This window comes from Silene latifolia, chromosome 3 (assembly GCF_048544455.1).
Source record: "Silene latifolia isolate original U9 population chromosome 3, ASM4854445v1, whole genome shotgun sequence".
Classification (NCBI taxonomy): Eukaryota; Viridiplantae; Streptophyta; class Magnoliopsida; order Caryophyllales; family Caryophyllaceae; genus Silene; species Silene latifolia.
The window spans coordinates 36,065,813-36,137,901 of record NC_133528.1 but is presented as its reverse complement, the minus strand read 5'-3'; the positions used below and the strand labels follow the sequence as shown (position 1 = coordinate 36,137,901).

The 72,089-nt window shown below is 35.0% G+C and overlaps 3 protein-coding genes and 1 long non-coding RNA gene across 5 annotated transcripts; 3 read left to right on the top strand and 1 right to left on the bottom strand.

The window, feature by feature from the left end:
- The first annotated feature begins 24,646 nt into the window (after window positions 1-24,646).
- On the top strand, window positions 24,647-25,129 carry LOC141646042 (uncharacterized). Its single transcript, XR_012545302.1, has 2 exons — window positions 24,647-24,735; window positions 24,835-25,129. It is a non-coding gene; the product is annotated as an uncharacterized LOC141646042 (long non-coding RNA).
- A 2,849-nt stretch (window positions 25,130-27,978) lies between these two features.
- LOC141648942 (uncharacterized) lies at window positions 27,979-30,046 on the top strand. The gene is made up of 4 exons (XM_074457647.1): window positions 27,979-28,038; window positions 28,860-29,437; window positions 29,539-29,722; window positions 29,814-30,046. Exons 1-4 carry the CDS (start codon window positions 27,979-27,981, stop codon window positions 30,000-30,002), a joined length of 1,011 nt encoding a protein of 336 aa, XP_074313748.1. The 3' UTR covers window positions 30,003-30,046.
- Window positions 30,047-33,658: 3,612 nt separating this feature from the next.
- Window positions 33,659-39,779, bottom strand: LOC141646041 (protein FAR-RED IMPAIRED RESPONSE 1-like). 2 transcript variants are annotated; one of them, XM_074454137.1, is made up of 4 exons: window positions 39,710-39,779; window positions 36,340-36,839; window positions 34,964-36,110; window positions 33,659-34,470 (listed from the first exon to the last, which is right to left on the bottom strand). In XM_074454137.1, exon 4 carries the CDS (start codon window positions 34,427-34,429, stop codon window positions 33,788-33,790), a length of 642 nt encoding a protein of 213 aa, XP_074310238.1. In that variant the 5' UTR covers window positions 34,430-34,470; window positions 34,964-36,110; window positions 36,340-36,839; window positions 39,710-39,779; the 3' UTR covers window positions 33,659-33,787. The 2 variants fall into 2 exon arrangements, with proteins under 2 accessions (XP_074310238.1, XP_074310239.1); XM_074454138.1 differs by having other exon boundaries at window positions 33,872-34,470.
- A 17,384-nt stretch (window positions 39,780-57,163) lies between these two features.
- On the top strand, window positions 57,164-58,717 carry LOC141647548 (peroxidase 5-like). The gene is made up of 2 exons (XM_074455775.1): window positions 57,164-57,461; window positions 57,768-58,717. The coding sequence occupies exons 1-2, from the start codon at window positions 57,228-57,230 to the stop codon at window positions 58,575-58,577; spliced, it is 1,044 nt and encodes a 347-aa protein (XP_074311876.1). The 5' UTR covers window positions 57,164-57,227; the 3' UTR covers window positions 58,578-58,717.
- The last annotated feature ends 13,372 nt before the right edge of the window (window positions 58,718-72,089 follow it).

Sequence of the window (72,089 nt, the reverse complement as noted above, 5' to 3'; positions counted from 1 at the left end):
TTGAGAGATGTGGCCGCATGGGCTACTCGAAGAGGCGCGAGCCATTTCGCGAGTCTTCGAGCTGTCTTGTCACTATCACGCATTTGAAATCATGATTTGTTCTATCCTAGGTTTTGGATGGCATGATTGTTGTACTTGACCATTCAAGTATATCGGGTATACTTAATATGGAAGCTTTGTGATGTTTGTTTTTTGTGTTTGACTCGGTTTGACTCGTTGTTGGGGTCGGAATTGGAATTTTGAGTCGGTTTTTGGTCCGGTGTCGGTTTTGACTCTAGTTAATGTCATTGCGACCCCGTCGTCGTGCATAAAACACTCCAGGTACTTTTTGAAAAGTTTTGAAAATGTTTTGTTTTCGAAATCGTTTTGAGTTTTCCGACGTATGGTTATACAAAACTGTCGATTAAACGTAGGGATTCTTAAGCATGTTGTAATCCGATAATCATCAGGTGTTTGTGTTGGGTTTATATACCTATTATTAGACTCCTCTAATAATGAACCAATTAACTTCTTAATTATTTGTTCTTTAGAGATCTAGCGCATGCATAACAAAATAAGAGATTTATAAGAAAACAATGTCCCTTACATTGTTAATTTCGGTTTTGTGAGCACAAGTAAGGTCTCCTACCTTCACTTGTTCTTGAGCTATGATGAGTATTAGGATGATCCTCCAAAGACTCCAAGTATAGAAGCCACTCCTCTTGATTGCACCAAGATTATCCCTTATCTCTACTAAATAATATGTGCTAGATATTTGTTTAGTAGTTTACCTTAAAATTGATTACTAATACTCGTATATTACACTAATAATATTAGTAATTTCTATGAACAATTTGAATCAAAAATCTCATGTTTTGATAAAGAAGAAAATGAGTATGTGAGAGGTTTTTGCATGTTATGAACATAAGCATATTTTGAGAATAAGTTGGAGTAAAATAAGAAGAACAAAATTGATGCTCTCTATACTACACCAACCGTCCAAAAATGCTCTCTTGTAGCATTTTATGGTCTTGTCTAATCTCACATACAATACTCTAATTATTTGTAGGTAGTAGGCTTTTAGAAAAGTGTTGTCATAAGTTGTTGGAGTATCTTTCCAACAACTAAATGACAAAACCAAACAATCCACCATCTTCACATGTTGAACGGTACTCATGTACCTATATAGGTCCATTTTGTCTTATAATATTTGTCCCACAAATGCTTATAAGTCTTATGATTAATTATCTTACATAATTAAATATTAATTTGATCATACAACAATTATGTGACAAATTAATAAACATATATTCACTCAACTTATTGAGTAATATTTTACCATTATATCAACATATAATGGGTCCCATAATAGCTATTTAGTTAAATTTACAACTTCTTGTAAATGTAAATAACTAATTACCTCCACCTCGAAATATTTATAAAACCTCAACATATTTTAGTAAATTAACATATTAATTCACTAAATAGGATCTTATTTAATCACATTATAATAAGATACATATTTCCTCTCATATATATAAATTGTTCATATTTAAGGAATTAATCAACTTGTATCGACATACAATTAATTAACTTTACTGATAAGGGCATTATCCTTTAGGTGTGACCTTAAGGGATCAACTGACCACCACCGTCCCACGACAGTAACGTCAAACTCTAGCAAGCCAATCGTTACCGATTAATGTTGATCAGTTGACTATATAATTGAATCCCCCCTTACGTATTCTTTATATGAGATTTAATTATGATATTAAATCATGTGATCGCACTATTGTTGAGGACACATTTTCCAACAATCTCCCACTTGTCCGAGACAAGTGTGCGTCACCAATTCTCTTGTCCTATTACAATCTTCCACTCAATGCAAGGTGTCTTGCAGGTCGTACTTGCACTGATCATATCTTGAGTGGTTTCCTCGACCTGGAGAGTAACTGTCTGACCGGAATTATCTATCATAGATACCTTCCGAGCGTGGCCACGCATTTCCAGTTAACTATTCCTCGAGTGGCCTTGAGATTTCAAACAACCCTAACAAGGGGTGGACAATTCCTATTGCACTATTCCCTTTGTTCAGCCACAGTTCGTCATAACCCAAAATATACCCAGTTTGACCTCATTTACGAAGTCGTAGAGTATAAACCAAAGCTAATCAGAAATTTGTGCCAACTTGGGTGAATAGTCTCTAGTCAAAAGAAATGGCTCATAAGAATACTATAGTAGCTCTTGCCACGATCAGGCTTTATGAATTACCAGAACTCTATAAGCGGTCACTGCCCGACAGAGTGTCCCATACAGTCTGCCTATGTGATCGACTAGTCATCCCATATGACTCTATGGCACTTGAACTTGCCATCAATCGCATCACACTCTATTTACTTCGAGAGGTCACCTCATATAAGTAACTAGGGGCGTATACCATGTCAATCCAATTCACTTTAATGGGGTTCAATTTGTCTCTACAACCCATTTGGATACGACAAGGTAACGGGTGAGTTTAATAAAACTCAAACGATAAATGCGATTATCACATATGAATAGTCAATACACTATTACTACTTCATATCCTATAATCTTTAGTGTATTATTAACACTAGTTAAAATGCAATAAAAGCTTGGCAAACAGATATACCCTATATCCATATATTCCAACTTTATCAATTGCTATTTCCTTCAATTAAATGTTATCTCTAATAACTTGAATTTTTCTCTAAGCATTTGTCTAGTCGTCTTACTAGACTTGGGCTTTTTAACTTGAAAGATGCTCCCACTGTTATCGCATAACTTGTGATAAAGTTATTTGTAGAGGAATTCACCCTTAATCCCTACATTGACCATTTTATCACAATTTACTTAGATTCCTTTTGTAGAATTTGCAATGCGTGAAACTAAGACACTTTTCAAGTTTCTTACTCCTTAGTCAATAAGTCATCCTAGGATTTCAACAAATCCTTTTGGTTTGGAAACTAAAGTTTGTGTAACCCTTCAACACATAACTTAGTTTATCATCCAAACATATGAACAAGTCTTCAATTGTTCTTTAAGACTTTCACAAGACCATCTTATGAATTAACTTGTTATTGACTTATCATGCTTCTAGCATATGGTTCATCACAGCACGTGCGTCTGTTGGCATACATGATCATTCTAATGGCGGAAACATTAGCAATCGATTTCATGTGATCAACAACTTAATAGGTTCAGTAAATGACTATGACTTTCATCATAATAATTTCACTTCCATCAACATGAATAGCCTATTCAACCTTGTTGACATACAACAGATACGAAAGATTTTATCCTCATAAGACTCTCAACTCTATGCCAATATACTCTCACATAGATTTCAAAAATCTAGAATACATTGCACCTTTTCCTAGTCTCCCAATTACTCTTTCACAGAAGAGAGCATTGGTACATTATTCTCAATAAGTAATATGTTATCAACATAAAAGACATGGAGAAACAATTCTAGCTCACACTTAACTTCATGTATAATCATGATTCTTCAATAATGTGAATGAACCATTCACTATTATTACATGAACAAAAAGTACAATCCTTTAATGCTTGCTTAAGACCATCCTAGGTTCACTTAAGAAAGCTACGCATAAGATGTTAGGACACTTAAATCTTTATCTAAGGTTTTGTGTTCCAAACACTTCCTTCTCTAAATTCCCTTTTTAGAAAAGCGAATTTTATTTGCCATTCTTCATTAAAATGAAATACGGCAATTCCTAACATAATTAATCTTGATCAACATCTTCATGTAAATCTTATGCATTTGTGTACTCTGAAGCTCTATTTACCTTTAAAGAGACCCTCACTTTAAAGTAAATCTACTCATGAGTAACCATTTTCGGATTGTAATGCTATGGTTCGTTTGTAACAAGGTCGATTTGGAATAAGGTCATAATACCATTACTTTCACAAAACAATATTTTAACAACAAGACATGTGCGTTAAACTCCCACTGAGCTATACTCCCATTCTATCTTTATAGATTATAGTTTCATTACTTTCACAAAGTAACACTTTAACTATAAAATATGTTTGTTACGATCTACTCCCACTCTATCTCTTAGAAATACTTCTATCTTCTTAAGAGATAGCTTTGTGAGTTACAAACATATATGGTGAAGTAACTGAAAGTTTGTCTAGATTGACGTGTTAGCACATAAAAGACCAGCTCCACCATGGCAGCTTGATTCATGTTATATGCGAATCTGATCCATGTTATTTGTTAAATAGACTCTCTATTAAAGAGTATTTTCTGGTTGACAATCCGTTTTGAATTACGTGTCCGTTTTGGATTGCAAATTCCCAAAATTGAGTTTGACAACTCAAACCGACTCATATTAGATTGATCTTATGGGTAGTGACACTAGGTCATAATCCATCTTTAATAAATCAAATTTATTACTTAGATCTTTGCCACTACGATCGGATCGTAATGCTTTAGTTCTTTGTTCAATTAGTTCTCTAAATCATTTAGAAAATTCTTCAAATTTCTCAAATGCTTCACTTTATATTTGATTATGTAAATATACCCATATCTACTTAAATCATCGGTAAAAGTGACGAAGTAGTCATATTTGATTATGTAAATATACACATATCTACTTAAATAAACATATATTCACTCAACTTATTGAGTAATATTTTACCATTATATCAACATATAATGGGTCCCATAATAGCTAGTTAATTAAATTTACAACCTCTTGTAAATGTAAATAACTAATTATCTCTACCTCGAAATATTTATAAAACCTCAACATATTTTAGTAAATTAACATATTAATTCACTAAATACGATCTTATTTAATCACATTATAATAAGATACATACTTCCTCTCATAAATATAAATTTTTCATATTTAAGGAATTAATCAACTTGTATCGACATACAATTAATTAACTTTACTGATAAAGGCATCATCCTTTAGGCGTGACCTTAAGAGATCAACTGACTACCACCGTCCCACGACAGTAACGTCAAACTCTAGCAAGCCAATCGTTACCGATTAATGTTGATCAGTTGACTATATAATTGAATCATCCCTTACGTATTCTTTATATGAGATTTAATTATGATATTAAATCATGTGATCGCACTATTGTTGAGGACACATTTTCCAACAGTTTGTTGGAGAATCAACAGATACTGGTTATTTAAAGGGACTTGTGAGTTGGATGGGACTAGAGTCATCACTTTTGTGTACGTTTAGTAGTCAGACTATATCATTTAGTTATCACTTTAATTTTGTCGGATTGTAATTTAAAGTTTATTTAGCAAGACTATTTGGTTTGCCGTTTTGGCCGTGTGATTTGTAGTCCATTTTAGAAAGTTCGTTGCACTGTTTAAATCTTTCAATAAAGTTCCTTGAATCGTTTGTTTTCTTATACTATTTACCTCAGGCAACTGAGATGGTGACACCGTCTTTTATCTGAGATGTCTAGCCGAAGCTCTTGGATAAGTGGGGGTGTTACACCTAATCTCACCCATTATCTAGAGGCCTTTACTAATCGGATGGGGTTTTATAGCTTGCAATTGATTGTACCGATATATGCATGATATGCAACAAACATTGTATTAATCCTAAAATGTGAATTTAACTACATAAAAACTATAGAGAGACGGTCTCTCAATAGCGTTATTGAGAGACGTCTCACATGATGAGGGGAGGGAGTTACTTATTTCCTATTTTCCATGTTAAATCTCCCACTAATTTAGTGGGAGACAGTCTCTCACGAGACCTACTGATTTAACTATGTCGGTTGAATTTAGACAAATAGAATTAATCTGAAAGTGGAGAATTTACATTCATTACGCGTGACATTACATACAAATAAAGGAAATACAAGCATTATGTACATACACGTTATATACATCACATAAATGTGAAAGGGTTTAAAAGATTGGAAGAAATTTAAAAAGATATTGGAAATGGGAACAATAATATCAATAATAAAGGATAATAAATATACTGATCAGGTGATAATAACAATAATAGTCGATTAATATTACCTAACAGTCTACATCTGAACAAGAAGGAGATCAGGGGCAAAAGCTAGCTAAGAGAAGGCGCAATTACATGTGCGTCTTTTTAAAGAGGCGCATAGGCTGGTTTTTTTCTTCTTAGATGGATTCAGAATGTGGAAGTCAAATCCGTGTAATCGTTACGTTTTTTGATTTACGAAAATAGTTTGCTTATGGTTTATTGAGAATACCAGAAAGATTAAAATTTAATGACCTTTGAGAAATTAATATGAAAGAGAACGACCTTTAATCACTTAATATCGGTTAGTAAGGATTAAAGAATCAAATTGAATTTGAATACAAGTAATAAATCAAACTTGGAAAAAATTGAACAAAGGATTAAACTTAGATTAAGGTTTCCATTATGGATTATTAGACATCCTAAAATAAGAATTACAATTGACTTAAAACGATCTAAACCAACTAATATCAGTTATTAGCGATTTAAATTGAATAAGATCGAATAAAGAACAAAACTTTGTGAAAGATATAACTAAAAGAAGATTAAAGCTTTATGAAAAGGGAAAATATATGAGAACAGATCTCCTCGGCTCAAGGAAGGTCTTTAGATTAACGTTAACCGAGCACCCAAATCGAGTTAGGAAAGAATGATAACCAAATCAAGCAAACCACTTAGAAGAGGTGAACCACTTAGTGTGTTTTTTCTAAGAATCGCATCAGTTCATGCGTTTCTTGTTTATGTCTCATAGGTTTACACGTTTAATCGTATAAAAGATTACAGAAACAAGAAAAGTATAGACAAAACGGGTTGATAACGGCCTTAGAGTTACATGTTAGCTCGCGAGATTTAACTAATAATCTGTTTTAGTGGTAGCTCGTAACTAATATGGAGAGTGCCCTTGAAACTAATAAGAATTATAGATTGATTAGTATGAGTGTTTAGTTGGTCAAATTTGGTTGGTCTAATGCAACAAGACGGGTAACACGATAGGAATCAGGCTTACATGGTTGATTGATCAAGCATGTAGAATGCAAGGAGGGAGAAGAAAAAGGAGGAAAATCAGCTCCCGATGTACTAAAATTAGAAGACATGAGGTCTCTATTTACAAAAAAAACAAGAGAAGAAATGGAGGAAAAACGCAAGAGGAGAAAATATACCTCTTAGAAGAGATGCATTAGCCTATGCGCCCCTATAAAAGGACGCATCACCTGTTGCATTTAGTTATTAGAGGTTTTCTTCTAACAGAAGAAAGCGGTTTCCGTGGAAAAGAGAAAGATTTCTATCTTACAAGGGAATATTCGAGAATGTATCTCAAACTTTAATATCGCAAATAAATATCTTGACGGTTTCCATAATTTTCCGTCTCGAAACAAGACCGCATCTTAAAAATAGAGTCGATTTTTTACCCGGAATCTGAATAGACACTAATTACTATTCAAACGACCTTATTGGCATGTCGATGACGACTTATGGTTTGAGCAAAGTGTTCGAGCAACGTTTTATTAACTGATTTACGAAATGTCGTAAAATCGTTACCTAAGCCAAAAATTCCGTCGCTCATCATCGGGTGGTTTTTGGATGGTACAAACTGAGGTTTTTACAAAGCACATTGCAGTTTAACACGAGACACACACCTACTGGAGGGGAGCTTGTGAGTGTGTTGTGTTTTATCATGTTATCACGTTGAATTTGATTTGATGAATGGAATGGATTGAGGATGAAAAATACAATGAATTTATTAAAGTAAAATGAGTTTGATTATGACTCAAAAGAGAGGGATTCCGAGAACATACGTTAGATTATCACCAAATTGGAAAGCAGATATTGGCATGATTGTGGGAGTTAGATGAGACAAAATGTAAAATGATTTGGGAATGACAATAAAAGTTTACCACCTAACAATATGAGTTAGTATTTGATCCCTTTTAAATTTAAGATGGAGATTACCGAGTCTTATGGGAGATAAGGATGATATTCACATGAAGTTATCAATATTTAGCCCTTACCCATATGAATGGTAAAATTTCACTTGATAGTTTATTTCTGATGATTGAAGAAGAAGAAGAAGAAGAAGAAGAAGAAGAAGAAGAAGAAGAAGAAGAAGAAGAAGAAGAAGAAGAAGAAGAAGAAGAAGAAGAAGATAAAAGTTGATCTTGGTCAACGTGTGGAGATAGTTTTAGCATAAAAACTTGATTTAATTTAATTTAATTATCTAATAATTTAAGGGTTCCTAATTAGTATAATAACACAACTCCATTGCCTTAAAGATTCTCCTATATCGGGTTTCAATCTTGCTGTTAATTTATAATGTATAATTAATATCTTGTTTTAGTTTAAGTTAATTTATTGTTTTAATTTATAAGTTATGTTTGTTTGTTGAAGTTTGTTTGGGGAACGTGTTAATTTTTATATATTGATTATTTCCCTTTGATTGATGGTTTTTGTTGATCTGATAATGTAATTATGGTAAAATGTTGATTTTCTTCTAATTCAGGTTGACAATTTGAAAAGTTGTCGTTGTGTTTTCGCTCAAGATCATGTTCTTTTATACTGAAACTATCTGATTTAAACTAAACTCAACTGAACTAAATTAAATAGAAATGAAGTAAGTTGAGCTGAAATTAATTTTGAAGGAATGGGGACTAAGTTTCCCCAAAAGTGTAACTGGCCTCAAATACTAGTATTGATAGTGAACATGGTGTTAGTCGGATTACGCTTTTCTGTAGTTAAGACATGCCTATATATCCATAAATGATTAGATTGCATCTATGTGTGAGATCAAAGTAAAATTGGACATAAGAACGGCCCAATTTGTAGTACTTTTCAATAAGTGTTAATGAGAAAAAATATAATCAAAACTTGAACATGAAAATGAATAGCACATTTCATGGCGTTTAGGAGGTTAATAGAGAATTAGAGGTCATCTGTTATTTCTAGCGTGCCATACAAACGAGTTCAAACTTGATTTAGAGGATTTTAAGTAAATAAAGTGATCTTAATTTCTTATTGAAAAATAAGAATCGGTGAGTGGTAAGTTGTTTCGAGTGCAGGAGGGTTTTGTAGAGGTTTAGTGTAGGAGGATTTTATTTTCTCGTTGAAGGGTAGGTTGGTAGAAATATTTAGAACAGATACATTATCTAATGGTGGTTCTCTTTTGTTTACCACAGATCACTATCTTTAATAACCATTAGGATTAAAGGGCGGAGGTTCTTTCGTGTAAGTTGTAGAAACATCCCCGAGGAATTGTACGGGAGGATAAATATACCTAACTACCTAATGAAAATTTGAAGGAGGGATATTTTTAAGTATAGTTGTTATTCATTTCAATCTTCGAGATATCTTTTTATATCGATGATCGGAAATAAGTTCTTTCCATCCAACGTTTAATTTTCATTTCTTACACAAGAGAAACTTAACTTCAGTTATTTAATGAAGTCTTGTTGGTGGATAGTTGGATGATTAGAGAAATTACAATGGGATTGTGTGTACGTCATTTAAAAATGTCCACCTTTACGCTTTCTATGTGAGATTGAGTGAGTTGCGGCTATTTACGAATTCAAAAACATATTCTTCATGAAGGGTTTTAGTTTAATTAAGTTACTCTAAATTTATTTCTATTGCTATTTAATATAAAAATTACATATCTAGATGATTATCACCGTGAACAATTTAGATGTTATCTTTTACAGGCACAATCACCCTAATTTTCTGACATACGTAACATATTTCAACGCTCTCCTTATGCATCGGTTGGCTACTTTTCTAGCGGTAAAGCAAAATGTTTAATTGCTCGCATGCTTGTGCGTTTGCAAATTAGCATGATTTCTTATAATCTAGTAGCAAGTTTTAGGGATTGACCATAAATATACAAAATGCTTGATATAAAATATTTGAAGTAGTTCATTATGAGGCTTGGATAATAATTATTTTGCTTCAAACTTGTCCGAGATGATCACAACATGTATAATAATGGATGCTTGGACCAATGAACTTATTTTTCTTGTTTATTAGGTTCTCATTTTTTCTTTTGGGTGTCCTTGGATGCAAGAGTTCTGTTGTAAGATTTCATACACATGTCTACTTAGGTTACAATGTTATATTTTTATTATTTAGTAACGACAAAAGAGTACAATGTTTGTGATATTTTGTGTTGGGCCATGTTTTATTTAATAAGTTAAACTATAGTTTTATCATATTTATCTTATTTGACTAATTTGGGCTCGTTTGGATATAGCTTTTATGTTAACTAATGTCAGCTGCATTTGAGGAATAACTTTGATGAGTGATCTTTGATGTTATAATGTGTCATTAAGTGTTCAATGGGCATGTCCTACACTTTGGCTTCACTAGTATTGGTATATCAAATTGACATTTAGGTTCCAAATTATCCATTCGGTGATATCCGGTTTTCCCACAAATGTTAGAGATCACTCTCTAGAAAACACTCACACGCAATAGGCATAGCCTCTTCTTGTACAATTTATGTGTAATTGTAATCAAATACCCTGAAACGTACCTCTTATAATTTCAGAAAATGACATGACAACATGTAAATCGGTTTCTTAACAAACTTGGAGCATCATTATAAAACATAGTAAATAACATTGTTTAATTGAAAGTTCATTTTAACTAAAATGTCAATACATGTGGACGTTCTGAAATGGTTCCTCTAATTTCTTTCTTTTTATATTTATCCTGATTATCTTTTATGTCACCATGTGAAGGTGTCATTCTCACTAATATTTGTTGTTGATCTACTACATTATGGTAATTCCTTTGTACTGTCAATCTTACATTGGTCACGTTTATTCTTATAGAGTATTAAATATTAAGTTGAGAAAGAATGACGATAAAATCATAATGTAAGAGAATGATAAGATCAACTCCCATATAATTAAGTTACGTAATAATTATTATGGCTAGCTATTGTCAAATATGTGCGAATAATTTCTGCATTTGTTTGTTTTTTCTGATGCACGACATGTCTTGACGTGTTGCTCCATTTTTCTTAATTACTTAGTAACTTGACTGTTTTAACGACTTTAATTGTGATTATTTTATTTTTCAATCCTAATAGGTGGAATTTATTGCTTTAAATGTGTATGACTTTCAATTTCTTTGCTCAAACTATAGGATATAGCTTAACTGTTCAAAACATCTGAATAAACAAACTTATGAATAAGGAATAATATGGAATCTGTTATCATTTTTCTATTTTACATTGGCATGTAATGAATGTTATTCCTTAATGACTTATACCATCTAGCTTAGTTTACATTTGTATTTGAGATTTTGTTAACGTAACGAGAACTTATGCTTATAATTAAGGGTTATCCATCTTGTCCTATATGTTTATTTATTTCTTATTTTCTGTCTATGGTTGCATAATATATTGTTAATAACATCGGATGAAATCTTTTGTCATGTCTTTAGCGTTGTATCAATGTTGTTAACCATGTTGCATGAACATAATACACTTTCTATGCTTGTCAATTTTCATATTGCTTCGTGTTCTATAAGCCTAATTATTCTATCCAATAAAAAATTTATTCGCATTTTCATTTTAAGATCAAATCTATATTTTCTTACAGTAACAGGTATCCTCCTTGAAGATGATAGCTTTTCCCCTTGCCATTAAAATACTTCATATTAATCTTCTTCTTCATGTACTAGTATTGAATGATGATGGCAACCCCTCATTTTCATGTTTCAACTGGCCTTTATTTATTTAGTTGTCTTTCTCTCATTTATTGTTGTTGATTTGTTACTAGCGTCATCCTTTACATGTTGTATGTATTGTTGTGTTCTGTTAAACTGTTTGTGCAGGAAAAATACGACATTTTTTCTCTTTCTGTTCTTTTTATTGTAGTGTGTTGGTTAATAGAAAGGTGTTTCCAATCTACTTTTCACAACTGTTTTTTTTTTGTGATCGTTGTTCCTTCAATGTTTTAATCGTAGGTTTTCAATGATATTCATGAACTCTGACATTGATATGAGCGGGCGACGGGGTGCATGGCTTCATGCACGTAGGTAGCTGAAACGGGTTTATTAGTATATATACCTGACTAAAAAAATCATCTACTCCTGAAAAGCAGTAAATACTTAATGGAAATACATGCATTAGAGAATGTGTATTTGATTGACATGTTTTAGCAATATGATTCTAGTAGCTATTAATTTGACTCTTGTATCTACTCTAATTCCTTAAAAATGTATATTTTTTCTTTTAGGTTTGTAGGTTCGAAGCAGATTCACAATGTTTGCCTCTAGATCCATAAATCGATCGCAAGTTATGGACCTAATTAAATGAAACTAGTGTGGGAAAAGGTTGAAAATGGAATAAACAGTTTACCTGAAGAGCTTAGAACCGACATCATTTCCCGTCTCCCATTTTGACATGCTCTGAAAACCTGCATATTGTCCAGGAGTTGGAAACATATATTTTCTCCTCTTCCAAACATGGCATTTTATGGGTACCAATATCACGATGTGACAAACCTTGCTCAATGTTCTTGTAGCATTAATTGATTGGACCCTGGCAACCGTGATGATTCTGACATTTTTTCATTCGTTATCTAAATCAACCTTGTTACATCGTTCTACTTGACCCTTAAAAACACATGAGTCAACTTTCCAGTAGAGCAAAATGTCGAGGATCTAAATTTTCCTGTAAAAATCGATGATACAGGTCTTGTGATTTCTCACTTCACACCCGTATCCCTGGAGGTGGTTAAGTTATTGGCACGATTCAAGCTTCTCAGACTGCCTTTTGTTATCTATCTTCCAAACTTCACAAAATGTCATTAGCGGCTGTCATATGTTCTGACGATACCGTGGTAAAAAAGCTATTTACAGGTTGTACTTTGTCAGTAAACTTATACATTAAGAATTGTCGGGGTTAAAAATTGACAACACAAAAGATTTCACGCCCTATACTGAAAACGCTATGATTTTTTATTGTGTTGGGATTGATACATGTATTCTCAATTTCCAAGGCATATGCACAAAAAATTTAAATTATGTCGAGACGTTGGCCTGAAACTTTGAATTTGGAAACATGATTTGTGTCATGAATCTAGTGTTCAATATCACAAGAGATCTTTATGATGGGAGGAATGATACCGAGGTTGCTCAAGTACTATGGAATGTTTAATTTAAATAGAATTGACTCATGTTATGGAGTTGACACTAAAGGGGCTTTTCGTTAAGTGTTTTGGAATGAAATGTTGTGAATTAAATAAATTCTAGTGTTTGGTTTTATGATTTTGGAATGAAGTTATATACTTGATGGATTCTAACTCTATTACAACCGCTTAGAATTTTATTCTCTACTCTCGACCCAAGTTCTAACTCCATTGAACTTCACAATTGTTTGGTTTGATACTCTTCCAGGCTTTATTTGAATAGCAAAAATGGAGGGAAAAGAAGTGAGGCGGAAAAACGGAAAGGAAAGGGAAGGAAGGGAAGAGGAGGGGGAATAGTGGGATCCATTTTTGCTCCCCTCAAAATCGTTCCATCCCTATTTTGCTAAACAAACAATAGAAATTGTTTCCCTCCAAATTCTTCCCCTCCCTTTCCTTGCAAATCTTTCCATCTAAACAAGGCGTTATACTTAGGGGAGGGGAAGGGTAATGGATTTGGAACTTGGATAAATAGTAGAGAATGGAATTTTAGAGGTGTTGGAATTGAGTTAGAATCCATCAAGTATCTAACTTCATTCCACAATTATCCAATCCAATATCAGAATGGACCCAATCCATTATATTTCATTCCAAAACACTTAACCAAAATCTCCTTTAGTGTCAAATCCCTAACACGAATCAATTCCTTTAAAACATTGCATGCTACTTGAGCAACCTTGGTATCATTCCCCCATCATAAAAATCTAGTGATATTGAACACTAGATTCATGAAACAATTCATGTTTCAAATTCAAAGTCTCGGGCAAACGTACCGACATAATTAAATTCTATATACATATGCCTTACAGATTGAGAATACATATACCAGGCCCAATACAATCATAAATTCCAGCGCTTTCATTATTTACATGTAATAAAATTGTTAGTCTTGTCAATCGCAAAACCTCTCAGTTCATGATATCCAAGATCACAAGCAACATGCATCCTGAAAATAACTTTTCCATCAGGGTATCATCATTAAAAATAGAAGATTCTAATGACATTTATTTGAAGATTGGAAGATAGACAGCAGAAGATAGTCCGAGAAGCTAAAATTGTGTCAATAACTTAACAGCCTTCTAGGATACGGGTACAAAGTGAGGAATTGGAAGACATGTATCATCAATTTTACAACTAAGTTAATTTAGATACTGGACATTTTGCTCTACACCAAAGTTTATCCATGTCTTTTTAAGGTTCAAACGGGACGATTCAAGAATTTTGATTTGGATAATGAATAAATAGATGTCGGAATCATCACGGTTAGCCAAGGTCTAATCAATTAATGTTGCAAGAACTATTAGCGAGGTTTGGCAGATCGCGAAATTAGTACTCTTAAAAAGCAAGTTTGGGAGAGAAGAAAATATATGTTTCCACCTCCTTGACAATGTGCTGGTTTTTAGAGCATGTCAAAATGGGAGACAGGAAATGATATCAGTTATAATAGGAAAAATTTTTTATTCCATTTTTAACTTTTTTGACAAACTAGTTTCTCCGAATTAGGTCTGTGACCCGCAATCGATTTATGGAGCTAGGGGCAAACATTCTGAAGCTGCTTTGAACCTACAAACCTAAAAAAAGAAAAATTACATTTTGAAGGAAAATGAATACATAGAAGAGTCGAATTAATGGCTACTAGAATCATAGTAAAACAACTCAAACAAATACACATTCTATAATGCATTTCTTTCAATTTAGTATTTATTGCTTTTCATGAGTAGATAATTTTCTTAGTCAGTAATACATACTAATACATCATTTTCAGCTACCTACATGTATGGAGCCATGCGCCCCCTCACCTGAACTTGTCCAAGTAAGAGATAAGAAATCTTATTGAAAACCTATGATTGAGCCATTGAAGGAACATCGATCACAAGAAGAACGTTGTAAATACGTTGTGAAAGGTAGATTGGAAAAACCTTGCTATTGACCAACATACTTCTAAAAAAGAATAAAGAAGAGAAAAAAGAGGAATATTTTTCAAACTCAAAAGAGTCACCCACAATTCATTCAACATGTATAGCATGATGTCAAAAACAAATCAACAACAAGCAAGAGAAAGACAAACTAAATAACTAGAGGCCGATAGAAAGCGGAAAGGGGAAAAACTATGAATTATTTAGTACTTGTACATGAAAAGGAAGAGAAATATGAATTATTTTAATAGTAAGGGGAAAAACTATAGTCTTCAAGGAGGATGCCCTATTCTTGTTAAAAAAATTAGATTTGATCTTAAAATGTAGATGTGCCCGTATAAGATAAGATCTAAATTTTACGCATTAAAAATCAACTAGATAATCTAGTATTAAATAAAGCAATGGTAATGACTTACACTCAGAACATCTTACCACTCACTGATTTTTGTTTTTCAATCATAACTTCAGTTATTAAGATCACTTTCTTCACTTGATCTACTCTCTTCCAAGAAAAATAAAAGCGTCAACAATCCTCTAAGTCAAGTTTGAACTAACATGCTATGTTGGCACGCCTTGAAAAAAACAGATTATCTCTAATTCTCTACTAACCTCCTAAACACCATGAAAAGTGCTAGTATTTTTTTTGTTCAAGATTTAGTTTTTTTTTTCTCATCACGAACTATAGAAAAGCACTACATATTGAGTCAGTTTTTTGTTTAGTTATAGTTTGATCTCACACATGCAATCTAATCATTTATGGGTATATATGCATATCTTAACTATGGAAAAACGTAATCCTATTGATAACATGTTCACTAATCAATATTAGTATTTGAGGGACTTACACTTTTGGGGGAACTTAGTCCCCATTCTATTGAACATAATTTTATCTCGACTTAGTTTAGTAGTATAGTTTAGTTTAGTTTAGTTTAGTTTAGTTCAAATCAGTTAGTTTCAGTGTAAAAACATGGCCTTGAGCGAAAAAAATCGACAACTTTTCAAATTATCAATCTCAATTAGAAGAAAATCAACATTTCACCACAACCACATTACAAGATTAGAAAAAACCATCAATCTATGTAAATTAACAAGTTTCTTAAACAATCTTCAATAAACAAAAAAAAAACCCATAAATTAAAACAAGAAATTAACTTAAATTTTATAAAGAAATTTAACTATACATTATAATTTAAAAGGAATAATGAAACCCGATAGGCAAGAATCTTTGAGGTAGTGGAGTTGTGTTATTATACTAATTAGAGAATCTTTAAATTATCAGATAATTAAATTAAATCAAGTTCATTTATCAAAATTAATTGAAAGATTGAATATTTATACTTCCACATGATGATTATGATCAACTTTAATCATTACTTCGTCATTCTTCTTCTTCTTCGAATTCTTCTTTATATATTCATGAAAAATAATCTATCATGTGAATCTCATCATAATAAACTATCGATTGTCTCCCTTGAGACAAGGTAATCTTTATCTTAATTAAATTTAGAACCAGTCAAATACTAACTCATTTCGTTAGATTTTACACTTATTTGGTCATTCCCAAAACATTTCAAATTATGTCATTTAACTATTTCATTCGTTTCATGTTTAAGATGTATATGCCATCTTAAACAAGAATTTGTGATAAATCATGCTCGCTATCACCATTAAAACACTTTTAAGAAGAATTATATTACATGTTAGATGTGGAATGAGTAACCTTCGCGTATATATCTAATTTATAAAGTTTATTTTTATCAAGGTGGCTAACTCTTTTTCGATAAAGTATAATCACGTTAAATTGCTCTCATAAGGATACACGTGTTTAGTTGGTTGAGATAACCAGAATAGAAATCACATGAACTGATGAGGGATTATATGATTCAAAGCCATTACATTGGATAAGTTTAAATCCTTTTCTCTCTATATAAATATATAATAGTTTTTATCGCATCAGATAAAACACAAAAACTCTTTGTTATCAGCTAAAAGAAACTACTAAAACTAATTTTCTCTTTTGCTCTGAACTAAACTTGATTAAATTGAAACTAAATTAAAACAAGAAGTTTGAAATAATAAATTTCACCATTTTCTTTTTATTCCATTATTTTTATGTTGCACTATTATCAAGTCAAGAGGATCATATTAACAATCTTACTCGATCTTAATCGCCAACACAAAGTAGTATTTTTGGACGCCTAAAATAAAAATTATGGTGGTAAGGAGGCCTGATGTTGCTTTAATCTACTGGATTTGGAGGATCCGTAATGAAGCACGAATGGATATGGTGGTAAGGAGGCCTGATGTAATAGTCAAGCTGAGTATGGATGAAGTCAAGACTTGGTTTTTGAAGCAGAATACTAAGCCGCTGAGGATAAAGGATCAGACATGGTTCCAAGCCCTTGGGACTTAGTTTTTATTCTTTTATTCTTTACTGCTATATGTATTCTTTTTTGTAGCTAGATAAGAATGATGTACATGGACTCTTACTTGTTTTTTGCCTGATGATATATACTTAACTTTCCCCAAAAAAAAAAATTATGTAAAAGATAACAACAAGGGATGTTACACACATTTGAATGCTTGTTGGGCTCAACTCCTAATCTAACAGTGTTACGTGTATTTGGATGCTTGTGTTATGTTCATCATCGTCCCCATATTAAAGATAAATCTGGATCTCGTAGTCAACGATTTGTATTTTTGGGGCGGGATATTCATTTTATAGAGGATTTGTTACCTTGAACCTGAAGGTTTCCACACCTTTGGTTTATTCTTCATCCCTCCTTATTAAAACATTCTCGAGTTGCCTCCTAACACTACAACCAATAAGGGGAGCTTAGGTGTGGCCAACCCAACGACGAGAACCACCACCCATTCCTCCACTCATGAACCATAACTTTCTACTACTACTATTAGTCGGTCCACAAGGTCTCATATTGCACTGACTCATATTAAAGATTATATATGTCATAGACACGTACTACACACCTAGTTCCTAATCTAATGTTACTACATCCTCTGGTACACAATTTCTTATTGCGCATTGTTTACCTAAGTTAATGTTTCTAATAACCGTTACCAACACCTTTTTTATGTTAATGCTAATGTGGAACCCATGTCATACAAAGAGGAAGTATGATTCATTAACATTTGAGATAAGCTATGCAACAAGAAATCCTAGCTCTTTAACAAAATTACGCTACGGATAATATTGATTTATCTCTTCATAAAAATCTTATTGGTTATTAATTGGTGTATAAAACGAAGTATAATTCAGATAGTAGTATTAAGCACGATAAAGGTCGTTAGGTTGTTCTCGGGAATCATCAAAAACAAGGGGTGGATTTCATTGACAGAATTGTCTTTGTTGCTAAAGTGGTGTGTTTTCTCATTTTTCTCCCCGCCCCCGACTACTTCGTCTTCGGATAAGGCATGCAAGTTATGTATTTATATGGCATACGCCAGTCCCTTTGCAATTTGTTCGCCAAACTCACTCAGGCTCTTCGTCGGTATGGTTTTATCCAGTCTCACGCGTATCACACTCTTTTTACTTATCAATATCAAAATGGTTACACTACATTGTCCTTATTGGTTTCTGTTGATGATATTTTGGTGGCTGAAAATACACATACCCTTTGGACCTCCTTCAAACGATACTTGGTGTGACAGTTTTCACTTAAAATATTTATACCCCTTGAAGTACTTTATGGGAATTAAATGTGTTAATTCGCCTAAAGGTTTGTGTTTTAAATGATACTTATATAAATTTGTTCTCGCAGCCAAATCGGTCGACAACTCGACACTCTACTACCGCATAATCACTCATGGATGAAGGAAGATGACCCTATACACAATGATCCGATTTCTATCGTCGTCTGGTTAGTCGATTGGCCTACCTCAACATCGGACGAATAACTTGTCTTATGCGGTTCATATTTTGTCGCAATTCATGCATGCTCCACGTAAGGCTTATTATGATGACGCTATACTAGTCCTTCGTTAGATTAAATGTCATTGTAGCCGAAGCTTTTCTTTCGGTTCTTATAGCGATCTGCTGTTACATGCGTACTGTAACTACAATTGGGCAAGTTGTCCTCTTTCACGTCGTTTAATGAGTGGGTATTTAGTTTTACTGGGTGACTCCCATATTTCTTAGTAGAAAAAGAAGCAAACCACGATTTCACAATCTTGAACATAAGCTAAATATCGAGCCATGGCGTACATTTGTGCCAAAATTTAGTGGTTGCGTTATGTTTTAGCAACCCTTAGTGTTCCTCGTCGGCAACTGATTCATCTATATTGTGATAACCAAGCCGCTCTTCACATTATTGTTAATCCTGTTTTTCATGAACATTCCAAGCATATCGATATAGACTGTCATTTTGTTCGTGAGCTTATAACATCCGGTGTTATTGTCGTTGCCTATATTGGTACTAAGTTGCAATATGCATATATGTTTACTAAGGCACGTGGAGAGTTGGCGCGGCTCAATTTGTTTTTCTGTTGTCCATGTTGAACATTCGAGATCCCCAAGCTCTCACTTGAGTGGGAATATAATGATATTCGATAAACATTTTTATCTATATATTTTAGGAGTATTAGTTTGTTTATACTTTTCTACCCCTAGTTGTCTTCTAAGACAAGAAACTCAAGTATATAAGATTCTAAAGCGGTTTATATCAGTCAATTTCAAAAACATATAAAATTTTTCGATAATTTATCACGTACCAAGAGATTATTAAATGTGATTATGAAATAAGTTCATTTTTATAAATTTATAATTATAAACGTGGTAGTAGTACTACTTCGTAGAGACCCGATAAATAACTTACTCGATCATAATATATAAGTGCTTGTATGGTTTCGGGATTTTTCACTTCATAAGAATTTGAAAAAAAACTTGATTGGAGTTAAAAACTTGTAACAATTCGTTCTCAGTAAGGGGTCTAGTAAACAACTTTCATCATTTGAGAGAAATTGAAAAATCGATACATGTTTCACCGCAACAAAACAAAGTACGGGTATTTTTTTAAAAATCATAAGGTTAATTATTATTCATGTATTTTTGGGAAACCAAACAACATGAATATAAGAATTGAAACAAATGGGCAAATAATAAGAAAAATTGCATAAAGTTACAACAAAAATAGGCGTTAGAATAGTATGCGTTATTTCACTAGAATGTAACTTTGGTCGATTACTAACCCAATTACATATTTGAATGTAAAATGTTATTCTCCTCTTTTTTTTTCCTTGAACGTTTCATTGTGCTGCTTTAAGCATTTTTTTTACAATTTTTTTAAGAAGGGTATTTGAAGATATGAGGTGAAAAAAGGTTTTGTGACTAACTCGACTAGTGAAAACATGTTTATATAGGTTTAAAAATATTACCAACTTTGGAAAATATCTTTTATGATTATAATCTTCAAATGACTTATTTATTTCCAAGTGAAGTAAAAACATACGAGAAAGACGATATTGTAGTTAGAATAACTTCCTCCGACTCATTTAATTATTCACGCTTTAACTAAAATACTATCTACAAAGAAAAAACGTGATGAACAAGATGAATCATAGGAAGTACTAACCATACTATTATTTGAATCATGATTTTTTAGGTGTTATCCATCTAAAATATTGTCATGGACGACACAACAAGAATCAGAAATGGATTGAGTTAATTAACTAATAACTTTTAAACATCAAAATAACAGTAATTACATTGAAACATATAAATCAAGCATATAAATACCAACACAATAAATAACCATATCTTGATAAGCAATTCATTGAATTAACAAAATTTAAACAAAATGTTTAGTTACCTTTATAACACAATTAATATTGTGCTACTCGTGTCTTCCTTCAAAAACGCCAAAATAAGAACATCTTCTTTTCTACCCACAAAATAAGAGACCCTAAAGGTAGATCTAAAGGTTAATATAAATAATCCCCATAAAAATATTTGGGATTGAATATGTTGTGAAGGAAGAAGTCAAGATAATAAAAATATAATTTACCTTTTAATTTGGGGGAAGAACAGGAGCACAACAATGAAGTTGAAAGGGAGATGAAAAGTGAAAGAGAGGAAAATAGAGAGAGGCTGTCGCAGTTATCAAGCAGGAAAAAATATGAGCAGCTAGTTAGGTTGCATCCTTAGGGTTTTTTTCCTTTTATATTACTAATAAATGGGCTTTTAAGTCCAGTAGGTTATAAATTAGAATATTTAATTAAAAATCGGGTCAGATAAAATTAAAATGCTAGGAGAAGTGATATAAGAAAAATAGTTATTATATTTTAACATATAGTAAAATCGCATAATTAGCCACAAAAATAATTAATTTAGCGAGGGAGTTTTTGAATTAAATATTGTTATGAAATTCGAGATGTTACAATCATACGCCCTGAAGTTTCATCTACACGCCAAATATAGGAAAACAACTGATAACAAGAGAAATATTAATCTATAGTCACCTCAATTGTTGCAGACTCTCCAGATAAAGTTAAATTCATAATCCCCAATGTTGTCATTATCCACATACAGTCGGTAAGTCTCCAAATTCCATTAGACTCTCGTCGCCACAATCTAACCAAAATAGCTTAAAGCCCGTGCAAGATTGCACTGTTATGTATAAAATAAGTGGCCCACTTATTTCTCATGTCGGCGATGTCTTCCTTCGAATAGGTTGGGTCTTTGTTGTTGATTGAAGGTGGGAACTACAAATCAAAATATACTTAATCAAAATAGACAGAATAAGTGAAATATTACACAGAATTAAATCCAAGTTACGTTTGAAATAGTTATTAAAACACACTAACCGGTGAGGGTATTTTGATATACTTTCGGGCATGGGCCGACAACAGAAAAAGACGCATTCGTTGCTGCCTGGTTGTTGTCCAGGAGACTATTATATAAATCACATACAAATAAGGTAAATTAGATCAACCTCTGGCATAAACATAAATTAAATGATAGGAGTAATTATTAAGAATAAACTTACTTTTATCGTGACAAAAGTTGGACTTGATGCTCCAATTGTTTGAAACACACTAATTCATAAATATATACATGAAATTATAATTAGCATTTGGCTCAGTAATACTGATGAGACATTAAAAGGATTCTAGTCTTCAAAGGTCATACAATAACAATTGACATTATAATGTAAGGTTGTAAACTTACTTAGTCATCATCTTTACAAATTTCTCAGTGGGAGGATGTTCGCAAGAGTCAATCCCGTACACTATGCCATTTTTCACACTGACTGCCGTTAGCAGCCAAAGCTTGCTATGAAATATTGAAAATTGAACGGTTAGTTCATATACATGCATGTAACCGTGTTAATAAATGAATAGAATCGTGATTCATTATAATAAACTACTATAGATACTGATTCTCATTGTATGGGGCAAACCATAGGCTTTTGGGCGTCATCAACCGTTCAGCAATTCTATCGTTGTACTCTTTGTATGTGTATCCAAAGGACTTATGAGAGAACAATTCAGGTGACACGAATCCGTAGTCATGAGAAACATAGTTCCCCTTAGCCATGTGTGTACACAGGTACCTATTACGTCAAATGGGACGAAAAATGTTATTTTCATTGATAATTTAAATAAACATCACTATTCGTAAAACCAAATGCCAAGTTTTAATTAAAAAACTTACTTCATCCAAATTCCAATGTGCATAGCATCTAACTCGTCAAGGTCGAGAAACTAACACAGTGATTCCCCATCCATATAAATAGTGAAACCGAAACCCATAACATCCTCTCCGATGTTAATCATGAGTACTTCCCCGACAGCTAGCTTCCTTTCAGCCAGCTGGCGCAAAGCTACGAACGTTAGAGTACTCAATTTTTGCTTATAATCATCGGTCTGATATCTAGGTTTAAGAGGAACACCAACGTTGTGTGCAGCAAGAGTAGATTTAACCCCGGTCTACAATTTAGAAAAAAAAATATATACATTACACGAGACGTCATATATAATTTAAATAACCAAAAAAAATGGAAAAACTCACAATCTATTTTTCAAATTATTACTACCTCTTGAATTTTGGGTGGAGAGGCAGTCGAATCAGTGACTTTAGGTGTTGACGTAGTAGTCCTAATTTCAGCCATAATGGCTTCGTGTAACTCCTGAAAATGTAAAAATTCAAATATTTACTATATGTTAGATAAGGTTACCCTAATAAATTTAAAGGCGTTCATTATATAAAATGCATTCGCTTTAGCATAACTACCCCGGAGATGTCAACAGTCATGAATTCTTCAGGCCATTGCACAATAGAACCCACGACATCTTGCAAAAGCCAATTTTCACTACATGGTACTATTAGAGTACCATACTTCTCCAGATATAACTCGGTCACTTCCAGTTCCCTCCATCCCTCACGGAGGGCAATGCCTTGATTGCCTTCAACCTCAACTCCCCTAGCAACAGTAATTCTGCCTGATGCCACTGTAGAGGTTTGGTAGTAAAGAACACACGGCTTCTTGCAAACGACCTTCACATTTTTAATTAATTAGTATATATACATGCACTACTTTAAATAATAAATTTAATTAATTAGTATATATACAGCAATTATAATCTAGTCGTAGTAGCTAATACCTCGTCAAAACCCAGAATTGGAGATGATAAGAACGTGTCTTCGGCTCCCACCTCCACCTCCTTCTCCCCTGCCTCCATGGCTTCCTCTGCATCTACCCCATCTTGATCCTTTGCCATGTATTTCTCACTTTGCATGCCCGCTTTTTTCTTCTTCTCCCCTGCTTCCTTTATGACTTGCCGAACCATAACCAACCCTTCTTCAGATGGCTTATCTCCCGTTTCCACCATTCTGAGTATCAACCTGGCCATTATTTGTAGATGTGTAGTAGAAATGAATATGATTAAAATTAGTATAATTTCAGCATATATATATGTATATGTGTGTGTATATATATATATATATATATATATATATATATATATATATAGAAGAGATCAACTAAGGTCCTTACATATATTAAGTCCATAAGTCCTAATGTGGACGGTTGGATCAAGCAAAGCAATGGCCACGATTTGGCAGTCAAACCCCACTAAACCCCATTAAACTAATATTTTTGATTTACCTCTCTCCTCTTACCCACTAACCCATGCATGCAACACTGTTTGTCCATCAGTCAATGATCATTTCCCTCCTCATTTTCTAGACAATTCAAAACAACTTGCGGGTATTTTTCCCTCTATTTCCTGTCATTTCGTCTTCCTTTTCTTTCTTCACAATTCTGATAACTCCATTTTCATCACTACCAATTAACTCCATCCTAACAAACGCCATTTTCATCACTACAAATTAATACCAACTCGCGTGCAAACTACTTTGTCTCCATTTTTTTATAAGGTATTTTCTCCATTCCTTATTCAGTGATTTGTAGTTTGTTTTTTTGTTAATTATTGCCTTTGTTAAACTATCATAAAAAGAGTTCATTTGATTTTTCAATTTTCAATTATGGGTTTGTTGATGTTTATTTGTTCAATTGTTAATTATGGTTGTGCAGATCAAATTCGAGGTCATTTTGATAATTAACAATGGTTTTTGCCAAGAAAAATGCCAAGAAATCTTCCAAGAAATCTGAATCGAAGGTAAAAAATCTCGTGTTGTTGGTATAACTCTTATAGAATGATTTGTAACTTCAATTAAATATCTGTATAACTCTAATCCCAATTGTTTGTCATCTACAGATGGATGTTGTAGAAAGTATTGACACGGGAGTTGATATCCAGGTTAAAAGTTTCGATTTTGATTTATACGTTACTAGATGTCTAACTCTGCTTACTAGATGTATAACTATAGTACTCAATATGTATAACTCTGGGTAATTAATGTAAAACTCTGGTTAATAGATGTATAACTCTGGGTAATTAATGTAAAAAACTGGTTAATAGATGTACTCAATATGTATAACACTGGGTAATTAATGTAAAACTGTGGTTAATAGATGTATAACTTTAGTACGCAATATGTATAACTCTGGTTGCTAGATGTATAACTCTGGGTTCTAGATGTATAGCTCTTCTGATTCTGTGACCAACTCCTTCTTTATAATGTCAAACTCTAATTGTTATATGTATGACTATACTTTTAATTAGTTTCCATTCATAGAGTTATACAATATATGCCTACAGTTATACAATTTATACCTGGATATATACAATATATAGCTAGAGTTATACAATTTATACTTTGGAGTTATACATTAGATGCCTGGAGTTATTCCTGGAGTTATTCATTATACTTGTATATGCTTACGATTTATACATTGTAACTCTGGGTAATTAATGTAAAAAACTGGTTAATAGATGTATAACTTTAGTACGCAATATGTATAACTCTGGTTCATAGATGTATAACTCTGGGTTCTAGATGTATAGCTCTTCTGATTCTGTGACCAACTCCTTCTTCATAATGTCAAACTCTAATTGTTATATGTATGACTATACTTTTAATTAGTTTCCATTCATAGAGTTATACAATATATGCCTACAGTTATACAATTTATACCTGGATATATACAATATAAAGCTAGAGTTATACAATTTATACTTTGGAGTTATACATTAGATGCCTGGACTTATACTTGGAGTTATTCCTGGAGTTATTCATTATACTGTATATGCTTACAGTTATACATCTAGGACTAGAGTTATACATTACATGACCAGAGTTATACTTTCTATTGCTAGAGTTATACATCTAGGACTAGAGTTATACATTACATGACCAGAGTTATACTTTCTATTGCTAGAGTTATACATTTTATCGCAGTCATTTGTTGTATAACTCGATTACATGTTGAATAACTGCTTTGTCATAATGTATAACTGGAGTTATACAATATTTGGTTAGAGTTGTACATTTTATTCCTGGAGTTATACATTATATGCCTAGAGTTACACATTAGATAACTTGTTATTATATGTATAACTGTACTGTTAATCTGAATCCCTTTTTTGTTTGTCACCTACAGATGGATGTTGTACCAAGTCTTGAGAAGGAGCGATTCTCGGGTTCAAAGTTTGACCCTTTTATAATCTGTTGTCATTTGTTGTATAACTCGATTACATTTTGAATAACTTTTCTTTGTTAGAATGTATAACTCTTGATATTTTCTGATTAACTCTATTATCAGAATGTATAACTTTTCTTATATTTTGTATAACTCTGACTATCTATTGTATTACTTTAATTCACAGTATGTCTATTTCTTTGTTCCAAATATCTCTAATTGCAACTACAGTATGTCTAATTTTGTGTGTTGTCCTTGCTTTTCCCCAGATGGTTGAGGCCAAGCCAAGGGTAAAGAGGGTGCATGAAGTAACGGTTTCGTGTCGACCTCAAAGACTTGTCTCTGTCATTGAAAAGCTTAATGAGGATCAGGTGTCCGCTTTTAAGAAGAAAATTGGGTTTGGTGGCCTTTTGGAACTCAAGATTAGCGACTTCCCACTTGCACACGTTCGCACTTCTTGGAGTCCTTCTCGACGGGTCATATGTGTTCGGGCTTCGCGGAAGAAGGAGTTTATGATCGATAAGCATGACGTGCATGATCTGTTTTCTTGTTACCTTTCGGACCCAGCCCTCTCCCTTTGGTGCCTGTGAGCTCGCAGAAGGGGTCCACCGATCCCGAGAATAAGGAGCTGAAGGATAAATGGCGGCAAGCGTACGGGGTGGCCAAAGGGAATAGTTCAATACCCTTAGGGAAAGTTTTCAAGCAACTTATGGAGTACGAGGAGGCGGACGATCAATTTTGCCGCCTATTTGTTTTGTTCTGTATGTCTTCATTCCTCGCACCCACCCCAAACAACGGGATAGATTGGAAGTCATTAAGGGCTGTAGAAGATCCTAAAGCCATCCCGCATTTTGACTGGTGCTCTTATATTTTGGACATGATGGTGAAAGCGGGGGTAGACTGTAAAAACGGGGTAACAATGTTGAACGGGTGTATCCCGTTCCTCATGATAAGCTACTTTCAGCGATATGATTACAAGGGTAAGCCTTGTGAACATGATCTACCTTTGATCAAACATTGGGATGAAACTGCGCTTGTAGAGAGGGTAAAATTTGAGGTGGGTCAAGGGGGATTGGGTACTTTAACCTTGTCTAAGACCAGGTATCCAAGGTGCCTTCAAGACCCCTCTTATGGAAGGAGTGTGGACGAGTGCACCTCGGCGGCCCGCGTGAACCCAAACAATCTGTTGCTAACAGCCCCCACCCTCTCTCTCCCGCCCAAGTTCGAGAAGAAGTTCCTTCGAGATAGAACTACCATCGGGCGTCGAGGATGACCAGGAATTGAAAGCTAGGGCTGTCGATGTAAGTGCAAACTATTATATATTTCTGCAGATGGATTCTGTTTCAGCTTAACGTACCCATATATTATAATATAACTAACTTAGTGTACTTCTTGGATTCAGGGTACCCACGAGCTTTATCTACAAATGCAAAGGAACGCTATTGTGTTCTATTCATGGTACGCACATGCAACCGCACGGATCAAAGCTGTAACTAGTGATCCGACGGGCCTAAATCCTAGTCAGGCCTCTCAAGAATTCTTTGAGGGTGAAAAGATTCAAAAGTACGTCGCTGAAGCAGAACATATTGCAGAAAGGCTGAAGGTTTCTGTGGGTAACGCTCCTGCATTTGGAGAGGTAGTTCTTGAGCCTCCCAAAAATCGACGGAATCGATGCATCTACGCGTCAAATAAGTGAAGTTCTGTCTAGTCTCGCCAATGATGCGGGTGGCAGGGGTGGTAACCCCGTGTTGAGCCGCGTCTAGAGTCCGTCAAAGCCGAGACACCAACGAAATCGATTGCGATTTCATGGTCAAAGATTATGGAGGAAGTGGGAGGTGATACGATCATTTCTAAGCCGTTGTCACCTGATAGCCCAGGGGTTAGAGGATCAAGTTGTGTGCACCCCCGCCCCAACTGTCAGAGAACTGTTGTTGGAGGCGCGTTACACCGAGGAGGAAATTGACGAAACTCTTGGACCGTCAAAGGACGATGAGGCTCGTCTCTGGAAAGGTGATGAGGGGCATGAGCACGTTCATGAGGACGGATTGAATGAAAATGCTGAAAATGGTGGAAGATTGTCGACACGACCATGAAGGAGCAAAGAGACATTGTAGGCCAAGGCGACGGATGGTCGAGAGAATGCTTTGAATCTCGCCCGTGGTAGGTGATGAGGTGCATGAGCAAGTTCATGGGGAGGGATTGCAAGAAAATGTTGAAAGATTGTCGACAATCAACCGTCGAAAAAGGCGATGGAAAAATCTACGGTCCCGAATGGGTTTGGACACACAAGAATTGATGGAGTGTCTGTTTTCTCTTTTCTTTGAAATGAAGGAAGGCGCATGTGGACTTCCAGCGTACGGGAGTGGTCCTGGTGGCGAGGTAATTTTTTTAATTTGCGATAAATACTTTTTATACAATGTTTTTTTTTTTTTTTTGTTTATTGGTAGTGTATAACTCTATGTTGATATAGTATAACCTTGTTGAAACTTATGTTGAGGCCTTGTAACTGTAGTATAACTGTAACGGCCGGTTGGTACAACTCTTAACCAGTATACGACCACAGTTATACAGTATATGACTAGAGTTATACATTAGATAGCTGGAGGTATATCTAGAGTTATACAGTAGAGTTTTACATTATAGTGTATATGCTTACAGTTATACATTATATGGCCAGAGTTATACATTTTATGCTTACAGTTATACATTTTATGGCCAGAGTTATACGTTTGGCGTTTAATTTTTTTATTTTTCATTCAGGCCACTTTGAAAAAGGATGTAATTGAGAATGTTGGACAACATTCTAACAATGGGGGAGTAAACGTAGATGTTGTCGAGGGTGCGGAGATCACCCGGGGGAATCCTTCAACTGAATGTACTGGAAATGAAATCCCCCTGACTTTCATGAGCACGGCAGAGGTGAATGAGGCATTTGCCGGGGTTGAGGAGCGAATGATCGGTGCTGCCAAAGAAGGTTTGGTAGTTGAAATCGCTGGTGCTAGGGTTGAGCCGGTTGCACCACATCCACCCCCTATTTATGTGCCGCGATGTGACATGATCCACCACCCCTTCTTGCTGCATTCAGCTGACCCCCTTCCGTGTATGGACATTGTACCTGAGAACCTAGGTTGTTCTCGGGATTGCGGGGCACCCGAACCTGACCAGCACGTATGCTCACAGTGGTTGCGTTTTAACAAGGAACGTTTCAGGACGGTGTTCAGGGTGAGGAAGGATGTAATGGATTATGTATTTGATGAATTCCACGACCATAATAAATCGTAAGTAAAAGATAAGTTTTACCTATATTTCAATACGACAGACAAACAGGCCATGAATGCATTCCCTTGCTGCGTGTCTCAATTTTGCTAATCCTTTGTAGGGAACAATTGGTCACATATCCCACACCAAACTGCATAACGCGTATTGATCTCCAGTCGTTGATGCCCGGGAAACAGATTCTGGGAAATGTCATCGACTGCTGGTCCGTGCTACTCAATCAGCTTACGCACGCGAACACCGCAGCTGTTTCAAGTTCGCGCTGTTTCTTTGGCCTAAGTCACTCTGTAAGTGTGCTCGAACTCCGCAAGTTATTTTGTGACAACCTGTACGTACCTTGTGATACAAGCTGCCAACCCCCGTCTATCATTTTTATAGGCCCTAGCAATTGAAATTTGGCAAGGCAGGAAGAAAAACTTGGTTGTTGATCATTCTGAAGGCTTTTGTTACACGTGGGACATGTGGCAAGAGTCGTGTCCTAGTCCATTCCAACTGGACTCCGATATGGTGAGCTCAGATATCAATATAGAGACATTTACATACTGGAATGATACATTATTTCCGTAGAGTTTAACAGTATATGCTTAGAGTTGTACAATATATGCTTTGGAGTTAGGCCTGGAGTTATACCTAGAGTAATACCTGGAATTATACACTACACTGTATATGCTTACAGTTATATATTTTATGGCTAGAGTTATACATCCTATTGCAAGAGTTATACATTATATAACTCTAGCTTTCAGAATGACTAGAGTTATTCGTTGCAGGACTGAAGTTATACATTATTTTGTGTAGAGCTATACAGTATACGCTTAGAGTTTCGATGAGTGGCTAACTTCACTCCATAACTCTGGACATATAATGTATAACTCTTGCCATAGAATGTATAACTCTATGCACATAAAGTACAACTGTAAGCATATACAGTATAATGTATAACTCCAGGCAAATGCTTACTGCACATAATGTACAATCTGCAACAATATATCTTTGTGTAACTCTAGCAATTGATTGTGCAACTCTACTCATATAATGTATAACTCTAGCAATAGAAAGTATAATTCCAACTACGCACAATATGTATGCCTCTAATCTGCTTATTATGTTTTATAACTCTTAGATTTTTGGTGCATGTGTGTAGGTTTTCGTCCGTGCGGTAAGCACCGGTGATGAAGATCATTACTCTTGCATTTGTATAAATTTCCTGTCGGAGCAGATCGAGTATCTTGATAATCGTTCTTACGAGGACGATCTTCTGAAATTACCGTACGGAGGGATTGCGCGTATTACTGTAAGTCCTATCAAACTGGTGACTAGATTAATTATTATCTCCATTTGTTTTCTTAATTGGTAATCCGCTTTTAAACGCCTTGCCTAACTTCCGCCAGGCTGATGCAATGGGAAAGTATATGGCCTACAAAGGGCTCGACAAAGGCAAGAGAGTTGAAGGGTTCCCTTTTGTCAACATTACATTCAATCGGCGGGGAGCGGGACATACGCCAATGACTGTGGTCTGTACGTCATGGTTCATATGTTCTTTGTCCGTGCATCCGTGGAGAGCCATTCGACTGTACCCTAGGGACTGAGGAAAGCAATGACCTCATGCGAGCGGAAATTGCTGCAACCCTTGTCCTCGGTGACATTAACGTGGACAGGGGAAGATGTGTTATCCAGGGTATCGGCTTTTAAGGAGCTTAAAGACCGTGAATTGGAGGAGGTGCGTGATAAACATAGGTCACCCAAGAACACAAGTGGAAGGAAGAGAGGTGTTGGAAACGCCGGTGAGAACAGGTTCGCTAAACGACCTTGCTCTAAGGTCAGTTCAACCTTCCGGACTCCACCTTCCAAAGTAGCCCTGGGCGGGACGCCGTCCGTCGGGCCCTCTCAGCTGTTAATAGCCGCTCCTGGGGTAAGGGCGACGGCCTTGGTTGCACCAAATATGTCGGCGAACTAGACGCCGACCTTACCGTGGTCGCCAAGATGATGAAGATGAACAAGGCATTAACTAGGGACATCCCGGTGTATCGCAAACAAGTGGCTGACTACGTTTTTCTTGATGACTACAAATTTCCAAATGAGTAAGCTGTCTAAAATCCTATTTTTTATCATATTAAGTTTTATTAATATAGTCACATTTCCATCTTGGGAATTCTACCGTATTTTGAGTAGAGTTTTACGAGTATATGGTCGAGTTGTACAATATATACTTTGGAGTTATACATTAGAGGCCTGGAGTTATACCTAGAGTGATACATGGAGTTATATGTTTCATCACTGAAGTTATAAATATCGTTAATGGGGTTACACATTCCTAAACTGCAGTTATACGTTTCACCAGTGAAGTTATGCAGTCATTTTAATAGCAGTTACCTTCCCATTTAGTATACGTTATAGCCTGATTAACTCCTTCTGTCTGAACTACAGTGAACCACTTGTGAGTTATGGCCGGCACGGAACAATTAATAGGTTGAAAATGTTGTCTATGCTCCCCGAGACGCCAATGGATGAAAAAGTGATTGAGTGTTGGTCCTTGTTGCTTAATCGATTGGAGGCAGAGGATTGCGGGCTTTTTCGTTCGTCTTTCTTCGGTATCCGTCATATGGTATTGTCCTAATCAATCCCTTTAATATGTTATAAGAGTTGCACATACCCTCTTTAAAACTTTCACAAGTGGAAATTAAGTCTAAAGTTATACATTCACCCGGAGTTAAACATTTTGTTTTGAGGAGTTATTAACAACCAGATGAACTCGGGCATTCTTCATTATGCTATAAGAGGTACTGTGCAACTCCAATGCACAACCCCTATAACTCCACTGGTATCCTCACACATATACTTTGCTACTTGAACAGAAATAATCTTGAACCTTGTGCGAGACCCCATCCAACAAACACCGGACACCGACAGGTTGTACAATACGTGGGACGTATTCGAACCGACGTGGGGACAGATTTCAGCTTCAAGGCTGATTTAATCTTCGTACCCATTAAGATTGAAGCCCATTATGCATGTGTGTGTATCAACTTTAATTCTAGGACGATTGATCTTCCGGGACTGTAAGTACTATTCAAGTCCGCGGCAATCGGAGATATGCAAAGCTGGTCACATTGTTGTAAGTGGAATTAAATTGTAATTATGTTCAACAACTAAAAAGTGGGGTCACCGCTTTTACAATCTCACTTTTTGACGTTCTTGCCTCGCCAAAGCGAGCCTCATGAGCGACTACGTGGAGTCGAGGGTCAAAGAGAAGAACGGAGGGAAAGACATACCGGCGTTCGATTCCGTCGAGATCCCGTTTGCCTGGCATCATCAAACTATAAATGACACCGAGTCTGGCTTGTTCGCCATGATGCACATGTTAATGTACGAGGGGGAAAGGTTTGATCACGTTGATCTCGAGAGGAAGGTGAACCGTCGCTATTTGGTGATCCAGTTGGCAGCGACGCTTCTCTAGCGACATGAACATCATCGGGAAGCGATTCGGACAAGGTCAATGGTTTCATCGGCGATAAATTACAGATCGCCAAGCAATTAGAAGCCAGACGGAAAGCAGCGCGGAGAGGACCAAAAAAACCTGCTAAAAGATAGAATTTATTTTCTTTTGATTATGTATCCTCTTTTTTTGCAACTCTAGTATGTTGTCATGAAACTCCTTGACAACTTAGACAACTTTTTGTCATAGATTGTTACTATATCATCTTGGTCAGTGATAATTAAAATCCAAGTTTCGCAAATAAGTATTAGAGTTATACACTCTGTGAAGTAAAGTTATATAAATTATGTACAGGACTTATACATCACATGACTGCAGTTGTGAAAAAAAGGCAAAATTTATCAGACAGCTAAGAGTTATAGAAAAAACATCAACAGTTATACAAACTGTGTACCAGAGTTATACAACATATGACTACAGTTATGTAAAAGGCAATTGTTATTAGACAGTTATGAGTTTTACAAAAAATAACAACAGTTATACAATATGTGAACAAGAGTTATACACTCTGTGAAGTACATTTATCCATATATGGGTAAGAGTTGTACTTAAAGCCACTGAAATTATAATTCATTCTTAAAGCCACTTTTCAATATCGGATATGTTGCCATGAACAGAAGTCGTCAAAATAATGTAAAAGAGTTATACAACATTAGCTTGAAACTTCACAGACCATATTACTGAAGTTATACAAACTGGAAGGTGCAACCCCCCTTCAAAATAGACAAAAGCTAGCTATTAACGACCCCTTCCGTCTCACCAGATTTTTTACCTTTTAAAGAAAAAAAGATTGTAAATAATTTGTTGAGACGGGGGTATTTTTCTACTGCCTACTACTACAGCATGTTAAGTTTCTCTATTCTTCTTCTTCGTCGTCTTCGTCTTCTTCTTCTTCTTCTTCTTTCTCTTCTTCTTCTTCCTCTTCTTCTTCTTCTTCTTCTACTGCTTCAGATGCTGGTGAAGACGGTGGATGCTCAGAGAATGGGTTAGGGCAGTTCCGTTTATCGTGGTGTGCCATTTGTTTACAGTTATTACACATGCGCTTTGGCTTAGAAGCCAAGGCAATGGCTTTAGCCTTAGCTGACACCATTCTTTTACCGCTGCCTTTGTTTTTCGATTGTTTTGGTGGAAGTATTGTTACCTCGTCACTGGCGGGGCAACCAAGGATTCGCTCAAATTCCTGCTGCTTTGTTAAATCCTTCTTGTACGGTAAAAGTTTCTCCTTGAACTCTCTAATTAACGAGCTTAAGTTCACAACTTCAGTCTCACTCGTGCCACGAAGTAAACCAATGGTTGCATGAACTTCTGACCACAACTTCACCATCGCAACTTCTTTTGCATCAGCGCTACTATTTGTTTCCATTTGTTCACCATCACATTCTGATAATCTGAATTGCAATGCATCCTTTCTCCATCTTGTAGAAACGTAATCACCCGGAATTGTCTTCATGCCGTTAGCCGACAAAATCCATACTATATGTCGGCACAGAAATCCCATTTTTCAAACATCATACAGTGCACTCTGTGTAGTCTGTGTCCCTGTAATCCAATTAAATCATGCCGTCAGTAGTCTTATACATATAATAACAGTTAAACATTATCACGTAGAGTTATACATATGGCAACAAGAGTTATACAGTCTGAAAGCTACAGTTATTCAAACCCTAATCAGAGTTATACTACAAATAGCTGCAGTTCAGTTAAAAATTGAATTTCTAATGTTATTCTGGAAGTAGAGTTATACATTCTGAAAGCTAAAGTTATTCAATATATAACCAGAGTCATACTGCAAATGACAACAGTTCAGTGAAAAATTGAATAACTCCTAATGGCAACAACAATTAAACATATGGCAACAAGAGTTATACATTCTGGAAGTAGAGTTATGCATATTATCGGAAAATTATACATTCGAAAAACTTTAGTTCACTGAACAATTGTATAACTTCTATCTTCAGACAATGTAACTTTGGCGCAATATCTACCAACTTTAGTCAACTACCACATAAAGTTGATGCCAAAATGTTGTTACCTGGGTTGTACTCTACGTTGAAACTTTTCTGTCTGATTGAATCCTTTACGGCAGTCACTTCAACCCCATCTACTTCAGCATAGCCCCCGGTCTTACATGTATCGATTGAGCAAATGACCTCTAGTTGGAATTCCTTGAAAACCTCACGGGTATAAACATTTGCCGCATATTCCTCCATGGGTAAATGCGTGCCCGGTGCCGGTGTTGAGTGTCGGTTTTCATGGTCAAGTCTCTTCTGCGTATGCCGCTGATGGTCCATAGCGCTTTCAAAACGCATCCAAAACTCCACTAACGTACCTGACTTCTGCTCGAACTTCTTAAAAAAACTATTACTGCTCTCTGATCTCTGGGTTGTTCTCATTACACCACCCATGTTCAAGTCCCTGCAATGTGCCATCACCCATTGTCTCCTTTTATCGAACGCCTCTGTAAACCACTCATTGTTCACAAGACCATGCGCGTCCATTATTTACGCCCACCTAGCGTCAAAGTCGTGCGCTTCTATGTTGTCGTCCCATATAATGTTGTTCAATTTCTGAACGAACTCCTTATAATCCTCCCTTGTCACCCCGACCTTTGATGGCACCTTGTTCATTATATGCCACATGCAAAATCGGTGGCGTGCAGTCTTGAAGGCAAGGGGTACGGCCTTAATAATGCCCGGATCCTGATCTGTGATAATGTACTTGGGTTCCTTTCCTCCCATAGCATTCAAAAACCTGTTGAAAACCCACTGGAAGTATTCATGGTCTTCATGGGCAATCAACGCCCCACGTAATGTTACGATCGCTTATGGTGATCTATGCCAGTGAATGGCGTGAAAATCATATCGTATTTGTTTGTTGAGTATGTTGGGTCGTACGACACTGCATCTCAATACGGAGTAGTTCCTCCTAGCGGTTTTGTCAGCCCATATTGCGCACCGAAGGCTGTTATCCTTGTCAACTTCATAATCAAAATAAAACCCCTGCCTATTCTGTGCCATATTCTTGAACCGGTCAATGAACAATTGACCGTCCCGTTTATGGATGAAGCACTTCACATCTCTGTGGAAGTTCTTAAAATCAGTTAAGGATGCACCAATGTTCTCGAACCCGTTTATGAACTCCTTACACATGTTGTACGTCCTAGTTGCTCCTATCCTCAACTGCAGGGACAACAAATCCTTATCGATGCTTATTAATAACCAAGATTTCCTCAACTATAACCCTTTCAGCTATTCTTATAACTCCATCATACATATGCATAACTCCGTTGATTTATTGTGCACCTACTTATTATTTTTAACTCTTAGGTTACATAACTCTATCATCTCGGTGAATAACTTTAGAAGTTTGCCATTCAATTAGTGGATGTTTGTTTAATAGTAAACTAACCCTTGAGTTGTACATTATCAAGTACTTGTGAAAATCTTCTATGTTCCGCGACATCTTTTGAAACTGACGATCCTCACTCGATACAAGCTCGTGATTATGCCCCATGTGGAATCGGTCAATTACTAGTACTCCATTCTTCATAAATAGCCTGACATGTGCTTTACACCCTACCCTCTTGACTGTATATTTCTTCTGGTTTGCAGTTCTTTTTCCCCATTGCATTTCTTCTTCCCTAACCTCGGTCTCTTTTTTTTAATTACTGCCTCTCCTTTTGGGACATATGTGAATCCCTCTCTGTTGCAAACCAAAGAACTTTGTCTTTACTTCACCGTCGCGCCATTTTTTCGTCGAGTACTTCCGAACATCAAACCCGGACGCCAATGCATAAACTTTATAGAATGTCACTGCCTCGTCGATTTCAAAAAATTGTTGCCCTACACAAGGTGTAAACTCCGCTGCCAAATGCTTACAATACTCAGCTTCCGCTGCCTTACGACCACCTGAGCAGAATCAAACATCCATGAAATGATTAAGAAATACATAACTCTACGCATATACTGTATAACTCTATGCACAGACTGTATAACTCTGGGCACAGAGTGTATAACTTTGGGTATATAATGTATAACTCTTACCATTCAATGTATAACTCTAGACAAACTCTGTATAACCCTAGTCATTCAATGTAAAACTCTAGTCATACAATGTACAACTCTAGTCAAACTCTGTATAACCCTAGTCATTCAATGTATAACTCTAGTCATTTAATGTATAACTCTAGTCACAGTATTTATAATTCTAGTCAAAAGATGTAAAACTCTAGTCACAATTTGTATAACTCTAGACATACAATGTATAACTCTGGCATCTGATGTATAACTCTAGTCACACTGTAGAACTATTGGCATTTGATGTATAACTCTAGTCACAGTATTTATAATTCTAGTCACACTTTGTAGAACTCGGGCACAGAATGTAAAACTTTAGGCGATAATGTATAACTCTAGTCACAATGTATAACTCTAGTCACAATCTGTATAACTCTAGACATACAATGTATAACTCTTGGCATCTGATGTATAACTCTAGTCACAATCTGTATAACTCTAGACATACAATGTATAACTCTTGGCATCTGATGTATAACTCTAGTCACAGTATTTATAATTCTAGTCACACTTTGTAGAACTCGGGCACGAATGTAAAACTTTAGGCGGATAACGTATAACCCTAGTCATCCAATGTATAACTCTAGTCATTTAATGTATAACTCTAGTCACAGTATTTATAATTGTAGTCAAAAGATGTAAAACTCTAGTCACAATCTGTATAACTCTAGACATACAATGTATAACCCTTGGCATCTGATGTATAACTCTAGTCACAGTATTTATAATTGTAGTCAAAAGATGTAAAACTCTAGTCACAATCTGTGTAACTCTAGACATACAATGTATAACTCTTGGCATCTGATGTATAACTCTAGTCCTTTTTATGTATAACTCATTCTACACAATGTATAACTCTGTCCATATAATGTATAACTCTAGGTATATAATGCATAACTCTATGCATACTTTACATTCTAAGAGTATACATTTAATTAAACGGCACAATATCTGGAATGCGAAGGGTTATAAGATTTGAAGCAGGGATATGGCACAACTTCCTAAACAAAATTCGTATTAATTTAAGCATCAACCACCAAACATATTAATTAAAAAACCACTCAAAGGACACATTACTAATTATAAATTCATTCCACTGCCTCAATAACCAGTCCATTATATCCCTATCTCCACCCTAAACTCAAAAACCTAAATTCTTAAAACCTAATAAACTCCAATCTTCCTTCAAGAATGAATGATACCATTCGTTTAACATGCATTATGACCGAGTACAACAAAAGTTTCATAAGCCGCTTGAGGGAAATCGAGAGGAAGTACAGGGAATTCCTTAAGGATGCTCGGATCGCACTCAAGGACGCCAAAGAAAATGGCTTGTCGAGCAAAGCAGATATCTGCAGCTGTTAGAAGATATTGCATCTGCTGAACGAAACCTCCAAATAGCAAAGGAGGAGAGGATGAATATCATAGAAGAGACTGCATCCCTATATGAACATCTAAGAACTGTTTTTTAGCAATGCATTAGGTTTATGTATCTATATATCTATTAATTAAGTTCATCTATGTTAAATGTTTTGGTAATTTGTTTTATTTTATTTGTTTTATTTTATTTAATTTGTTTTGGTAATAAACTCAGAAAAACTAAGCGACTATTAATTACAGAAAAAACCATGACGGAGAAAAATACAAGCAAAGAACACAACAGTCCGTATAAGTCTAGAAACAGCATGTATAACTCTATGCTTTTAATGTATAACTCTAATCATACAATGTACAACTCTAGAGACAAAGATGTATAACTCTAATCATACAATGTACAACTCTAGAGACAGCATGTATAACTCTGTGCATTTAATGTATAATCTAGGCACAGTCTGTATAACTCTACGTACACAACATATAACTCTAGTCATACAATGTATAACTCTAGTCATACAATGTATAACTCTAGCTATACAATGTATAACTCTTATCATACAATGTATAACTCTAGTCATACAATGTATAACTCTAGCTATACAATGTATAACTCTTATCATACAATGTATCTCTTATCATACAATGTACAACTCCATACACAGTCTGAATAACTCTAATAATACAATGTACAACTCTAGAGACAGCATGTATAACTCTGTGCATTTGATGTATAATCTAGGCACAGTCTGTATAACTGTAGTCATATACGATGTAAAACTCTAGGTACAAAACGTATAACTCTAGTCATACGATGTATAACTCTAGCTATACAATGTAAAACTCTTAGCATATAATGTAAAACTCTATAAACAGTCTGTATAACTCTAGTCACACGATGTATAACTCTAGCTACATCATGTATAACTCCAGGCATATCATGTACACCCATCTTCACTTAATGAATTTATAACTTCAGCTATAACATTAATAACTATATCAAAATTGGTTCTTTAGTAAGATTTTTACGCACAATTTAGGTTTTCAATTACCCTGTTACCTGAAGCTGCAGGAAATATTCAAAGAGTTTTACTACAAACGTCTGGAGTTATAATACTGTATTATTGAAGTTATACATATTTGGGTCAGAGTTTTTCAAAAACGCACTGGAGTTATAATTCCTACTTGATCAAGCTTTTCAATTTCGATCATTTTTTGCCATCAACAACAAGCTACCAAAATGAAAGAACAATCTTGATGAACACCATGAAAGTACAACAGTATTAACAATAATAACCTAGACACAAATAAGAAAGTAAACAACTCACCTTCGACGGCAACTTCAATCTGCATATGATCCACTTCACAAACACCGAATGTCATTTCCCTTTGTTTCTCGATGAAGAATGACAATTTTTTTAACGGATGAACAATAACGTACTTTATCTTATAACAATTTTTTTATCCGACGATCACGACATAGTTTTCCATTAGCGCTGATATTTCTCTTATTTTTTTGATGATTTATATTGTATTTTACAGATTTAGGATCGTTTTTAAGGGATTTTTATGGGTTTTTGCTTGTTGAGAGGTTTTGAATGGTGAAAAGAGGAGGGAAGCATGCAAAATGATATAGGAGGCTTTGTTTATTCATAATGTCCGCGGGATTTGATATGGTGGCGATACATAAACGGTGGAAGTGGTCCTCTCTCACACAATCAACATTTTCTTTTTTTTTTTGCTCTAAAAAACACGCCCTCTCTCCTCATCTCATCCCTTCAATCCCTTCATCCAAGGGCTCTTATAAAGACTTAGGGCCTTATAAGGTATGAAGACCTTATAAGAACTCTTCTCTATATATATATATATATATATATATATATATATATATATATATATATATATATATATATATATATATATATATATATATATATATATATATATATATATATATATATTATGTTGAATAAAATACAGTATTTATATACCCTATCATCACCACTCATTGTCCTTCGAGTATTTTTCCCAAAATACTTAGTGATACCAACATGCGTCGATACCCCTCTCACACGACCTGGATGCTCTGCTTTGCCGATTGCCCTAGCAAGAATGTCATCGCGTCCTTCAGGCTTCCATTTTCCTTCTTGTATCTCCTTCTCACAGATCCTCTACATACACTTAAAACCATTATGCAACTAAATTTTATTTAAACTCATAATTATATAACCGACCACCAGTGGTAGGAGTGACATATTTATTCAAACTTACAATTTTCTCTTTGATGGCCTTATCATATGGAGTTTCTAACTTTCCATTCTTAGGAGTGTGACCGACCACCCAAGCGTCGTGATGATTGACAGTTCCAAGCTTCTTCTTAATCAATCTATAACCTGTTGGAGTAGTGTCCTCCACAATGAGTGCGTTTACATATTAAATCTCGTAAAAGGAATATCGGGGATTTATTTTATTTATTTGTCAGCTGGTCATCGTTAATCGGTAATGATTGGCTGACTAGAGTTTCACATTACTGTCGTGTGACGGCGGTGATCAGCTGATCCCTTTAGGTCACACCTATAGGATGACGCCCAAATAGAATAAATTAATTGTTTGTATGAGATACGAGATAATTAATTCCTTGTATTACTTGACTTTTAATTAGTCACGTAAAAGTATTATTTGATGACGGGTTACGAACTCGGGACAAGGAGATTTATTATTTAATTATGTGATATTTAAATAATAAATAATTAGAATTTCTTAATTAATTGTTAATTAATTAATTTTATACGATATGTGTTTTTGTTTTGAAATGGAATTAATTAGCTATTTAATTTTTACAAGAGGTTGTAAAATTAGCTAAGTGGGATAATATTGACACATTGTATGTTGATAAAATGGTCTTATGATTACTTAATGGTTAAGTAGTCATTGGTAGTTAATTTGTATTATTTAAGTGTTAAATAATTAAATTAATATTTAATTATGTAAGATAATTAAATATAAGACTTATAAGCATTTGTGGGGCAAATGTCGAAAACCGAAATGGACTCAAATATGTCCACTTGTACCGGTTTTATGAGGACATCACAAGTGTCCATTAAGTGGCATTTTTCCACTTAATATTGTCTCCACATTTGCCTATAAATACCCATGCAATTACACCATTTAACATGTTGGAAAAATTTGAAGAAACTTTTGGTCTTTAAGGGTGCTTTGGCCGGTTTCTCTTCATCACCAAGAGACCAAATTTTCTTCTTATTTTGTTTATCATTTTCATCTTAAAACACATATAAAAACTAACTAATAATATTATCAAAGTAATAATATTAATTAGTACATCAAATATACAATTACAAGGTTACTACTATTATTAACTAGCTATTAATTTTAGTAGTATTTTGGGTTAATCTTGGGTGCCACCAAAGGAGATTACCTATATTGATAATTGGTGTTCTTGGAGGATCATCCATAGTTGAATAGCTCAAGAACTATAAAGGTAGGAGACCTTTGTAGTGCCCATATTTGCCTTATAGCAATGTAAGGAATTTTTGTCTTAAGATGGTTTAAAACCATCTTTTATACTTTTTATTTGCATGCATGTAGATTTAGACCACTTTAAATTAATTTATAATTTTAATATCATAATATGAGTATTAATTTGGTCTAAATAACTAACAAGTGGTATCAGAGCATTGTTAAATACATGCATGTTGTCTTAAGACGATTTTAGTAATTTATGAGATAAATTAATAAAATTGATATTATGTTACTAAAATTCGTTTTATCACATAATATAGTCTTGCATGTAAATAATCTGGTCTTAGGATGATATGGGACGAAAATTTGATTTTTGTTAAATTTTTCCACTTTTTATAACTTAAATTGGCATAAAATTGAGTAAAAATGCATTAAAATTAATTAAGAGTTAATTAAATTGGGTTGCATGTTAATTTTATGCATATTTATTTATAAATAACCACATGCATATTCTATTTATGAGATAAGTAGATACTTTAGGTTAATGTGATTAATTTAGGTAGTTTATTGATTTTTATTTGATAAAAATGGGTAAATAATGGTTATTTTGTAAATAAATATTGATTTAACATTAGGGCTCGAAATTTCTGAATTTTTAGCTCCTGGAAATTTTTCCAAAATGTACAAAATTTTATTTTAAGTCATTTCAATTTTTATGGTTTGATTTAGAATTAAATCGTAAAAATTGTCGCTTTACCGATTAAATTGTGAAATCGTTTTAAATAAATTTTAAAATCAAAAATTTTCACTTGCATGGCATTTTTGGTGTAATACCATAATGTTCATGGTTTTGAAATTTATTTTTCCATAAATTTTTATATTAAATGGAATTTTTGTATGATAATTGTGAATTATTATATCATTTTTGTCACAATTGTGTTTTAATTCCCATATAAATTCAAGATAATTGTTGAGAATAATTATTTTGATATTAGACCAGATTAGTATGATGTGTATTTCTTAAAATTGTTTTAAGAATTGATTATGAATTTTTATTGGTAAAAATTCCGTCAAAGCAAGCTCAAATGATCGTTGTTGGTAAGTTAGACGATTTGGCATGTCATTTTCCATAATGCATTTTATTATTCATTTAGATGAATGGTTTTTAGAATTATTGTTATGTAATTTTTCCTAATATGGCCATAGGTAGAAGTTGGTATTTCCCGAAATGTAAGGGAATATCGACTTGTTTTGTAATTAATTGCGATTTCGCATCGCCTAATTTGTAATTAATTAATAGTTTTATTTTAATTTTATTACAAATTGTATAATAGGGTATTGTTATGTAATTTAATTATTAGTAATCAGATGAAGCTACTAAAGACGGAGTTTTTATGAAGACGGTGTTTTCGGAAAGGCGTTCCGAAATCTTAAAGAAGGAGGCCAATTTATGAAGACTCAAGGGACCAAGGAGTTGGTTTCCGAAGTGTAATAATTTTAGTTAATTAGATTAACTAGTTGGCCATATTAGGACTTGTTTGTTTTAATTCTTTTATGCATTCATGCCAAATCGTCACTACATGTTTTTTTTTTGTTATCGATTTAATCGTCTAGCATTCACTAATTTTGTTCACTTAAAAGTGATAGACAATTAAATTGATAAGATCTCTCACATTTTGTTTAAAATTGAGATTAAGCCTTACCAAATAATAGCACCTATGAATCCCTTCTTCATTAGAGGTAGGTTCGGATCACCGAGGTACACTCTTTTTACGTTGGGTAAGTAGGGTAATAAAAGTTATTACGCGTGAAAATTGGTTGGACTCAACGAGATAAATATGGGTTGAATCGGTCCACCGTGCCCATATTTATTCTGGGCTAAAAGATAGTTTTTAAGAAAATCAGTCAACCAAGAATTCTAGTAGTAGAATCAGTCAAAATGTTGACTCACCAAATTTATATAAATATGGGTTGAATCGGTCCACCGTGCCCGTGTTTATATAAAATTGGATCTTGGAATCATTTATATAATTCAGTGGGAGATCATTATATAAATGGGAACTTGTTAAATAGTTTCACAAGTTAAATATTTATAGACGATAAATGTTAATCTTTCCTTTATTTCCTTTGTAGTAATCACGATGACTTCTACTAGTGAAACCGCCACCATAGCTAGAGATTTATGGCTACGTTCTTTTATGGACAAATATGTATTAAAAGCCGACGGTAGTAATTTTAAAGATTGGGAAGAACAACTTCGATTAGCTGCCGCAGGTGATGGCAAATTACGCTACCTTGTCGATCCCTCTCCCCCTTCGCCTAGTACTAGGGCCATTGCCGATGTAAGGGAGGTTTTTTCAAATTATCAAAAAGAATCCGCTGCAATAAAAAATGTTTTGATTTTTTCAATGGATCCTGTTTTACAAAGGCAATGTGTCAAGTTTCGTGATGCACATGAAGTATTCTCGAGGCTTTCCACTATGTTTTCTCAAGCCCCGAGAATAATTCAGTATGACACCGCTGTTCGTTTCTTTGAGGCTAACCTCAAAGATGGTCAACCTGTAAGTTCACACGTACTTAAAATGATTGAGTACGTGGAAACTTTAGAGAGGTTGGGATGCAAGATCCCCGACGAACTTGTGGTGGACCGAGTGCTCCACTCTCTCTCGCACGTCAAGGTATTTACCCAATTTAGGGTAAATTATAATATGACAAACATGAGAAAGAGTTTACATGAGCTCCATTCTTTGCTTGTGCAAGCAGAGAAGGACATGGGATTGAGTGGGAGTACGAGGAAAGATGTGCTTGCGATTAACGTGAAGGGGAAGAAGCAGTTTAAGAGGAACGCAGGTAAGAAGCCCGTTCAGGTGGAGGGCAAAGGTAAATCAATTGCGAATTGCTCTACCAAGCAAAAACCTATAAAGGGTAATCCTCTTAAAGATACTTGTAATTATTGTAATAACAAGGGACATTAGAGACGTAATTGTACAAAGTACTTGGATGACATAAAAGCTGGCATTATAAAGCCGACATGTAATTTCTCAACTGAATCTTTTATGATAGACATAAATTATGCTTCAAATACAACTTGGGTATTAGATACTGGTTGTGGTTCTCACTTGTGTAATCATTTGCAGGGCCTAAAAAGCATAAGAAAGCTAAACAAGGGTGATGTCGATCTCCGAATGGGAAACGGGTCTAAAGTAGCTGCCGTCTCTGTAGGAACTTATGTACTTAGTTTAGCCTCGGGGTTGGAGTTACATCTTAATAATTGTTATTTTGTACCAACGCTATCTAGAAATATAATATCCGTATCTGTGTTAGACACATAAGGGTTTTCCTTTGTAATTAAAGACAAGTGTTGTACTTTTTCCCTTAATGGGATTGTATATAGTCAAGCTATTTCAATCAATGGTATTTATATTCTAGATACATGCAACGATGTTTATCATTTAGATAATAAAAGACTCAAAACAGGTGATCCTGATCTATCTTATTTATGGCATTGTCGATTAGGACACATCAACGAGAAGCGCATTAAAAGACTAGTGTCGACTGGTGTAATTAAACCTTTTGATTTCGAATCATTTGGTACATGCGAATCTTGTCTTCTTGGCAAGATGACTCGTTCACCTTTTCTAGGAAAAGGATCTCGAGCTAGTGAGTTATTGGGTTTAATACATACCGATGTTTGTGGCCCAATGACAGTCACTGCTAGAGGTAATTATGACTATTTCATTACTTTTACCGATGACATGAGTAGATATGGGTATATCTACTTAATGAGGTATAAAAGTGAAGCTTTTGATAAGTTCAAAGAGTTTCAAAATGAAGTAGAAAACCAATTAAATAAGAAGATTAAAGCATTACGATCAGATCGTGGTGGGGAATATTTAAGCAATGACTTTAAAGATCACCTTATAAATCGTGGTATTGTATCTCGCCAACTCCTCCTGGCACACCACAATTAAATGGTGTGGGTGAAAGGAGGAATCGAACTTTATTAGATATGGTTCGATCGATGATGAGTCAAACAGAGTTACCTAAGTCATTCTGGGGTTTTGCCATTTTATCTCATTGTACAATCACTTAATAAAAGTCCCACTAAAGCAACTGACAAAACTCCATATGAGATATGGAAAGGGAAAGTCCCGAATCTGCGATACATGAAAGTATGGGGTTGTGATGCTTATGTCAAGAGCAAGTCTGACGATAAGCTTGCACCTCGTTCTGAAAAGTGTATTTTTGTAGGCTACCCTAAGGAAACTTGTGGATATTACTTCTACAATAGTAACGAAAACAAAGTGTTTGTGGCTCGTGAAGCTGTCTTTCTAGAAAAAGAATTTATTTCTAGAAGACAGAGTGGGAGAAAATTTGAACTTGACGAAGTTCAAGAGCCACAAACTGATATGACAATACAAGAAGATGTTCCTTCTACGTCTGAATCGGTTATTGTTCCTTCCAACCTAGGAGGTCGAAAAGGGTTAGTCGCCAGTCTGATAGATACCTTGGTATTATCGAGGAAGATGGTGACTATGAGGTTTTACTTTTAGAAAGTGATGAACCCAAGACCTATAAAGCAGCTATTATGAGTTCTGACTCTAAGCTATGGCTTGAGGCCATGCAATCCGAAATGGATTCCATGTACGATAATCAGGTATGGGACCTGGTTGACTTACCTAAAGATGTTCGACCTCTTCAGTGTAAGTGGATATTCAAGATTAAAATCGGCATGGATGGACATAAAGATGTCTACAAAGCTAGATTGGTTGCAAAAGGTTTCACTCAGGTTCATGGTTTACACTATGATGAAACTTTTGCACCAGTTGCTATGCTTAGATCTGTTCGGATAATGTTAGCGATTGCTGCATTTCATGATTATGAGATATGGCAAATGGATGTCAAAACCGCTTTCTTGAACGGGTTTCTGGAAGAGGAAGTGTTCATGACACAACCTGAGGGTTTTGTGGATCCTAAAAATCCTAACAAAGTATGCAAACTTAAGAGATCCATTTATGGTCTTAAGCAAGCGTCAAGGAGTTGGAATCATCGTTTTGATCATGTTATTAAACAGAATGGTTTTTCTCGAAGTGTTGAGGAACCATGTGTATACATGATGTTTAGTGGGAGTAAAGTTGTTTTCTTACTTCTTTATGTAGACGACATATTACTCATTGGGAATGATGTAGATATGCTTGCTTCTGTTAAGAAGTGGTTGGGAAATCACTTCCAAATGAAAGATTTGGGAGAAGCTCAGCGCATCTTGGGTAGGGATAGATCCAAAAGGATATTAGCATTGAGTCAAGAAGCCTATATCGATAAGATTCTTGACCGATTCAATATGAAAAACTTCAAGAGGGGTTTTCTACCTATGGGCAGTGGGATCACTTTGAGTAAGTCACAGTGTCCTACTGAGCCTAAGGATATTGAACGCATGAAATCGATTCCCTATGCTTTCGCTGTTGGATCGATCATGTATGCTATGATGTGTTCTCGTCCTGATGTCTCGTATGCTTTGAGTATGACGAGTCGTTTTAAGAAAACTCCAGGTGAGAGTCACTGGATAGCCGTCAAGAATATTCTGAAGTACTTGAGAAGGACTAAAGATTCATTCTTAGTGTTTGGAGGAGAATCTGAATTACGTATAAGAGGTTATACGGATGCCGCTTCAAACCGATAGGGATGATTTGAAATCCCAGGCTGGTTTTGTCTTTTTGTTGAACGGAGGGGCGGTTTGCTTTGGAGAAGTTTCAAAGAGTCTCAGTGATCTGCGATTCTACAACGGAAGCTGAGTACATTGCAGCCTCTGAAGCTGCAAAGGAAGCTGTTTGGATTAGGCAATTTTTAGAGGGACTGAAAGTAGTTCTGACCGCCGAGGATCCTATCACTTTGTATTGTGATAACAGTGGGGCTATTTTTCAAGCAAAAGAGCCCAAGTCTAGTAACAAGTCTAGGCATGTATTTAGGAAATTTCATGTAATTAGAGATTTAATCGAAAGGAAAGAAATTACAGTTTGTAAGGTTGGGACAGCTGACAACATCGCTGATCCTTTAACCAAGCCATTGTCTCAAGCTAAACATGATAGTCATGTAGTTTCGATGGGGTTGAGACGAATGCCAGAACTGTTGTAAATTATATGATATGTAATAATCAAAATATTGTATTTATTATTTCATATATGATAAGTTGCATTTATCGTTATATTTAGTTTTATGTCTGAATTTATATACTTTGTTTTCTCCAAATAGGTTGTAAAGACAATGTCGAACCCTATTAAGTGAACTGGATTAACATTGTATTTTGTCCCTAGTTACTTAATGAGGTGACGTCTCGGAGTGACTAGATTGTAAGGCGATAGATGACAGTTCGACTGTCATATGGTCATAGTGATGACTGGTCGATTACATAGGCATATTGTGAGACAATTTGTCGGACAGCGACCGTTTATAGAGTCCTTTTGTTGCTAGGTCGTGGCGAGGAATTCTATTTATTCCTTCGAGTCAATTCTTTAGACTGGTGACTATTTGTCTGAGTTGGTACGGTTTTCCGGTGGCTTTGGTTTTTGTTCTAGGTCGCACCGTAAAAGGAGGCCGATGAGCATTTACTAGGTCATTGTGATCTGTATCGAACGAAGAAAATAGGTCAACATGATTGTCCTTTTAAGTCATATTTTATCTCAAGGCCACTCGAGGAGAGATGACTGTGAATGCGTGGCCACGCTCGGATGCGATCTATAGTAGATTATCCGGTCAGACAGTCATTCTCCTGATCGAGGAAACCACTTTATGATATGATCACGTGCAAGAACGACCTGAAAGACATCTTGCATTAAGTGGGTGATATTATTGGACAAGAGAATTGGTAACGCACACTTGTGTCAGACAAGTGGGAGATTGTTGGAGTAGTGTCCTCCACAATGAGTGCGTTTACATATTAAATCTCGTAAAAGGAATATCGGGGATTTATTTTATTTATTTGTCAGCTGGTCATCGTTAATCGGTAATGATTGGCTGACTAGAGTTTCACATTACTGTCGTGTGACGGCGGTGATCAGCTGATCCCTTTAGGTCACACCTATAGGATGACGCCCCTTTAGGTCACATCTATAGGATGACGCCCAAATAGAATAAATTAATTGTTTGTATGAGATACGAGATAATTAATTCCTTGTATTACTTGACTTTTAATTAGTCACGTAAAAGTATTATTTGATGACGGGTTACGAACTCGGGACAAGGAGATTTATTATCTAATTATGTGATATTTAAATAATAAATAATTAGAATTTATTAATTAATTGTTAATTAATTAATTTTATACGATATGTGTTTTTGTTTTGAAATGGAATTAATTAGCTATTTAATTTTTACAAGAGGTTGTAAAATTAGTTAAGTGGGATAATATTAACACATTGTATGTTGATAAAATGGTCTTATGATTACTTAATGGTTAAGTAGTCATTGGTAGTTAATTTGTATTATTTAAGTGTTAAATAATTAAATTAATATTTAATTATATAAGATAATTAAATATAAGACTTATAAGCATTTGTGGGGCAAATGTCGAAAACCGAAATGGACTCAAATATGTCCACTTGTACCGGTTTTATGAGGACATCACAAGTGTCCATTAAGTGGCATTTTTCCACTTAATATTGTCTCCACATTTGCCTATAAATACGCATGCAATTACACCATTTAACATGTTGGAAAAATTTGAAGAAATTTTTGGTCTTTAAGGGTGCTTTGGCCGGTTTCTCTTCATCACCAAGAGACCAAATTTTCTTCTTACTTTGTTCATCATTTTCATCTTAAAACACATATAAAAACTAACTAATAATATTACCAAAGTAATAATATTAATTAGTACATCAAATATACAATTACAAGGTTACTACTATTATTAACTAGTTATTAATTTTAGTAGTATTTTGGGTTAATCTTGGGTGCCACCAAAGGAGATTACCTATATTGGTAATTGGTGTTCTTGGAGGATCATCCATAGTTGAATAGCTCAAGAACTATAAAGGTAGGAGACCTTTGTAGTGCCCATATTTGCCTTATAGCAATGTAAGGAATTTTTGTCTTAAGATGGTTTAAAACCATCTTTTATACTTTTTATTTGCATGCATGTAGATTTAGACCACTTTAAATTAATTTGTAATTTTAATATCATAAGATGAGTATTAATTTGGTCTAAATAACTAACAAACCACCTCTGGAGCCATGAAAGACGCTCTCTTTCTTTGAAATGTTCTCTTGGTTCTGCCTACTCATAGTCTTCATAAAATGAATTGTATCGAGTAACGTAAGCATATTTCATTACTTATTAAGTGATTACTAATAAAGTGATCTCAATGAGTCGCAGATAAATTACCTTAAACTTGCCAGACTGCCTATAAGCAATAAAGTTAAGCCAATCTTGCTGGCTGACAAACCGATACTTTTTCTTTGGTGGTTTCTTGTTTATCTCCCCGGTCTTCTTGTCAAACAAGTGGTTCTGAGCAACCTTTAACTTCCATGCTCTGAAGGAATCCCCTATCCTTCTTTTTAGGTAACCATCATGTTCTTGGGGGACAGTGTAAGCTGCCTGCATATGGAGTGAGCATATTTGGTTAGTTTCCGCTAATAGCACATATCGAATACTAAGATAATTTCATCTCACTGCATTTTTAATTGTATATACATACCTTTATTCTCCCCCATAGCTTTTCCTCCCGATCTTGACTCAATTGATTGATACGCGGCAAACCGAGAGGCACATACTCTCTTACACAATAACCAATTCAACTCGTGAAATTTGCAGCAAAGGTACCATCTGGCAGCCCCGTTAATGGATCCCATTCAAGTTCATTAGGTATCCCTCTCTCTATTGCTTCTAGCGAAACTCTATGGGTCCTTCGCCCAGTATCCGATTCCAAATTATTCTCATCACCTGAATCTTCTTCGTTTGACCTTTTCCCATCATTTTTTTTCCGCTTTCCACCCATATCTAAACCAGAAATTAACAAACTACTAACTTTAAGCATTAAGTTGACATAGCAGGAGCACCGTCTTAAATAAATGATCACACAGTATACCTAAAAATATAGATTTGTTTAACACACAATATACTTAAAATAATAGGTGTTGTTTAACACACAATAAACCTAAGATAATTAGGGGATAATATCACAACTAAGAAAATAAAGACATTAAGTTAATGAGACGAAGGAGTAAGGTTTATTATTACTTCTTCAAAGAGGAGAAGCCGGCCCCGGTATGGCGATGACGGAGGGGACGGCAGAGGCAATGAGGATGGCAACGACAGAGGCGACGACGACGACGATTTCAAAGACGACGACGACGGAGAATAGTAGTGGTTCTAGGGAAACTCAGTGTTGGAGGGTTTTACGTGGGCAAGGAGAAGGTTTGCATGTGTGTTGTTTGAATATTTAATTGAAATTAGTAAACACGGGTTAAGCGAAACCGTATTCTGTATTTTGCAATATGACCACGCCTGACTATAAACCCGTAATTGTTTTCATTATATTACATCGGTTGGTGCCTAACCGTTATCATTTATCTTTCATTGTGTCAAGTTTTTCCCGCAAAAAAAAAATGCATCTTCCATATTTGGTAATCCGTATTAAGTTAGTACAAACTTCTTTCCTCAATTAGGCAACTGGGATAGCAAGTGGGGGAAAATGGAAATTCAAGACTAAATTATACACAACCCAATGTAACTTCTTTCCTCAATTAGTTTCCTAAATACAACCCAATGAGCAATTAATAAACATACATTAATCAAATGACCCAAAATACACTACATCATGGACAATATATCTTCCCATTAATGATGGTGTAGGAGTCTATTTCAACTCTGGTCTTTTCCTCGAAATCGGACATCACTTTCGATGACCTAAACCACCATTGACGCCAAGCTTTTGTTGCTTCACTCACGGTAGATGCATACCAATCCCGTTTGGGTAATATATACCTCACCATTAAATCCTTAGAAGAACCAACTTCGAAAGCCGATGAATTCTCATCTGTACCTTCAAGAATTATATGTTTAGGGGGGAACTTAATGAAATGGAAAGGACATTGTTCCTTTAACCTTTCTCGTAACGCATCCATTTTCTTCTCGCTTTCAATATAGCTCGGTTGACGCCGCAATTCCCTTAATCTTTTATTTTCTGCTTCTTCTGACAACTTATAATCCCTCTACACCAATGAACTCGCAATATTTGTACCTTGGTTAACGACCATAATTTTGGAACAAAATTAAAATTATAGAATAACCTACCAATATATAATGCAGTGTTGATTCAAACCCACCAATAATGCAACGTTGATTCAATAAAAAATAACTGAACCGTCTGTGCATTGGTCAAATCAAGAATAATGAGAAATATTAGCCACTGGCACACGGCTTAAAAAATACCGTACGATCAAACAATTAATTATTTTTTAATATAATGAGTCGTATGGTCATATCTTACATTTATTTATTTTTTTTAATATATTGATTCGTATGGTCAAACAATTAATAAACGGTGCACGTTGAAGTTAGAACGTCACGATTGACAACGGTTGTAGGTGAACCGTTGTTAATGAACAAATTTACAACGGTTGTAGTTGTAGGTTAACCGTTGTTAATGAACAAATTTACAACGGTTGTAGGTGAACCGTTGTTTATGAACCAATTGACAACAGTTTCAGGTGAACCATTGTTGATGAGTATTACGTAGCAGCAATCTGGATCTTGATTACTGACTGATCTATGGAGTTCAAAAAAAGGAAGCAAATCAAACAAGCATAACTCAACACTTTCAAAATGATCATTTCATTTAATTTTAAACCAAATACATTACAGCGTTTATCAGAAATCAAAAGATGTATAATAAGCCGGAACAACCCCGGTTAAGCGTAAAAAGCGCTTCTCAACCTGCCACCAATCACGCCACTCTGGTATACCACTAACTTCTGGGTCATTGGCTTCATATTTTGCAATAACAGATTAAATATATGCAAGGACACGACTTGCATGTGGAGATAAGGTTGGAAGAGTACAACTCAATATATCTCTGGTTGCAGCCAAGTTGCGAGTAACAGGCCGACGAGGGTATGAATATGATGATGATGATGAGGCTTTGTTGACAAGCCGGACTGCTTCACGCCTGTTAATCCAATAATTCCGTTGATGTTCAAGAGATGCTTTGATTAATGGGTGTTGATCGGCGGGAAGCCCGGCGAGAACCTTCCCATCTTCTTTAATTGTTTGTGTAAGCCATTCTTCGTTGTTGATAAAATTAGGGTTCATTGCCATGTTGTTTCAAATTTGTGTAAAGGGGATGAAATATTGTGATTTGATTAATGAATGTTAGTAAAGGATGCTTTAACATTTATAGTCACATTTATAAGTTTTTTCAAAACCGTTGGTAATTAATTTAATGTAAAAGTTGACTTATTGGGTTGTATTTATCATAACCCATATTTTAAACCTACGTAACTTGCAATAAATAATTAGAAAATAAAATACACTACCACGCATATATTATTCAAGAAAAACACATACATAACAAGAAATTAAAAGACGCGCGGTTTTAAAACCATTAATTAGAATCCCCCTACTACTAAGAGAATAAAACTCTTAGTAGTTTTCCCACCTAATTAAATTGCATAATCCTCATATGGGCCTATTTATTTGGATATTAAATCGTTAGGAATGAGAATGAGAATGGATAACAACCCACTAAATTATAGGTAAACATACATCCCACTATATTAGGATAATCTAGGGTATTATTATACAATCTCCATAATTACACACTAAAATTATAATGCAATCATCTCCATAATTATCATCTTTCATCAGTTATTACATATTTGATCCGATGATATAAATATCACGAGATTTATGCCTTTAGTGAATATAGTAATATAATATTTACTGAATAAAATTGACAAAATAATTCAAGTGTCGACTTTCCTATTGTATTTATTTTAATAGTAAAATTTTATCAATATGATCCCCAAAACACTGAAAATGAGTTGAAAGTAATACTCTAAATGCAAACATATCTAACAATTACATCTAAAAATTACCGTGCTGTAGCACAGAGTCTATACTAGTAATAATAATAATAATTAATTAACATAATCATCTTGTAATTCCCCTGCGATTGCGATAAATATTGGGAATTTAATATGTGGATTATTAAGAGGCACTTGTTCTGCCTCCCATGAACGAGGCACAGTGTCAATATAGTGTCGATATGTTCTTAATAGATTAATGTCACAATCGGTTGCAATCCATAAATATTGCGCTTGTAACACATCATCCGTATAATAATTTTTCTTCCCAGCATCATGATCCTCGTATCTTGCCTGGAGTTTTCTCGCTTGACGAAAAGATTCCAGCTTCTTCCCAAAACCTTCAAACTCGATCGTTGCGTAACCAAGAAAACCATGAACTTTAGTCCAAGATGGGTGGACCTTTTTAATGTTCGTATAACCACCTTGATGAAGCATATCTCTCATCCAAGTAAAACTTCTCGAAAAAGCCTTACCAATGTCATCATATTTGATTGGAAGGTTGTGTATAATACACGTAATAGGATGGACATAGCGCGTATTTGATTGTGATTCGGCGGGTGTAGAAGACGACGACGACATGGTGATCGAGGTGTGATATTTTTAATTAAATTATAGGCTATGATTAATTGAACGTTGAATTGGTGAATATGGTTAATTAATCACATTATAAGTGATATTTATTGGAAAATATGTATGGATGTGTGGATATAGTAATGGACGGATAGTAAATAATGGTCAAACAAAACAATGCATGTAATGGTTCATTATTTATCATACATGCATCGGTTGAATATTTTAGATTGAAAAAAGTATATAACGGTTATTTTTCACCCGTAAATGATAAATGACAACGGGTACAGAGGAATCGTTATATCATAATAGCAAATGATAACGGTTACATGAAACCTGTAGCTATAACATAACAACGGGTACCAAAAACCGTTGCTAGTGTTAATTTAGTAACGGTTTTCGAAACGCCGTTTTCTTAAACTGGTAACGGTTGTCTGACAACCGTTAATAAGGGTAATTATATAACGACTTTATGGAAACCATTAAACGTTTTTTATAACGGTTTGTTAAACAACCGTTGTCACATTATAATAAGAACGGTTTTCGACGTAAACCGTTGTTCTTATTAGCGCGGTCTAGGTTTCCGCCAATATTTTGAAAACGGTAATCTAAGTGTCGTTATTAAATGCATTAAACCGTTGTGATACGCTCCTTATTGATGGTCAGATTTGGCGTAGTGTACTCAACCTTTGGTTAACCTGTGTGCTTTTATATGTCAAAATCTTTTATAAACTTCTACAGTGATATCCATTGATATTTCCGGCGAATGGTGAGGAGTAAGTCTTGCAAGTTTATGAGTTGAGGCACTTAGTTATGGATGATTGATCGGGAGGGGGTTCGAGATGGTGTTGCTAGTAGTCGGTCACTTAAATATCACTAATAGTCTAGTTTAGTTAAGGCTTCAGCTGTACTACTTTTAGTTATTCCTTATTAAGAATTGTAAGACACTTACCAATTATGTAATAAAGTTTTAATTTCTTCTATAATGTTATTATGATATTTGTTACCTCGGGAAACCGAGATGGTAACTCCTTTATTTACTTGAGAAGGTCTAGTTAAGGCTCATGGATAAATGAGGCTGTTACACAGTATTAAAGTCCTATTAGTATTCTTATAAGTCCGACTTATAACAAAGCGTCTTGCTTGTGACGGGCTAATCCCGTCATAAGCTGAAGACCTCTCACAAAAAGGGAGAGGGGACAAGGTGGGGCATCCCCCATGTGCTTCCCCACTTGCCTCTCATGGGTATTTTGTGAGAGGAAATGGTATCCGTCTTCAGCTTGTGACGGATATCGCCGTCTTCAATGAGATTTTGTGGACTTATAATTACTCTAATCCCTTACCTTTTTGTGTTTGACCGAATAGGCCCACTTAAGACTATAAGACATGTAATCCATTGAACTATCATATCGACATTGTTCTGTAATACGACATATCGACTACATAGACACATGCGGGTTAACTCGTATAGGATAATGGACTTAACTTCTTCGTGAAAATAAATTCTCTGATTTTTGAATTAATTGAAGATAAAGTAATTTAATTTTCAAAGTATTTAGCTTGTTCCATTAGAAATCATTTGAGCTACCGAAATAATTTATCCAAAAAGAAGTCTTTTAATTTTGAGATTCATATAATTTTGTTTGTGAAGCATGATTCAAGATAGGTTGAATGGTTTTAATGGTTAAGAATTGATGAGAATATGGAACTAATAGATTATATCACCAGTTGTAATAATTTTTTTTTTTGAAAAGTTCAGGAAAATTACACATAAGCTCGGATAAATGTATAGTAGTTATATAATGTTAATTTTAGACGAAACTCAGTACTACGATTTGCTTTTATGCTTACATCAATGGGCCATAAGAATTTTTTCCCCTTATGAAAATGGCCATAAATTTTGTTAAGTAGTGGCCCTCCATATTTGAGATCCAGCCCTGAAACTATGTATGTATACCTTGATTATGTAGGCTAATAGAAATGAAAAAATTTAATATAACACTAAAGTATTTATTTGTTATAAATACTTGAAAAAATTATTTTACACATAATCTAATACTAAATGAAGAAAAATATGGTCAAAGTATATATTGTACCATAGATCGTGAAAAATTCACAGGTAATTTGGAATAGATCAGGCTCTGTTTTTTTATCATCAATTAATTTTAGGCAATGTATGAAAGTGTCACAAGAATTGCAGTTAATGTATTATACAACTGGTTGTATATACAACTTAGTTAATGTAATTGAGCGTTGTTACAAAGTTGTCGAACTCTATTAACAAAATTATCGAGGTATGCTACAAAATTATTGAGCTTAACGGAATAATTATTAAGCTCAATAACTTCGCAAAATAGCTCAATAACTTGTAAAATAACTCAACAACTTTGTGTAAGAGCTCAACAACTTTGAGGCGGTTGTATAATGCTATTATACAACTGGTTTTAAACTTGTAGGATAGTATTTGTGCAAGAATTGATGCAAATTAGACTGAGCAACCAATTTTTATATTTAGCAATCTAATTATAGGAAACAAAACATCAGATAACAAAAATTTGATTACCTCATGTTTCCAACTCTTACGCTCAACCATTCTCTTCAATCTTCTGTTATGAGTATAAATACTTGATGTCCCATGTTTCCCAAATCACAAGCACACAAAATAAAATCCAAACCAATAAAACAAAACAAGGGGGGCTTATTTTTTCACATAAAATGGCCTCACCCTTGCCATTCATCGTTACTGTGTTAGCCATTGTCACCCCGTCTTTGGCCGCCGTCACTGTTAACACCAGTGCTATTATTCAAACACTTAGCATCGATTTTTATAAAAGAAAATGTCCCAGTGTCGAGAAGATTGTTTCCGATGTCATCAAGAAAAATGCTCTAACAAACAAGGGAAGCATTCCTGGCATTATTCGTCTCCATTTTCATGATTGCTTCATCACGGTAATTACCCTATTAATCGTTTCTACACGAGTCATTTTAAATAATAAAGCGTGCGTATCAAATAAAAAAAACTTACCAATTTATCGCAATGTCAATATAATTATTAATAATAATACACAAGTCAATCTAATCGATATTTGACTAGCATATTATTAATGCTAACGACACTGGTATATTAACTTCTATAAATCGTGACTCTATCGGCTAAACTAGCTGAATACTCAGTATACAATACAGGGTATAAATCATGAGAATGATAATAGACTAACTAACGCTCTTCAACCATTGATTACTATAATATAACAGGGATGTGATGGATCAATCTTACTTACACCGGAACGCTACAACCTATACAACACAGAAATGGCACACCCAGCCAACGGCATATCCCTACGAGGTATGGAAGTCATTAACCAAATCAAAACCGAGGTCGAGAAACATTGCCCTAACGTCGTCTCATGTGCGGATATCCTTGCATACGCCGCTCGTGACGCAATCGTTTCCGTCGGAAACCCCCACTACGTGATCCCCGCAGGCCGCCGAGACGGTGTTGCCATCGATGGTAACTTTGCTGGAGGCCTCCCTAAGAGTATCTCCAACATCGAACGTCTTACTGAACAGTACGCCGAAAAAGGCCTCACAGTCGAAGACCTCGTTGTCCTTGAAGGGTCCCACTCAATCGGGCAAAGTCGGTGCCAGGGTACCATTGCCGAAGTCAACTCGACCTTAGAAGTTCCCGCCGTCGATAACTTTCTGGACAAGAGCTATAAGGCCATGGTGGAGAATCAGTCTTGTGCACCAAAGGACAGCGGTGTATTTTGGAGACTAACTACGCCGTTGAACCCAGAGAAGAAAGTCAATGAGGCATGGGGTGTGTCGTTTTATGAGAATATTAGTAAGGGTAAGGGTGTGCTTCCATCGGATTTAGCCATGGCGGTCCACGGAACTACCAAGGATATGGTCAAGCAATACGCTAGCAATGCTGAATTATGGAAGAAGAAGTTTAACGAGGCGATGATTAAGCTTGGGAAGATGAACGTGCTTACTGGTGAGCAAGGGGAGATTAGGAGGCATTGTGGTATTATTAATTCTGTTAATATCCCTGTTAAACAGTAGAGGGAGATTGTGGATCTTCTTCCCTAATTCCATTATGATGTATTCCCCTTTTTACCTCCTTTGTATTTGTAATATCCATTGTGGTTATTTGGATGTGCTTGTAATCATTTCGATTTGGAATAATACAAAACATTATTCATTACAAACATTGTTCTGTTTCGCTTGCTTGGATTGAGGGTAGAGGTGGTAATCGAGTCACTCGGATCGGTTACGGGTTGAGCCGAAGCGGTTCGGGACATATTGGATTCGGGGTTCTGTCGGGTCAGTGACGGGTTCAGCTCGGTTCAGTTCAGGTCGGGTCGGGTTGGGTTCTCAACGGGTGACAAGTCGGGTCGGGTTATTAGTGGGTAAGTGTCGGGTCAGGTTATCAACATATATTTTATCTTACATATTTAGTTTTAGTTGATAATTTTATGTTTAAACAATAGGTAGATGTATTAATTGTAGTTTTAAGTGAAAATAATTAAGATGAATGTCATTTTGGAATTGTTTAAGCCATTATTAAGCTAATCCATTATTGGGTCATTTATTGGGTTAAGAAAATATCGGGTTCCGGGTCGGATCGGGTTTGGTTCAAAAAATCAAGGCTGTTGTCGGTTATCAGGTCAGGTCGTTTTCGGTTCACCCAATTTTCGGATTGTATCGGGTCGGGTTTCGGGCGAGTCGGGTCGGGTTCCTCGGGTCGGTCCAGCTTTTGTTAGCTCTAATTGAGGGTAAAAGAGAAGGAATAAACATCTGAGTAATATGTAAGCTGCTTTTTGTAAGTTTGGTTTTAGAGTAATTACATATCCCCGTAATCTATTACTCGCATAAAAGGGTAATAAATTACCCAAACTATTCACTGGGTAATGATTAATGGAGTAATATTACGTACTTAAGTACTCATCTATATCTATATATCTATATATATCTTCTATATCTATATTCTATATCTATATCTATATCTATCTATATCTATCTATATATTAATTAAAGGTATAATAGAGGAACCACTAGACACGTGGCAGCCTCACAATCACTCTCAAAATTGTTTTTCCCGCCTAACTATCCTCCCTTTGGACATCAGTTTAGCCCATTTCATTTTACACGACAAAATATACTCCAGCCCAATTCATATTATATGACAAAATAGCAACAGGATTCTTTGGATATTCTTTATTAACCAATAAAAAAATTCACTACAAAAAACGGCAACTAATCTTTGACCCATCACCTTTCAATCCGCTCAAGTATGGAAAGGATTTTTTATATAATATTTAATAATCAATCAATATATCTTGTAAACGGTCTTGCAAAATCCGTTATAATACTTTTTATCAACGATTTACATAAAACCGTTATAAAATATATATTGTAAACGGTCTTGCAAAACCCGTTATCATAGTTTTGTCAACGGTTTACATAAAACCGTTATAAAATATAAAACAAGAAGGTTTTTTTATGTTCGTTGTTGTATATTTGGACAAGGGTCATTTTTTCAAATCAGTTGAGTTGAACCAATGCATGCGAAATATATGTAACTTTATTCAAAATTTTATGCATGCGTTATACTATTCAATTTGGACTATAAATATGTCGATATAATGTTATAGTTGAATAACAAACATTTACTCTTTCATTCTCTCTCTAAAATATTTCCCTAAAAAAAATACTTTGTACCTAATAATATGGCTAGTTTACCGGAACCACAATCACGTTCTCGTTACGTCTATCATGTTACTTGCATTGTTCATAATCTCCCTGTTCGTTATGAAAATGGAAAGGGTGTAAATAAGGATTTTGAGCGGATGAGGTTAATGCTTCATGACTGCGGTTTCTCTGCGGTTAAAAGAGTTCACCATGTGTCGACTAACAGGCAGGGTTTTCAAGGATTCACTTTTATCGAGTTTGACGAAGCCAACCACCATGAAAGTTTCGCTGGGCAAGAAAATTAGAGGCTAGATTTGCAGGGGAAGATGCGGGCACTACTACAGATACATGCTATAACAACGGGTAAAAACCGTTGTTAAAACAAGAAGCGGATGTTGTTAAAGCGGCCGTTGTAAAAGGTATTTACAACGGTTAGGTTATTTACTAAAACCGTTGTGAAAATTATTCACAACGGTTAAAAGTCGTTGTTGCGAGTAAGTCGTTGTGGAAAATTTGACGAAATTTTGGTGGGAAAGATATAACAACGGTTATAATATAAAAAACCGTTGTTGTATATTTCCCACCAAAATTGTGAAATTTTTTAACAACGGGTATACGGAACATAACCGTTGTTAAAAGTGACTATTAACAAGGGTTATATTTTAAAAAACCATTGTTAAAAGTAATAACAACGGTTATATGTTTAAAAAAACCGTTTTTAAAAGTGACTATTAACAACGGTTTTGTGGCATATAACCGTTGTTATTGATGTTTATTATTTATTTTTTAAAATTTACAAAATCAGTGCATTCAAAATCCTGTATCAATAACAGCAGCATTATCAACATACAACAAAAGCTCAATTCAAATTGATTAACCTAAAATTAAACACCTGCAAAGTTTTATGCACTAGCACAATGATTTTCTCAAAATATTAAAACCACAATTCAAACATCCATTTACATCCGACAGTTACAACTCCACTACTACGCACGCACATTTTAGTGAATAGACTACTCAACAATACAACTCCAACAAACTTACATCGATCTCGCATCACATCCAACATAACAATACCATCTTAGTGAATATACTACTCAACATTACGTATTCCCTAAATAGTTGGTAGCCTACACCTAACATCTTTCATCTCCTCAATTGACACTCTCAAATTTAAATCTGCAATGGTACATTTAAGTTAAGATGGTGGAAATAAAAAAGGGAAACGTACGTAGATATGAGAAGTGGATGAAAGAAATAAGTTGAGGTAAAACAAAGGAACAAGATACCTGAGGCAAATATATGAAAATCACCAAAAGTTTAACCTACAAACAGCATAAAATAAATGTTTACTAGCAAAAATCGAGGAATAGAGCAGAAATTGAAAATGAAGGAGAAATGAAAAAGAAGAAAGTGAGGTAGCACAACGTAGAAATTTCATGACTTTAGCAAAAAATGAGCATATATTGCATCTTTAGCCATAAAACTAAAAGTCGTGAACCCAAACACTTGAAACTGAAGTAACACAAACAACATTGATCCATCTCAATTTCATAAAATTTGGAAGAAGATTCAAACCATAATGGATATTGGGGATGGAATAAATTACCGAGTCAAATTAGTTATAGTTGAAAGACTTGTTGATATGCAGCAAATAAACTAAACAGTTCTATAACATTCCAAAGACAAAAGATTCCGAGTCTTGTGAATCCTCAGGAATTAAAAACTTTGCACTATATGTAAAATAATATGAACAACATAATTTCTAGTGAAAAAAGGTAGTGATAATTACCACACGAAGTGGCTTTCGTCCTGCTTTGTCAGTCAGAGTTGCTCCAGCAGCAGTGATTACTACCTGCAGGATCAATTTCTCAAATGAAAAGCTACCAATTAATTCTCTAAAGAAGCGGTGAATTTAAGATGTTAACCTGAAGAAGAGTATATATTACAGTCCCAATGCTAGGTAATATCGCTCAAATGGGGAAAATGAAGAGGTCACGGGTTAATATCTTCGTGAAAAGGTAGGAGTACATACCATTTCACGCACTTCTGAAATTAACCATCTATAATCAAACAATAGTATACAAAGAAGCGTCATGTCCACCAAACAATATGATCATTAAATAAGGAGCCCATATATTCAGTGAGATTACCTGACAGGAAAGACGGTAAAAGACTATAATGTACAAATTTCCACCATGTTTGACCTTCTAAATCAGCTGAGCATATTATCATACTACCCCCAAGACTCCAAGACTACAATGTACAAATTTTTAAGTATAAGAATAATGTGAGACGGTAAAATAAGTACAAATATCAAACGAATCCTAAAATTTAACAAGGCACCAGGAACTTTAAAATCAAAATAGGCGAAGCAATTAGGGTTAGAAAGAATACCTCTAGATCGGAATCCCTTCATGGATACTCTGAAAGATGAGATCCTTATGAAATCAAACAAAACCCTAAAATTTAACAGGGTAATTGATAGTGAAATATGAAGAATTGATAAAGGGGAGAGTGATGTCGATGGTGAGATAAATAAGGGTTAGTCAAACAACAGTAAAATGGGAATTAAAATAGATGTGCGATTATTAGGATTTTGTGTTGACAAATAAATCGAGTAGGTTAGTATTTCATACCTGACAATCGAAGTAATAAGATGAAAATTAAACAAAAAAAAATCAATTTCTTGCTCCCGGATTTTTAAAACTCTAGGTTTCTAAAAGTTGATTTTGAGAGATTTTGGTAGTTTTGAAGATTGGAAAGTGGGTTATAAATATGTAGGATTGAGTTAGGGAGAATTTTGAGTGTTTTAAGGGTGATTTGGTGGGTTTTGAGTGAGTATTGTGTGAGAGGTTTTGGTCTTGAGTGTGAGGGAGATGAAGATGTGAATGTTGAAGATGAATAAAGAATAGAAAGGGAAAGAAACTAAGGGATCCGGTTTGTCCCACAGTGAAAATATTTTGGTGCGAAGGTAATAACAAAGGTTATATGTAAAAAAACCGTTGTTAAAAGTAATAACAACGGTTATAGGTAAAAACCGTTGTAAAAAGTAATAACAAGGGTTATATGTAAAAAACCGTTGTTAAAAGTAATAAGAAGGGTTATATGCAAAAAAACCGTTGTTAAAATTAATAACAAGGGTTTTAAAGAAATAACTGTTGTTATTACTTTTCAACTATTAACAACGGTTCTAAAATGAAACCTGTTGTGATTACTAATAACGACGACTTTAAAGAAATAACCGTTGTTATTACTTTTCATAGAATTGCGCCAAAATATACTAACCTGATTAACAACGGTATTACATATAATGCGTTAATATGCGTTGTTAATGGGGCGTTGTTATTGCCTATATTTGTAGTAGTGGGGGGAAACTGAAGTTCTATTCGGATGCTAGACAAAAGGGCCCTTATCTATGGGTTGCGACCCATGTTGATTATCTTCTGCTGAGTCATTACAGAAAGTTCATACACCTATTATTAGACTCTTCTAATGCAGATCTAATTAACTTGTTAATAATAAATCTCATGGATCTAGTTGCATGCATGACAAAATAACAAAATAAGGAGAAAATCAATTTCCTGACATTGTATAGACCGAAATTTTTGGCACCAAGTTAGGACTCCTTCCTAACTTGGATCTTGAGCTTAATATGTTAGGATGATTTTCCAAAAATCTTCAAGTTCTAAGTGTAGGAACACTCCAATCGGTTGCACCCAAGACATTCCCATAACACTAATTCATATACTAACTAGGTATTATGAATTAGTAACCTTAAATTTGAATCTAATATAATTTTATTACTACTAGAGTAATTTATGGGTCTTATTAGATCTAGAATAAATATCATGCATAAAACAATTTTATGTGTAGAGAGAATATGTGAGACATATGCATGAGAATTATTGTGCAAGAATAAAAATGAGAACTACATCTCATGATGTAGGGTGGGTGCCGGTTTTTCCCATGCAATTGGGAAGAACAATTGTATTTTTCAATTGCTTTTGTTCTTACCCATAAAAATCTAGGCGTAGGTCTAGTTTAGGTGCAATTGTATTTTCTAAAGCATCTTATACTATGATTAAATAAGACCCTAAACTAACCTTAGCCCAACCAGCCCCTACATAAAAATGGACCTCCATTTTAACTTTGTAATTTGTCAATTGTAATTTGGTAGGTCATGTTACGTATAACATATTATTTGATATGTTAATGCACATTTAACTAATTAAATGTCATTTTATACCAAATAAATTACTTTTAACAAAATAACTAGTAATTCATAATTACATGTAAATAAAATGGGTCACATTAAGTCTAGTTAATATAATCTAAAATATTTTATAACTATAATTAACTAATTATTCTTATCTCAAATGTTTCATAAACATTAATCAATTTTAGTAATTTAACATTTTAATTACTAAAATAAATCTTATTTAATCACATTACAATAAGATATAAAATTCTCTCTTTTAAATAAAATTTGTTCAATTCAAAGAATTAAATAATTTGTATCGATATACAATTAATTAACTTTCTTGTTTGGGAATCGTCTTATAGGTATGACCTAAAGGGATCAACTGATCACCACCGTCAAACGACAGTAATGTCAAACTCTAGTTAGCCAATTATTATCGATTAATGTTGATCAGTTGACTATATAATGAATCATCCCTTACGTATTCTTATTATGAAATTTAATAATATGATTGCACTATTGTTGAGGACACTTACTCCAACAATCTCCCACTTGTCCGAGACAAGTGTGCGTCACCAATTCTCTTGTCTTATTACAATCTCCCACTAAATGCAAGGTGTCTTGCAGGTCGTACTTGCATTTGATCATATCCATAGTGGTTTCCTCGATTTGGAGAGTAACTATCTGACCGGAATTATCTACCGTAGATACGTTCCGAGCGTGGCCACGCATTTTCAGTTCACTACTCCTCGAGTGGCCTTGAGATTTAAAGATAACCCTGACAAAGGGTGGATAATTTCTATCGCACTATTCCTTCGAATAGCCACAACCCATCATGACCAAAAGATGCCCATTTGACCTCAGTTACAAAAGTCGTAGAGCATAAATCAAAGTCACTCAGAAACTGTGCCACCTTGGGCGAATAGTCTCTAGTCAAAGAATTGACTCAAAAGAATACTATAGCAGCTCTCGCCACGACCAGGCATTATGAATTACAAGAACTCTATAAGCGGTCACTGCCCGACAGAGTGTCCCATACAGTCTGTCTATGTGATCGACTAGTCATCCCTTATGACTCTATGGCACTTGAACTTGCCATCAATCGACTCACACTCTAGTCACTTCGAGACGTCACCTCTTACAAGCAACTAGGGGCCAATACTATGTTAATCCAGTTCACTTAAATAGGGTACAACATTGTCTCGACAACCTATTTGGATAAACAAAGTATTAAAGAAAAGAGTTTTGTATAAAACCCAAACGATGAATGTATTATCACATATGTAAAATTGATAAAATATCAATTACTACATAATCTATAATTCATTTTTAATCTTGTATATAGTTGATCAACTCAAGTCAATTGAAATGGCATGAATTATCATGCTAAGCCTATGAGAAGGCTTTGGTTAGTAAGTCTTAGCAACAGTTTGCACTTTCCTAACCTTACTATATACTTTTTTTCCCTTTGTTATGTATAATCTTTATTATAAAACTTTTGAGTACGTGCCTTAGAATAGCTTCCATTATCCTCACAGTGAGTAGGGATAGGACCTTCAGTTATTGGAACGAACTACCATAGTTCTTCCAATTCACAAAACCGAATCTTAATATTATTCCTTCCTTCTTGCATATCTCATTATTGCAAGTGTACTCAATTTTTGTTGTGTATATCTCATTGTTCAACTGCGTAGGACGTTTCTAGCAGATATCCTCTTTAAATAATATAGCCAAGATGGTTCTCTAACCATCCTTAATTATGTGTTTAGAATATGGTTTTTGTGTAACTCATTACACATAAATCCATCTCATTTCTAAATGCTTAGCTTCATATCTTTAGTACTTCCTGAGTACTAACTAATGAGTAATGAACTATGTGGCTATATAGAGACTTTTCTCAAAGATTCGATTTGTAACATCTCGTCATACTCCAAGTATACGAGGTTTAAGAATGGTAATACATTTTAGCGTAATGAATTAATCCCGCAGCGGAAGCAAATGAATTCAATCTCTTCATGTTCAATACTTTTGAATTGTTAAGATTCTTATTAACATAAGAATATTAACTTTATGCTAATATCCATCGAACTGGATATCTTAGAGATGTATTATTCTTCTCCTAATTCTTTCATCATTCAAAATGATCAACATGTCCCATACATATAAGACTAGTTACACCACATTACTCCCACTAAACTCCATGTCTGAACAAAACTACTCGACAATTCGAGAAAAGTTTATCACATGATCAAAACATACAATTCAACTCCTTTACTTCTACTTAAGACTTCTTCTTAAGTTTTCATCCTACCTTAGGATAGTTGCGATTTTCAAAACTCATGCAAGATGATTTTTAAATCCAACTATAGATTCCGAATTTTAATGAAGCGTTGTTGTTGCATGCAAAACCCTTTGCCACCAATCAACCAAGCTAAATAAACATTTTCATGTTTATTCTCATTTCGGACTCTTGTGGAGTTGAGACTAGATAAAGCATCTTAATAAGTTACAGGATTGTTACTTTCAAAAGGTAACATTACTCCTGTCAACTTAGGTTTCGAAGAAATATTTACCGACTTAGACAAAGATGGAATATTTTCCTACGTCTAATGCTCTCAGTTTGTGGCTCTTTGAACATATTCTCCCACTCTGTCTTTTAGAAATAATCCTCTTTTCTCAAAAGACAGCATCACGAGCCACAAACCCGTTGTTCTCGTGATAGTTGGGTTAGAAAGCCACATGCTTTCTTTCGAAACAAGCTACAACTTAGGTACTTTGTCTAACCATATCTCATATGAATTGTACTTGACTAGTTTAGCTATGTTTTATTTTTAGTGGAAAAAATTAAATGTTGGACAAATTGTGATAGAAATTACCTCCAACTTTATACTAAAGATGCAATCATATCACATAGGATTCTTTAAAACTTTCTAACACACCGTATCTTGAAAGGGTGTGATTATGAAAGTGATCTTGTGATACCATATCACACTCTATATGGTGTAAATTAAAGTCACTACTTTATAGTTCCCAACCTTAACAAAGTACTAATACTTTGATTGAATAATCTCTAGGTTTCGATAGTTCTTGTAAAGAATTCATTGAACTTATTCAAAGAATTTCTCTTCTTACCTCATTAAGTGGATATCAAGTATCTACCTAATTCGTTGGTTAAATAGATGAAGAAGTAATAACCTTCTCTAAATGAAATTGTCTTCGACCATACACTTCAAAGTGTAAATAGGGCGAATATCTTGCTCTATTCATAATCCTTTTACAGAAAAAATCATGAATTAACTTGCTTTAAATACATGATTTGCACACACCAAAAGATTCCCAATCAAATGGTTTGGGAGACTAGTCAAAACTAGTTTCTAAATGTGATTTTCAATCAAGAATTCAGAAATGATTGGGGTCACCAACTTAAGTCTTATATATATGATATTTTATTTCTAGTTTGAATATAATTACCTTGATTTGTATGGTCTAACCATAAACTTAATCGTGGTATGTTAGGGCACAACGCTTGTTTTAATTGCATAATAGAGAAACCCTTTGCGTTTTATACAAAAACTTGAATTATATTCTTATTTAGACATATTGTACGTCATAACAATTATTGAGGTACATTTCTAAATTAAAATAAGTACACTACAACATTCTTGCAAGTCGTCACACGATAATGCCAAAGATTATGATGAAATCCACACATTTGTATCAAATACTCATGATGTGGTATTTGGTAAGAATGCAATGTCAATGTCATAGATTTTCAAGGAGGAATATGTTGGAGTCACACGACCAACTTCCTTGATCTTTACTTATTGGGGTTTGTTTCAATTTTAGTATCTAACACCTTCTCTTTCAAGCCTAGTTCTATCCTTAATAATTAAGATAGGTACTTACTTCTTATTGCTCCCACTGATTTCAAGAATTTCTACTTGATGAAGATTTATCTTCATATAAATTCCTAGTTAATCCTTCACAAGGGTTAACTCTATTGTGGTATTTGGTTAATCAAAATCTCTAACAAATCAATTTACCAATTTAACATTGTCATGTTCTTAATAATTTAAGTGCTTGATGACAAGTGTTTTGTTTGAGCAATAAGATGTTGGAGCTTGTGTCCTCCACAAATTAGTGTGATAACATTTATAAATCTCTTATAGGTTCACAAGGGTATACTTCGTATTTTATCAGTTGATTAACGATTACCTAATAACGGTTGGCTTGCTAAAAAGTTTGACGTTATTATCATACTGATGGTGGTGATCAACTGGTCCCTAAAAGTCACACCTAAAGGATGTGTTTGAGAGATGTGGTTATGGAAATGTAATCACATTGATGCCTTATATGACTAAACAGTTAGTCAACGTGTTGATGAGACGATTATTTAATGCCGATTAAATAATATTAGCTGAGACGAATTAATCACAATTCAATTCGTAAATTGAATATAATAAGTTATATTTAATTAATGTATATAATGTTAGCTTGGACAAATTAATTTGTTAATTCGTAATTAAATGTAATCGGTTATATTTAATTAGCTAATTATAAATGTGCGATATTTATAATTAAAGTATATATTATACAATATTGTCATAATAAATTATTATTGACCCGTATTAATAAATCGACTACAAGCTGTTGTATGTAGACTTATCAACACGGAATAAAAAAAATGAATGACAATTTATAAATAATACACTTTATATACATTTTGCAAAAAAAAAAACCGAAAATAAGAAGAAATATCCTCTTATTGTTTCGGTGGTATTGGGCCGAAATTAGGAGAGTAAAAATCTGTAACACCCCCATACTCCAAGTGCCTTACCAGGACCACTCAGGTATGAAGACATTACCATCTCGGTTACCCGAGGCAATGATAATCAAACAACAATGAAGAAACAACGTTTAATATAAATAGTTTAGCGAATAGTTACAATCCTCAAAACCAAACCAAAAGTACGATACATATTCTCAAACTAACTGTTCTAACTGAAATGTAAATAAACTAAAGACTACAAATGGAAGACTCCTATCATCATGTCGTGGCATCCCGGCTATCCCAAGTACTCATCTCAATACCTGCTCAATATCTGCTCACCATCCCCGAATGGATCACCGCAGTTTTACAAAACAACACCGGGTCGATCTAATCACACAATCAATATAAACAACAATGATAAGATAAACAGACGACTTAACATCACACACACATACAACCAACCAATTCCCATCATCTCAATCTCGACCATCCCTTGGACCGGCCTTGCCGATGGGGGACCGCCGCCGTACCCACCAAATCCCCGCTCCACATAGTGAGTGATAACCCTGTCCATTAATGTGCACATCCCTTCGTGGGGGTTCCACGAGAAGGCGAAACTAGGGCGTGAAGTCACTCCCGCAAGTGACCCCACTCGGTAGGCCACGTCTCGCGAACCATCAACAACGATCACAACCACAATCACAATACAATTATTATAGCAAACAACCAAATACAATGCATCAACCAATATCCCATTATGGGACTAATACGAGTAGGAAATCCTACCCGTATGCACACAATCGACGGTCTCTCTTTGCTTTGAGTCAAAAAGCCTCTTCTATGAACCCTCCTCCTATCATACAACACATAGAGACTACCACATCACATACTACACATAAAACCCCCAATCTCTAAATTAGGGTTTAACCAAATCAAAGGAAATACAACAAAAGGGTACATAGATCTTACCCTCGACGCAAGGAACTCAACGGTACGAACAACGACAAGAACTGACCGCCTGAACTCCGGGAATTGCTAAGAATGCGATTAAGAAGATGAACTTGTTTGCTTTCTCTCTTAAACAGGAATTTAGGTTTTGTAAAAGTGGTTTAGAATAATGACGATGAAACTTAAATACCTTAATCGCATAATTAACAAAACCCGAGAAAACTCCCCGTAAAACCGGACACTCGATCGAGTACCCAAGGTACTCGATCGAGTACCCCTTACTCGATCGAGTGCCCCACTACTCGATCGAGTGCCCAACAGTCGAAACTATTTTATTTCGCAACTTACCCTTACTCGACAGAGTAAGGCCTACTCGATAGAGTACCCCAAGACTTATAAATACGGAGTATTACAGTCTTCCCTCCTTAAAAGGAACTTCGTCCCCGAAGTTCAAACCACTACTAAACAAAGGTACTCCCACAAAATTCCCAACTCAAAAGCCAAACAAAAATTCAACATAAAACATGATACTAACCCAACTCATCCCGACAAACATCCCGACACAACATATAAAAGGGGTATAAAACTCTTAAAAACTGCTCGCGATCATCTCCTACCCCCCTAAAAGAAACAAGGTTACGTCCCCGTAACCATACATACCTGATCAAAAAGGAAAGGGTAACGCTCTTTCATAGCTTCCTCTGGCTCCCATGTAGCTTCCTCGGTCTCGTGGTTAGACCACAGGATCTTAAGCAAAACTGTCTCACCACTCCTAGTCTTTCTAACCTTTCGGTCTAGAATCTGCTTAGGCACCTCAAGATATGATAAGGACTCATCTAGCTCTAAGCTCTCTGCCTCCAACACATGTGACGGGTCACTCACATACTTCCGCAGCTGCGATACATGAAACACATTATGCACTCTCGCAAACGCAGCTGGTAAAGCCAAACGATAAGCAACTTCCCCAACTCGCTCTAAGATCTCATAAGGCCCTATAAACTTCTGACTTAGCTTGCCTTTCTTCCCAAATCTCATAACCCCACGCATAGGAGACACTTTCAAAAGAACCTTGTCCCCAACTTGAAACTCTATATCCCGGCGATGTAGATCTGCATAACTCTTTTGTCGATCTTGAGCTGCTCTCATCCGTTCCCTGATCATCTTGATCTGTTCCACCATCTCATGCACCATCTCTGGTCCTAAAACCACTGCCTCAAGACTATCGTCCCCAACAGTTGGACTCCTACATCTCCTCCCATACAAAGCCTCAAACGGTGCCATACCTATACTGGTGTGATAGCTGTTATTGTAAGAAAATTCTATCAAGTCCAACCTTTGCTCCCAACTACCACCAAAATCCATCACACAAGCTCGCAACATATCCTCAAGCGTCTTGATTGTTCTCTCAGTCTGCCCGTCTGTCGCAGGATGAAATGCTGTACTCATCTTCAAAGTTGTTCCCAACGATTCCTGCAACTCCTTCCAAAACCTCGATATAAACCTCGCATCTCTGTCAGACACTATGTCCTTAGGGACTCCATGTAACTTAAGCACGTTCTTTCGATAGGCCATAGCCAATTGTGCCTTAGTCCATGTATCTTTCATTGGAACAAAGTGAGCTGACTTGGTCAGACGATCCACTATCACCCAAATCATGTTGTTACCTTGTTGACTCTTCGGCAAACCCACAATGAAATCCATGGAAATGGATTCCCACTTCCACTCAGGAACCTCTAAAGACTGAATCTTACCTTATGGTCGTCGTTGTTCCCCTTTAACTCTCTGGCATGTCAAACAACGGGACACAAACTCAAATTGTCTCTTTCTTCATCCCGTGCCACCAAAACGTTTTCTTCAAATCCTTGTCTAGCTTGTCTCCACCCGGATGAACTGAATATGGTGTGCAATGTGCCTCTGTCATGATAGTCTTTTTCAACTCCTCGTCATTAGGAACACCCAC

Excerpts from the sequence above, each read along its gene's own strand:
- LOC141646041 (XM_074454137.1), bottom strand. The coding sequence starts at position 34,429 with ATGGGATTTCTGTGCCGACATATAGTATGGATTTTGTCGGCTAACGGC.
- LOC141647548 (XM_074455775.1), top strand. The coding sequence starts at position 57,228 with ATGGCCTCACCCTTGCCATTCATCGTTACTGTGTTAGCCATTGTCACC. Across the intron at positions 57,462-57,767 it reads TTCATGATTGCTTCATCACG|GGATGTGATGGATCAATCTT; the intron begins GTAATTACCCTA and ends ATAATATAACAG.
- LOC141648942 (XM_074457647.1), top strand. The coding sequence starts at position 27,979 with ATGGAGGAAGTGGGAGGTGATACGATCATTTCTAAGCCGTTGTCACCT. Across the intron at positions 29,438-29,538 it reads TTCCACGACCATAATAAATC|GGAACAATTGGTCACATATC; the intron begins GTAAGTAAAAGA and ends AATCCTTTGTAG. Across the intron at positions 29,723-29,813 it reads TCTTTGGCCTAAGTCACTCT|GCCCTAGCAATTGAAATTTG; the intron begins GTAAGTGTGCTC and ends TCATTTTTATAG.